This window comes from Quercus suber, unplaced genomic scaffold (assembly GCF_002906115.3).
Source record: "Quercus suber isolate HL8 unplaced genomic scaffold, Cork oak 2.0 scaffold_29, whole genome shotgun sequence".
Lineage (NCBI taxonomy): Eukaryota > Viridiplantae > Streptophyta > Magnoliopsida > Fagales > Fagaceae > Quercus > Quercus suber.
In genome coordinates, this window is record NW_027069494.1 from 1,167,566 (window position 1) to 1,239,654 (window position 72,089).

General features: G+C 34.2%; 2 protein-coding genes and 2 long non-coding RNA genes across 4 annotated transcripts; 2 read left to right on the top strand and 2 right to left on the bottom strand.

The window, feature by feature from the left end:
- Positions 1-10,098: 10,098 nt before the first annotated feature.
- On the bottom strand, positions 10,099-10,537 carry LOC136066277 (uncharacterized). The gene is made up of 2 exons (XR_010627725.1): positions 10,489-10,537; positions 10,099-10,328 (listed from the first exon to the last, which is right to left on the bottom strand). It is a non-coding gene; the product is annotated as an uncharacterized LOC136066277 (long non-coding RNA).
- Positions 10,538-13,009: 2,472 nt separating this feature from the next.
- LOC112022429 (uncharacterized) lies at positions 13,010-13,717 on the bottom strand. Its single transcript, XR_010627726.1, has 3 exons — positions 13,628-13,717; positions 13,367-13,485; positions 13,010-13,211 (listed from the first exon to the last, which is right to left on the bottom strand). It is a non-coding gene; the product is annotated as an uncharacterized LOC112022429 (long non-coding RNA).
- An 11,609-nt stretch (positions 13,718-25,326) lies between these two features.
- On the top strand, positions 25,327-25,845 carry LOC136066259 (heavy metal-associated isoprenylated plant protein 47-like). Its single transcript, XM_065770302.1, has 2 exons — positions 25,327-25,411; positions 25,562-25,845. The coding sequence occupies exons 1-2, from the start codon at positions 25,327-25,329 to the stop codon at positions 25,843-25,845; spliced, it is 369 nt and encodes a 122-aa protein (XP_065626374.1).
- Positions 25,846-27,287: 1,442 nt separating this feature from the next.
- Positions 27,288-29,375, top strand: LOC136066260 (uncharacterized). Its single transcript, XM_065770303.1, has 4 exons — positions 27,288-27,619; positions 27,670-28,073; positions 28,213-28,896; positions 29,023-29,375. The coding sequence occupies exons 1-4, from the start codon at positions 27,288-27,290 to the stop codon at positions 29,373-29,375; spliced, it is 1,773 nt and encodes a 590-aa protein (XP_065626375.1).
- The last annotated feature ends 42,714 nt before the right edge of the window (positions 29,376-72,089 follow it).

The following is a 72,089-nucleotide window of genomic DNA, read 5'->3' on the forward strand; positions in this document are numbered from 1 at the left end:
AACATCCTTTTTCATTTCTACCACTATTTTAATATAAGAATTGTTGGAGTGTAAGTCTATTTATGTGAGAGCATTAGCATTGGTGGTGCTAAAAAGCCATATTACTATTTTTAGCACCATCAATACTAAAAAACTTGCTGCAATGGTGGAGAAAAAGCAAAAAAATTTGGCTGTTGAGCTACAATGCATAGCCAAAGATGTCTGTGCATCGTAGCTAAGATGGTTTAAAAAAAACAATATTTTATTAAAAGTTGTATTATTTTATTGTGTTGGTGGTGGTGGTTATTGTTTATTGTAATAGATATATTATTTTATTGTGTTAAATATTAAAATAAAATATCTTATATTGAGTATTTTGTAAAATGAAGTAATAAAATAGATAAACAGTTTTGTGGTGCCAAATTGTAAAATTTTGGCACCACCAATACTGATGCTGCCGTGAGAATTAAAAAAAGAAAAGAAAAGAAGAAGTTATTTTTCCTTTTTGTGGTGTAGGGGGGCAAATAAGACATTTTTTTACAATATAGTAATATTATACTATTATTAGAAAAACTAGATAATGTCCCGTGCGATGCGGACACTTTGCAAATTCATTTGGAAATAATTTTTATGTTTCTTGTTGTATATAGTATTATGTTTTTTCAAACTATTGTCAAATGCTTTAGCTCCCTTTTCTTAATTCATATTTATAATTTTTCTTATTCTAGAGTAGTTCCAAACTATTAATTGGCTTTTGTTTACTAATATTGATATATTAGATTGAAATTGTATAGTTCTTAGCATTTCAGGAGACCATATCATATATTATAAATTTAATATTAAAAATAATATGTAGAAAAACTGTACTAAGTTGCAGTTATAGTATATAGAATAAGGTAAAATGAAAATACTTACTTTCCAACCTAATGATATGCATTTTCTTTAATTAGCTTTGTTAGAGTATCAGTGCAATTATCGTCAATGTTCATATTCAAAATATTTTTAGTATTTAATATATTTGTGAAGCAAGCTCCCAGCATTCAAATATAGTATAAAGAAATTCAGCATATATATATATATATATATAGTAGAAGGTGAAAAAAAAATCTAAAAGATTCGTATGATTTTTTAAATTCATACAAAATAACTTCATGTAACTATTATAAAATTTCTCAAATCTATTAAATTATAAACCTCATTCATAATTTTAAATACAATTCTAATAATTCACACTAATAAGGGAATTTTTTTCATTTATGCGTGTCCAATACAATACATTAGTATCAAAGTAAAAGTAAAAAAAAAAAAAAACAAAATGACTAATGTAGAGAATAAGTATAGAAAAAAAAAAGGTGAAATAAAGGTTGAAGATTGACAGAATAATATACAGTGATATATATCTATCAAATCAAAAGTCTCAAAGCCCATAAAAGATTCTTCATGGCTTCAACCTGTTGGCAAAGATCCAGTCACACATCATCGTAAACTCAACACAAAAGCTCCAACTCCAAAAATCTCAAACAACCAAAGGCCCACATCCAATCACAACCCTCACAAAACCCACAATGACCTCTGACCTCGCATCAAAAACACAATTGTTTACATTCTTCCTAGTTTGGAGAATTTCATATGTGCATTTGAGTTAGGATGGTGTAAAAGATATGGGCAGGAGTATATAAAGGAGTAGAAGTGCAAGAGGTAAAAACCTAGAAAGGAAAAAAATAGTCTTGAAACAATGTACCTAAGAAAATAAAGAGTCATTATCTTTTAATTGGTGTTTATTTAGTAAACAAAGAGTCTTATCTTGGTGAGAGATAGATGAAAGTCTTGAAATGATGAACCAAAGAAAACAAAAAGTCCATATCATTTATTGCAAGAGAATCCTCAAGGAGAGCGCCATTGGCAAAACCTCAGTTCTCTCAAATGAGGTCTCTCATTTATATATATATATATATATATTGATTTTTGGAAGTTCAAGGGGCACTTCCCCCCTCCCCCTTGGACCCCCACTCCCTCAGCCCCTATATATATATATATATATTATTGCGTACTCACTTTTAAAATTGTGTTAAAAAAAAAAAAAAAAAAAACGATTTTAGTCAATGTGGTAATGTGTGTTTATTATAAATGTGTAATAAAGAATGAATAATTAGTACCCTATATGTGGATCTTATTCTTCTTCATTCTCTCTTTATTTTTTGGGGGTGCAAGCTTGTTTCTTTTTAACTGCCTTATTTAATCATTTATGTGTGATAAATAAAAAGTTACAATTATCAAATTTCGAGCCCATCTTCCTAAAAAGAAAAGAAAAGGACCCGCATTAATGGATGGAATCTGATTCAAACCAATCTTCTTGGAGACTTGAGTTTTACTGGACTCACCGCCTGTAAATAGGAGGGCAATCACATATCTCGACCTACGAAAAAGGATAAATCCACTTGCTTTTTTCGTTCTATACATAGAATTTGAGTCATGAGGTAGTATTCCTTTACAGGAAATTGAAGGCTGTTTACATTCTACGAAAATTCTTTTGCTATTACACCAAATCTCAATCCTAAGTATTGTGATATTTTAGCAAGCAAAGAGGCTACCTGATTAACACAGGGCAATCATATATCTCGACCAATGAAAAGTATAAATTCACATGCCTTTTCACGTGCTACTTAGATTGAATCATGAGGTTCTTTTCCTTCACAGGAAATTGAAGGAAACTGGCTATCAAAAAAGAAGCAATCTGTTACTTTCTAGAAGTAATTCTTGTAGCCACAAGTATTATGATAATTTAGCAAGCAAAGATGCTTTGTGACCAACCCCACTTGCCATGGTAGACTGTGGACTCTGGACTGTGGTCGGTTAGAAGTTTGAACCAAGTCAAAGAAATATATAAAGATGAATAGGTATACAGTACTTTACTATAGTTCCCAGTCCAAAATAGCCAAATACCACAATTTTTGGAAATTTTTAGCAAAAAACTACTGTTTCAGAAATAAATAACAATCTACCACTTTTTCTAGTACTCGAGTTTGGTGAACTCGAGTACCCTATTTTATAATTCCACCATGGCTGCTGAGCTAAAAATTGGCGATTAAAAAAATCAAAGTGGTACTCAAGCTTGGTAAAATCGAGTACCATGCAACACAATACTTGAGTATACCAGACTCAAGTACCTTTTATAAAAAAAATATAGAAAATTTTTTTCTACAGTACTCGAGTACTGTGTAATTTTTTTTTTTGTTGTTTTGTTTTTTTTTTTTTTTTGCTTGAGGATAATTGACAAATAAACATAAAGATAAAAATAAGTAGTTTTTTTTATTTTTTATTTATTTTTTATTTTATTTTATTTAAATAGAAGCATTGTAAGATATAGAGATTTTAATTTCGAAATATGAATTTAATTTCTACATTGATTAAAATTGTTCATTGTTTTCTCATAAAAATTGTTCACTATTTTCTGTATAAACTATTTCTACGATTTTACATAAAATTATTTTCTGTTCCGCATTATTTAAGAAATTGTTCACTTTCTTTTTTGCGTAAATTATTTTATGTTCACTATTTAAAAAATTGTTCACTGTTTTCTCATAAAACACCTAGTGAAATCGTGTTTTCTAAATTTAAACGCCAAATTTGAATGCTTTTTCATGTTTGAATTTCATAATAATCGAATATAATTTTCTGCATTGATAAAATTTATTTCTACATTTTTGAAAATTTCTCTCTACACATCATATTTACTGTATATTCAAATCTTCTTACTGCATTCATAAAATCTGTTTTTGCATTAATTAAAACTGTTCACTATTTTGTCATAAAAATTGTTTACTGTTTTTTGCATTAACTATTTCTAGCATTGGTGCAGTTATTGCACTTAAATGGTTTTTGTGTTTTCTAAATTTGTATCTATATGAATAATGGACAAACTCCATGAGAGAAAATGAATTAGAAAAGAAAAAGGGAAAACATGAACACTACCATGTACATCTCAACGTCTTTGCTAGAGTCCTTAAACATACAACTCAAACAGCAAGAGTTCAACATATACAACAACAGCAACTCAACCACTAAAACATTATAAGGAATCCCATTGCACCAGATTAGCTTTGAATTACACGCCAGGAGATACCCCAAATAATGCACAACACTTTGTTGAGGACAGAATTATTTAGTGTGCGTTTTGCTTCTCCATTCTTGCTTTAACATCCTTTCTTTTATTCTTCACTATCTGATCTGGTTTCCTCAGCATAAACTCTCCTAGTTAGGAAAAAAGAGTTACTGTCGGGAAGCATTAAATATGACCAAGCATTACACATGACATGACAAAAAATATCATGTCGTGTCATGTTCACAGGTCATGTCAAATATTGAAGTAATTTTTTTGTAATTTCAAAGTGTGAAAAATAATACTCCCTTCTCTCATATTTATAGTAGGATTTATTCATTAAATTCATAGTAGTGTCAATTATGAATATGAGAGGAGTGAGTATTATTTACCCATGTTCCGAAAGTATTTAAGAATTTTTCCAAATAAAAACTTGTTTTTGTCGTTATTTGGTGTGTGGGATCTATAGTAAAGTACTGTATACCTATTCATCTTTATATATTTCTTTGACTTTGTTCAAACTTCTAACCGACCACAGTCCAGAGTCCACAGTCTACCATGGCAAGTGGGGTTGGTCACAAAGCATCTTTGCTTGCTAAATTATCATAATACTTGTGGCTACAAGAATTACTTCTTAGAAAGTAACAGATTGCTTCTTTTTTGATAGCCAGCTTCCTTCAATTTCCTGTGAAGGAAAAGAACCTCATGATTCAATCTAAGTAGCACGTGAAAAGGCATGTGAATTTATACTTTTTCATTGGTCGAGATATATGATTGCCCTGTGTTAATAAGGTAGCCTCTTTGCTTGCTAAAATATCACAATACTTAGGATTGAGATTTGGTGTAATAGCAAAAGAATTTTCGTAGAATGTAAACAGCCTTCAATTTCCTTTAAAGGAATAGTACCTCATGACTCAAATTCTATGTATAGAACGAAAAAAGCAAGTGGATTTATCCTTTTTCGTAGGTCGAGATATGTGATTGCCCTTCTATTTACAGGCAGTGAGTCCAGTAAAACTCAAGTCTCCAAGAAGATTGGTTTGAATCAGATTCCATCCATTAATGCGGGTCCTTTTTCTTTTCTTTTTTACGAAGATGGGCTCGAACATTTGATAATTGTAACTTTTTATTTATCACACATAAATGATTAAATAAGGCAGTTAAAAAGAAACAAGCTTGCACCCCCAAAAAATAAAGAGAGAATGAAGAAGAATAAGATCCACATATAGGGTACTAATTATTCATTCTTTATTACACATTTATAATACACACATTACCACATTGACTAAAATCGTTTTTTTTTTTTTTTTTTTTTAACACAATTTTAAAAGTGAGTACGCAATATATATATATATATATATAGGGGCTGAGGGAGTGGGGGTCCAAGGGGGAGGGGGGAAGTGCCCCTTGAACTTCCAAAAATCAATATATATATATATATATATATAAATGAGAGACCTCATTTGAGAGAACATGAGGTTTTGCCAAATGGCGCTCTCCTTGAGGATTCTCTTGCAATAAATGATATGGACTTTTTGTTTTCTTTGGTTCATCATTTCAAGACTGTTCATCTATCTCTCACCAAGATAAGTACTCTTTGTTTACTAAATAAACACCAATTAAAAGATAATGACTCTTTATTTTCTTAGGTACATTGTTTCAAGACTATTTTTTTCCTTTCTAGGTTTTTACCTCTTGCACTTCTACTCCTTTATATACTCCTGCCCATAATCTTTTACACCATCCTAACTCAAATGCACATATGAAATTCTCCAAACTAGGAAGAATGTAAACAACTTGTGTTTTTGATGCAGAGGTCAGAGGTCATTGTGGGTTTTGTGAGGGTTGTGATTGGATGTGGGCCTTTGGTTGTTTGAGATTTTTGGAGTTGGAGCTTTTGTGTTGAGTTACGATGATGTGACTGGATTTTTGCCAACAGGTTGAAGCCATGAAGAATCTTTTATGGGCTTTGAGACTTTTGATTTGATAGATATATATCACTGTATATTATTCTGTCAATCTTCAACCTTTATTTCACCTTTTTTTTTCTATACTTATTCTCTACATTAGTCATTTTGTTTTTTTTTTTTTTACTTTTACTTTGATACTAATGTATTGTATTGGACACGCATAAATGAAAAAAAAATTCCCTTATTAGTGTGAATTATTAGAATTGTATTTAAAATTATGAATGAGGTTTATAATTTAATAGATTTGAGAAAATTTTATAATAGTTAGCATGAAGTTATTTTGTATGAATTTAAAAAATCATACGTAATCTTTTAGATTTTTTTTTCCCTCTACTATATATATATATATATATTGCTGAATTTCTTTATACTATATTTGAATGCCTGGGAGCTTGCTTCACAAATATATTAAATACTAAAAATATTTTGAATATGAACATTGACGATAATTGCACTGATACTCTAACAAAGCTAATTAAAGAAAATAGCATATCATTAGGTTGGAAAGTAAGTATTTTCATTTTACCTTATTCTATATACTATAACTGCAACTTAGTACCAGTTTTTCTACATATTATTTTTAATATTAAATTTATAATATATGATATGGTCTCCTTGAAATGCTTAAGAACTATACAATTTCAATCTAATATATCAATATTAGTAAACAAAAGCCAATTAATAGTTTGGAACTACCTCTAGAATAAGAAAAATTATAAATATGAATTAAGAAAAGGGAGCTAAAGCATTTGACAATAGTTTGAAAAAACATTAATACTATATACAACAAGAAACATAAAAATTATTTCCAAATGAATTTGCAAAGTGTCTGCGCATCGCACGGGACATTATCTAGTTTCTCTAATAATAGTATAATATTACTATATTGTAAAAAAATGTCTTATTTGCCCCCCTACACCACAAAAAGGAAAAATAACTTCTTCTTTTCTTTTCTTTTTTTAATTCTCACGGCAGCATCAGTATTGGTGGTGCCAAAATTTTTACAATTTGGCACCACGAAAAGCTGTTTTATCTATTTTATTACTTCATTTTACAAAATACTCAATATAAGATATTTTATTTTAATATTTAACACAATAAAATAATATATCTATTACAATAAACAATAACCACCACCACCAACACAATAAAATAATACAACTTTTAATAAAATATTGTTTTTTTTAAACCATCTTAGCTACGATGCACAGACATCTTTGGCTATGCATTGTAGCTCAACAGCCAAATTTTTTTGCTTTTTCTCCACCATTGCAGCAAGTTTTTTAGTATTGATGGTGCTAAAAATAGTAATATGGCTTTTTAGCACCACCAATGCTAATGCTCTCACATAAATAGACTTACACTCCAACAATTCTTATATTAAAATAGTGGTAGAAATGAAAAAGGATGTTTTATATCCATTGTTTTACATGTTAGTGACCTCAACGTTAATCTTACAAGTTGCAGTAGCTACTGTTGAAAGAAAGTTTTCAATAATGAACATAATTAAAAATTCATTACATAATTGAATGGGAGATCAATGGATAAATAATTGTTTAGTCACATATATTGATAAAGATATGTTCAAGACTATTGAGTATGAAGAAATTATGTAGCGGTTTCAAAATATGAAAAATCGACGAGTGCAATTAATTGAGTAAATTAAACTAGGTGTGAAAAATAAATTAAAATTTACATTTTATCTTAGATTGTGTATGAGATTTTCATTAGCATATAGTCGATTATTTACTTTTTATTAAAACTTTTTGGTTGGTAGTCGTCATAGTGGAAGATAAATTATATATCTATGAATGGGATTCTTGTAAGTTGTGGATAAAGTAGGTTTGATCCTAACGTGTATATATATATATATACAAACGGAAAAATGGTGAAATATTTTCCAGATGATTTCAAAAACACTAAGAAACATGTAGAAACTGATCAACCTCTTTGCTAGAGTCCTTAAACATAAAACTCAAAGAGCAAAAATTCCGCATATACAGTAACTTAACTGCTAAAACCATGTCATGTTCCAGAATAATGGTACAACTACAAACTATTTTACAATATTTTACATTGAAGAGGCAAATTTTTGCTGGTTCTCGTCTGATCTCACTACTTATATTACTTATTTTACTTACACACTCAAAAGAATGATAAGATGTTCCAAGAACCTGGGTACCTTTGCATCTCTTTCTATATTTCTTTGACTAGGTTCAAACTTCTAACTGATCACAGTCCACAGTCCACTATGGCATATGGGTTGGTCAAGCATCATTACTTGCTAAAATATCATAATATTTGTGGCTGCAAGAATTACTCTTTTTTTTTTTTTGTAACAGATTCCTTCTTTTTTTCTTTTTTCTTTTTTTATAGTCAGATTCCTTCAATTTCCTGTGGAGGAAAAGAACCTCATGACTCAAATTCTAAGTAGCACTCGAAAAGGCATGTGAATTTAAACTTTTTCGTTGGTCGAGATTTGTATAATTGCCCTGGGTCTGTCAAGTAGCATCTTTACTTGCTATTTAAAATACCAGAATACTTATGGGTACGAAGGTGCTAGAGGGTACATACCCTCATTCGAATACAAATCCTCCTCTATTATATTTTTTGTGTTCCACTTTATACTGTAGCAATCACAACTTGTCATATATTATTTTTAATTTCATTATAAAATACTTAATGTTTATTATTATTTTTTTTTTTAATTGAGACATATGAATTATGACATATTATGTGAAAGTTTGGATTTGTGCTAAAACACGAGTTTGTTCAAACTCCCAATTAAATATTACGGCTGAATTGCTTTTGCTCTAACTTAGATTAAGTACGGAAGAAGAGTAAATAAGCGCAATGAACTGATAACACTATCCTAAGCCACATTCATCCACTACAAGAAAAGAGTCTACTAGCTAGGATAAAATACCCTCGCAAAAATTCAAATATCGTCGCAAAAGATTATTAGCGAGGGTATATGGCCCTCGAAGGCCGTCGTATTTACTCTTGTTCCTAAAAGAGATTTTGCGACCATACCTTCGCAAATAGATAATTTACGAGGGCAATTTACTGTCGTTACTGAACAAATCCACCCTCATAAATATATTACCAAACGACGAGAAAAGTCGACGACTTATTTTTATCGAGGGAAAACAGTCGTCATTAATAACTATTTGTGAGAAACTTTATACCCTCGCAATTAATTATTTGTACTACAAAAAGACTATACTATTGTGGCGTGCCAAAAATGCCGCTATAGGTCTTCAATTATATTAAAATATTAGTCCTTCAGCGACGGTTTTTGCCCGCCACTATAGGTGAGATTTTTTTTTTTTTTTTTTTTTAAAAAAAAAAAAAAAAAAAAAAACTACTTAACTAAAAATACACTTCCATCCTTCTATCCTATGAGGAAAAAGCCACATAACTGAAATTTAAGAGAGAAACTTAAGGTATAACACCTAAGGTATTGTACCTAAATTTTGTCCTACCATTATACACTCACTACAAGAAAAGAGTCTACTAGCGAGGTTAAAATGCCTTCGCAAAAATTTAAATATCATCGCAAAAGGTTATTAGCGAGGGTATATGGCCCTCGAAGGCCGTCATATTTACTCTTGTTGTTAAAAGAGATTTTGCAACCATACCTTCGCAAATAGATAATTTACGAGTAATCCACCGTTGTTACTGAACAAATTCGCCCTCACAAATATATTACCAAATGACGAGAAAAGTCGACAACTTATTTTTAGCGAGGGAAAGCAATCGTCGTTAACAACTATTTGTGAGGACATTTATACCCTCGCAATTAGTTATTTGCACTACCAAAAAAAAAAAAAAAAAACTGTACTATTGTGGCGAGACAAAAATGCCACTATAGGTCTTCACTTACATTAAAATGTTAGTCCTTCAATGGCGGTTTTATTTGCCTATTGCTATAGGTGATTTTTTTTTTCCCCCTCCTGGTTCTAAACCCACATCTATTACACATAACCTATAATAATTTTAACTCCACTAAGACAATACCACAAATATAACTAGATAATACCACAAATGTCTCCAAACGAACATTATATTAACATAGAAATATATTATCAAATACATAACATTGTCTATAACCATTATCAAAGTTCCAAAGTATTTAAACAAATCCTTCAACACTTCCAAAAAATGCAGTTGTTTAAATGTGGTTCTTTGTACACAAAGCGATCAAAAAATTATAGCATCTTCAGTGTTGTAGCACCATCATTAGTAATTGTCACGTCTCCAATATCATCAATGAGCATCTAAAACCATCAAGCAAAAAGCAAATCAAAATTATACCCTTTGACAGAACCATATAGTCCAAATAAACCACCTGTAAATGAATGAAATTGTAATTAAAAAGAAAGAAAAAAAAATCATTGTGGTGCTTTGAAATCGTAGATTGAAAAGCATAATCATTACCATTCAAGCATTTTCTCAATGGTGATAGCTTGACCAAGTTGAGAGTATCAAATATGAAAGTAAAAGTGGAAAGACCAACTGTATTACACAAATAGTGGGAACAATGAGTTATGGTGCTCAAATTTGTTGTTAGGTAAATCTAAGTTGCTAAGTTAATAATAAGTGAGTATCGACATGACATATTTAACAACAAAAATAGCAGCAACAAGAAGCTCTAGTCTCAAAATTTTGGGGTCAACGAGTATTACCCCATTTAAAAGTTTCTATCCACTAGCAGGCAAAATGTTGACATACTTGGAAGCCATAAGGAATCCCAAAAAGCACATTGCAAAGACCTTTGCTAGTCTAGCCCAATCACGAAAAATAAAATATTGTAAATGAACAACTTGAACACACAGAACTCATAATTTTATAAGAACACAACCAAAGACTCAAACTAAGAAAATACAAAGGAAGAGAGATTGCATTAGAACATAATGAAAAGGTAAAGAACACCTATTCTCCACAAAACCCTAACATTTTGGTATTGGATAGAGGAAAACAAAGCATTTTTCCAAGTCCCCAAAATAGGCAGATGGAAAAGAAGACAACCAAAGGTCAAGGTTTTTCTTTTTCAATTTTTTTTAAAAATATATTAAAGTATTGCAAGCATAGGTAACCAAGTGGAGAAAAAAATGAGCATCTTCAATTCTCTTAAGGCATATGTGTACGGTGGAATTCTTAAAACAAAGAACAAGAAGCAACAGGTTGAAAAAAAAAAAAAAAAGACCACATCATGAAAAATAGAAGAAAAAGAAGAAACAATGGCACAGATGAGAAAAGAAGGACAATACCTTTCAGTTGGCCTTCACGTGGAGACAGCTCCAAACCTGCACAAGAAAAATGCCTATTCAAGACCTGTAATCTATGATGGGTGTACTTCCCATGTTCTTCTCTAGCTCTCTACCAAGTATGAACCATAAACTAAAGCTCTATTGCTCTAGCACTATAATCTCACTGATCTGAATTGGGAAGAACTTGTAACTACACCTGGATCACGTCATACATGTACAAAGAAGAAGTACCCAAAAAGAAAATAGCAATTCATGATTGCCATATCTCCCGGTTATTGCTCCGCCACTAACCCTCTATGCAGTCTCTAACAGTAAAACATTACTCTTTTCACATTCTCCTTTAAGGCTGGCAATGGCCAGACACCAGACTCTCCAGCTGCTCGTGTTCCCTTGGCACCATGACCAGCACCACCACCAATCGAGCCATTCTCCTGTATCTCCGGCTCCATGTAGAATCAAGCACAAAAAGCAGCTAAACGTGCATAATACGCTGGAGGAACTGCACAATAGTAACAAACTCAGCTACTTCAGCTACAACTTCGCATTAAAACTGGCTACATCATTTATGCTACAACTTCAGGACAGGATCTGTACAGCTCATGATCATGACAAGGCACTTTTTGAGGGCATGACCACATGCTTCAGATTTAGGGAGTTATCTCAGATGCATTCAAATGAATGAACTAAGTTGGGAAAACCTAAAAAAATTTAGAAAATATTCTCAGCAAGTCATATGTAACTCACTAGGGTTGCAACAATTCTCTCCATTTTATTTTATACCTTCCTAACAGAGCCCTAAATTAATGAGTTTGTTGAACACACAAAAATATTTTATTCCTTTTTCTTTTTTAGGTGAAAGATAAAGAACGCGCATCTATAATACTCCTCAATGTTGAGTCCATTACAACTCTTACTAGGGTTTGCTTAGCCTTCAAAGTCATTCCATCATCCCTCCGAAGATTGACATCCTTTTTTTAGGGCAGAGAGATGGGCGAGGGGTTGAGAGTCTGACAGAGAGGTGCTGCTGTTAGTAAAGCAAGTCAGTATATATATATATTTTTTTTTTTAAATGTAAGGAAGCCTTAATCTTTCATCTAAGATATATATTAAAAAAAAAAACAAAAAAAAACAAAAAAAAACAAAACAAAACAAAAAGAGGTAAGGAAGCCCCAGACTTCCTTACAATATAGTATAAGCCAAGATGCAACCTTCATAATCATGCTTTTGTACACTGGACAAAGCACGTCAGCCTTGGCAAAGTAAAAATAATCAATCCCAATCTACAATACTATAAACCCAAATATACATCTAACATCTCTAGAGTACCAGGATTCTCAATTTGTCATTTGAATCTCCACAATTAAAAGAATTCCTTTCTATTGGTAACAAGATCCAACTATTATTAGATTGCCAACTTGGCAATTTTGCAGGCCAAGCTTTTGGAGGACCACCTAATGGCCATAATTATAACACGAAATTTAACAAGTTCTTTGCAAAAATTTATCCTTTGCACATGAAAAATGTAGACAAAAGTTGAGGAAATCAAAAGTCAAAATGACATGAGTCCAATTATACTTTTCAAAGGCCTGCTTGTCATCTAATATAGGCAGCCATCCACTCACATAGAGATTATATATATATATATATATAATGATACTACCAACAAAAGCATGAAGACCAACCATTTAAATGGAAGAAGCCGAAGATTAGAGAAGCAGTGGCCTCCATGAAAACAGTGTAAGGCAAGCAGAGCGCCAGAGTGAGAGTGTGGACCCCAACATATGCGGGCATGGCCCACAAACCCATGCAATCCGACCATTCCCCTAACACCTTCATTGCTCCTTTCTTGTCCTATCCGTACCTTTTGCTAAGCTCCCTCACTCTTCATGCCTAAACACAAAAATTGAAAGCTTTTAATTTTTATTTTTTTAAGACTTATTCTAATATAAGTAATAGATTTAATATTTTTTGACAAAATTTTTGTTGCCATTCATGGGTTAGCAGCAACAACAACAAACTCAACACTTTTAAAGTGAAGTGAGTACCTTAGCCATGTAGGGCACTGATTCATCCGCATCCAAAACGCCATGAAACCCAGGAGAGCTAGTATAGATCAGTCTCTTCACTTTAAGCTCAATACAAGCATCAATAACATTCTTGGTCCCTATAATAGATCATAAACGAACCACAGCATAATAAGACAAACAAATCCAAATACCCAAAACAAAGAAAGATTTAACAAAGTCCAAAGGAACATCAAAAAAGCCAATAGGCTAGACACCCATCACGCACCTAGCACTCTGTACCTTCCACATTGACAGAATAATGTAGATGGTAATCGTTCATCGAAGAATTTGGCGCCGCCATGTGGAACACAACCTCAACTCCTTCCAATGTTGTTTATTATCATTATTAAAATAAAAATAAATAAAAAACAAAAAAAAAAAAATCAAAACTTAAGCAGAAAAAATTTCAGCTAGGCATTTTATCAAACAGTTGGAAGGGGTGAGCAAACCTTTGAGAACTTGGGCCTTGTTTCGAAGATCCATGGAAACATAAACAGCTTGAGAAGAGAGCAAGGCTTGGCCGAGAGTTCCATTCTCCTCATGAGGGTCAAGGTTAATGGTGGGACCTATATCAACAATTTGGGCGAGGAACATGTTATATGAGATGAGCTTTCAACCAAATGACGAGAAGCAAAACCACGACCTCCTATCACCACGCACCATCTCTCAGTGCCATCATTTCCAAATGCCATTTCTCTCTGCAAAACCATAAAAACCCAATTGACTAAAGCATTAATTGTGTGTATTTGTAATGTGTTTGACACAGATTATGAAGTAACCTTCTAATGAGGGAGTGGTCGATGGCTGGGCTCGTCTAAAAATATGCATCACAAAAATTAAATTACTTCACCAAATCCAAACCCAAATTTCATAAAAAACATTAAAAAAAAAATTAAATAAAGTATCTACATATTACACCACGAAATCCAAACCCAAATTTCACAAAAATCAAAACTGAAAATTAAATAAATAACCTAAATGTTAAGTATCCAAATCCAAACCCAAAATTTCACAATAATCAAAACAAAAAATCAAATAAATAACTTACCAAGCAAAATCGGAATGGGTATGGGTATGGGTATGGTGAGGAAAAGTGAATGGGTATGGGGGTGGTAAGGGGAGAGAGGGAGAAAGGGAGAAAGGATCTTGTGGTGAGGGAGGGAGAGATCGAGGAGGAGAGGAGGAGATGGCTGGGCTCGGCCTCGTCGCTGGGCTGGCCTGGGCTCTGCTTGTCGGTGCCGGCGGGGTTGTGTGTGTGTGTGTGTGTGTGTGAATGTGAGAGGCCGTGTGAGAGATAGAGAGAAAATGAGAGAGTTTTGTGAGTAAAAACTTAGTGTGAGAAATGGAACTTTTGTGTGGGAAATGAAAATGTAAGTGGGAAAAAAATTTTGGAGAATTTTGTGCGGGAAAGGAAAAAATATTTGGGGGGAAATTTTCATCCTAACACCTCTGCTCTTTATCTTTTCATTTTCACCGCTCAACTACCACTCCTCATGTCTATATCTTGAGCAATGAACTAGTAATAGCATTTGGTTAAGTGTGCCCTTGACAAGTGACAACATCACTACACTCGTGTGGAGTACTGAAGTTTAATGGAGTGTTTATGCAACTTTTTTGAAATTTTTTACTATCTGTCAAATTGATAACGTGTTGTGCACCACAAATACTATTATTGTTATATTATTATTTATTAAATAAATCAACTAAAAAAAACTAGCTATTGAGTATTTATTAAATAGATAAACTATCTATTATTATTAAAATGAGCTAACATTTTAAGTTTTTAACTAAAGTTTAGCATATTAATTAAGATATAGACTTATAATTGTAAATATTTTTTATAAATTATATGGATTTTGACTAATGAACTTATAAAAAAGTAAATAAATAGTTATATATTTATTTATATATATAAATATATAAAATTAGTGGTAATTCCGAAACAGTACACCGATATTAATTAGTACTGAAATATTTCATTTATTTGACCAAACTGAAACAGACTCCGGTACGGTATTAATTCCCTTGTTTTTGGTCCCTAAAATGAAAAATGCGTTCTGTAGGGTCAGTTTTTGCGGCCCACGCCCAAGGAGGTATGGGTTCGGAGCCCACCGAGCCCAAAACAATAAATTTTGTAGAGAGTGGGTGAAAGGGCTAGGCTAATAATGAAAATAACAGTATTAAACAGCAACACCAATGGGAGGAATTGAATTAATGTGCTCTCGGACTAATATGAGTACTACGTCCGAAGAGATGTTTTTCATTGATCATCTAAGGTTACAATTCCTGGGGCTACAACCATCTCATATATCCTTTTTCTCTCCTGTTTTTCGATCCCCCACTATCAGAGGCACCCTTCCCTTATATAGCATTGTCTTCTTACATCTCCTCCGTCCACTTGTTTATCATCCAGGCATCCACTTGAGTGCATGTCCCATCACCCCACTTTTAGCCTTATGTGAGTGGCGGTAGCTGCGAAAGCACTGTTCAGGGGTCCTATCCACATAAATGCGGCCAAGAAGGTAGGTGCAGTGCATTAAATGTGGTGGTTGAAGTATGCCTCCTTGATATTTCTCTGCTCCCGTTATCTTTATGTGTGTCCGAGGTTCCTCTCCCAAAAGCACTGTTCAGGGGTCCTATCCACATAAATGCGGCCAAGAAGGTAGGTGCAGTGCATTAAATGTGGTGGTTGAAGTATGCCTCCTTGATATTTCTCTGCTCCCGTTATCTTTATGTGCGTCCGAGGTTCCTCTCCCTCTTGACACTTGTCAAATAGATCGCTTGAACCTCCCATACTCGTGTTGGGTCTAGCCTCTTCGGATCCGAAGATGCAGGACTACTCGGACATATGAGCATCTCCTCGGATGGTATGCGGGCTTGTCTCAAGGCATCCTCCTTTGGCGTGGGCTTCTGACTGAAGGCCTCACCTCCTCAGATGAAGAGTGTTCCTCATTCAGGGCCTTGGGCCCAATGAGTTGGGTGGGATTTTACTCCCCCCACACTCATTTATGAGCTGTAATGCACACTTTTCAAAATATAAAATACACAAGTTAAATTGTCAGTGATTAATTGAATTACATGCATAAATTCAACGTGATTATATGTGTCTTTTTAATTATACCGTTTGACTTTTTGAAAATAATTGTATAAAACATTATTTAATAAAAAAAATTAAAGCATCTTAATCACTGCCTTAAAGAATTTGTCGGCAAAATTTTTTCTTTCTTTTTTCTTTTCACATTAAACACATCTAAATAAGTTCAAAGAGTTCAAAAAAATATTTTTTTTTGGTTGACTTGCTAAAAGTTTTTACTAGTGTAAGGAATAATTTTCTGAAAAATGTTAGAATCATAATTTTTACCACAATTTACTCATATAGTAAATTATGAATAATAAAGTAAAAGTAGTGATTTCATAACTCTACTACTCATGACTTGTAGTAAATTATATCAAAAGGTGCGATAAAAATCGTAATCATATCATTACTCATCATTTTCTAGAGTGTTTGACATGGAGAAAATCTCATTTTGTGTTCATACTTCAAAATTCAAAGTCCATGCTTATCATTAAAACCTAAATAATTGCCACGTATTCAATCAAAACCCGCCATAAAGTAGAGTAGATCATTTTCAACGTGATTGGGACCAAAAAAAAAAAGCCAAAAGAAGAAGAAGTAAATAAAGTTCAAGGAAATTAATGAAAGAAAATCCTTTCAAAGGAGTTCAAAGAGTTCAAAAAAATATATTTTTTTGGTTGACTTGCTAAAAGTTTTTACTAGTGTAAGGAATAATTTTCTGAAAAATGTTAGAATCATAATTTTTACCACAATCTACTCATATAGTAAATTATGAGTAATAAAGTAAAAGTAGTGATTTCATAACTCTACTACTCATGACTTGTAGTAAATTATATCAAAAGGTGCGATAAAAATCGTAATCATATCATTACTCATCATTTTTTAGAGTGTTTGACATGGAGAAAATCTCATTTTGTTCATACTTCAAAATTCAAAGTCCATGCTTATCATTAAAACCTAAATAATTGCCACGTATTCAATCAAAACCCGCCATAAAGTAGAGTAGATCATTTTCAACGTGATTGGGACCAAAAAAAAAAAAACAAAAGAAGAAGAAGTAAATAAAGTTCACGGAAATTAATGAAAGAAAATCCTTTCAAAGGAGTTCAAAGAGTTCAAAAAAATATTTTTTTTTGGTTGACTTGCTAAAAGTTTTTACTAGTGTAAGGAATAATTTTCTGAAAAATGTTAGAATCATAATTTTTACTACAATTTATTCATATAGTAAGTTATGAGTAATAAAGAAAAAGTAGTGAATTCATAACTTTACTACTCATTACTTGTAGTAAGTTATATCAAAAGGTGCGATAAAAATCGTAATCATATATGATTACTCATCATTTTCTAGAGTGTTTGACATGGAGAAAATCTCATTTTGTGTTCATACTTCAAAATTCAAAGTCCATGCTTATCATTAAAACCTAAATAATTGCCACGTATTCAATCAAAACCCACCATAAAGTAGAGTAGATCATTTTCAACGTGATTGGGACAAAAAAAAAAAAACAAAAGAAGAAGAAGTAAATAAAGTTCACGGAAATTAATGAAAGAAAATCATTTCAAAGGTTTGAAAAATTCGTGAGTGTCTTGCTAAGGAAAGCAACATAATCGGGGAGCGTTAGAAAGCACGTGACGGGAAAAACTCTTTTGACGTAGCGTCGAATCATTTTCAGCCGGCAACCAATGAGTCACCGACACGTATAGTTTTGGTAATACGTGTCAGCTGAAGGCTGGTGATTGTAGCAGTCCCGAGACTCCGCAACGCGAGTGGGTCGGACAACCACTCGGGTACTGCATGCTGTGTCAGCTGAGCTCATTCTGTCTTCAGAAAACGACTATCAGCTTTGTTTTTCCTAGTCCTCCAAGGAGTCTCCACTACCAAAAACACCCCTTGGTTTAACCTATATTACAATGTTGCCATTATTTGATAAGGATATGGCTTTGTTCAAGTGCATTAGTGCAATGAAAGTATTTAATACACGTGTTTATATCGTATCCGGTTGAGTGCAATAGTGCATGGGACAAATACGATATAGACATGTGAAAATAGACATCGGTTTGTATGGTATCGAGTTTAGTGCATTTGATGCATTGGATTGCAACTTAACTCATTTTTTTTTTTAATTTCCTTTTTGTTTTAAGAGATTTGTTTTATTTATTTATTCTTTTTTGGTTTATTATATGGTGTTAACGAAAGTGAGAATGGCTCATAAAACCCAAAATGACAAAAACATAAACAAATCCCATTTTTTTGTTTGTTTATAATTTTGTATAGAATTGAAAACAATTTTAAACAATTATGAAAAAAGAGTAAGGCTTGGATCTAATGCTATGTGAATTGAATCTATTAGGATACGGATACGTGTCACTTTTCTAATTGGTCTAAAATCTAATGTATAGGACCACTTGACCCACTAAGAAGAAAAATCTTTTATTTTTTGGAAATAATAATAATAAACTATTTAAGGAAAAAAAATTATTTAGTTTTCCCATTGGGTTGAATACATGGTATTCCAACCAATACAAGTAAATCTTTGTAAGTTTTAGGCACTATGTGTACTCCTTAAAAATAGCTATTGATAAGAAATATGTTTGATCTTAGGAGGACCATATGACTAGCTTCTCATTCTAGCTATATTATATAAATTCTTTAAAAAAGAAGTTTAGATATGTTTTCGGCAAATTTTAAAACTTTATTACTTACTTCTCGTCATATGAATATTAGGTAATCTCAACACTACTATTAAATTTGCTCTCTTCTCCAAAAAAAAAAAACTATTAAATTTGCTTTATATGCACACATGTATATATACATAAATATGAATATATATAATTGGTTTTATCTCTCTGTTACGTATGTCACTCGTATACTCACCAATAAACAGATATTATTATGGTAAATTTGGTATTAGAAATGACAACTTCTACTAAAATACAATTGTTTTATACACATGTTATACACTTTTTTTTTTTTTTGACAAATTTGAAACCAAACGTATTTCGTACGTTAATCATGTGTATTATTGTAATTTGATAAAAAGATACTTACAGTTATAGCCTGTATGTGCAAAATGATTTCTTGGCAACCAAGTAACTATTTGAGTTTCAAGATAAGTATAAATAGAATCAGATAATTCATAATTCAGCTACAAACATTCAACTCTCTAGCTAGGCAGTCAAATTGTTCCTTTCAGGTGGTGAGTTTGCTGAGTGCTATTGAGTTACTTTGATTACCAAACTTCAAGAACTACAATCTCAATCAGGTAATATATAATTTCTCATCATTTTTCTTGCACAATAACCAGCATATATCGTTCATTGTATATACCATATACCAATCTCCATTTTTAATTTTCCATACGATTTCTTCTTAGAACATTCATGCAATCATGCTACATGAAGCTACTTGGTTTTTTGTTAGTGTTTTTTTTTTTTTTTTTTTTTAAATTAAAACTAAATAAAAAATTATGGGGTTTACCCTCGCAAATAATTTAGTATTAGTGACAGCTTTTTTTTACCATTACAAATAATAAACTTTTTGCGAGAGATTTTTAATCGTCTCTCGCAAATAATATGGAGGGAAAATTTCCCTCCAAAATATTAGTATTTGTGATGGCTATAACACATAATTGCGACAGCTTTTCTTGTTGGTCACAAATATTTCACATTTTACCAAGTATTTGCGAGGGTTTTATTTTGCCATTGCAAATAAGATTTTTTGAGAGGGCTTTTTGGGTCCGTCAAAAATTCTTGGTCGCTAATAGGCATTTTTTTTGTAGTGCATCAACCATCAGCCACAGCCACAGCCACCACCACCACCACCACCAGCAGAAAAAAAAATTAATTAATTAAAAAAAAAAACCAAACAAAATCACCAATCACAAACAAAATAAAAAAAAACCAATCACAGAGTTGGAGATGGAGGACTAGGAGGAGGCGTGGGTCGGAGACGTGTGGCTTGGGGCTTCGATCGGCGGTTGGGAAGGCTGGGACGACGTGGGTCTGAGGCGATCGGCAGCTGGGACGACTGGGACGGCGTATGACTGGGATGGCGTGGGTCTGAGGCTGGGACGGCGTGCGGCTGGGATGGCTAGGACGAGAGAGATGAGCTTCAGAGTCAGATGAGATGAGAGTGAACGAGAGAGAAGAATGAAAAGCTTTTGTGCAATGGATTATTTTGATAAAATGAAAAAAAAAGAGAAGAAGAAGAAGTTGTACCAGAGTGAGCTTGAGGTGGACGGGCCGGCGATGACAGTGAGCTTAAGAGGAGAGATGTGAGCTTGAGAGGAGAGATGACACTGAGCTTGAGAGAGTGAATGAGTGGTCTGACTGAGAGAGAGAGTGAAATGAAAAAAAAAAAAGGAAAAAGTTGTACCGGCGGTGAATAAAATATCATTATTTTTTTTTTTTAATTTTTTTGCTTCAATCTACAATGCACATCTATAAATAGATGTGCATTGTAACAATTCATCTAAAATATTTAAGTATAGCTCCACTGCTGTAGGGGTTTTTTTTTGTGTCTGTAGAGCTAAATTTTAGCAATATAGCATTATAGCTACACTGCTGTGAATGCTCTTAGAAATCACGAGCAAAGATTTGGTTGATACCAGTCTTAGAAATCAGGAGCAAGGATTTGGTGTGTTGTCATTATTTATGCAATTCCGTGGTCTGCAGAAACATGGTGTTGCTTTTGATATTTAGGGGTGTAATCGGTTCGGTTCGGTCGGTTTTTTTAGTTTTGGCCAACCGAAACTGAAATTTTCGGTTTGTGAAATTCTCAACCGAAACCGACCGAGCTTTGGTCCACTTGGATGATGGCATATGCTTGGGAAACCATGTCTAGAAGAAAAGAAAGAAGAGTAGTTCATTTCTCATTCATTATTGGTTTAATTGCGTTCCATCAATCGTATTCAATTCATATTGTAATTATTATTTATGGATAAAAGTAAAAAGCAATGCAAACAAGAGAGATACATGGCTGATGTGTGAGGCTCTCACTGGTTTCTAACTTGCAGTATTCATATGTGAATGTAGCAAGCGGACATGGTCGTTTTCAAAAAACTACAATGATCACATATATATATCCTTGTCTAGATTAACAGCTAATATCTGAATAATCAGCTGTACTTATAGTCTGTTCAAAAAGTTTCTAAAAAATAAATGTTTGCTAATAAATATAAATAAATGACTTTTATATATATATATATATATATATAAAATCAAGTCCTCTATCCTTCTTGAGGCGATGGAGATGTATTCTAGTAAATTATCAGAGCTTGGTTTCTATATAAATCATTGATGTTATTTTTCTCTAGTCATTGAGAAATTCAAATCTATGTTTAGTTGTTTCTTATTCGACAATAAGGACAATTTAGCCACACTTGAAATTGTAGGTTGATTGTTGGTGGAATGTGTGTTACATATTATTCCCTAACAATTACGAAGAACCCGAGTGTCTAGATATATAGTTTGGGCTCACTTATTTTGGCCAGTTGTGTGTACACAAAGACGCCTTTTGAAGTAACCTTAGCTACACACAAACACAAAATGGGACCAATTCAGATAAATCAAGGAAAATGATTTACTTTCATGATTTCTATAGAAAAGGCCAAAAGACTTTTCATTTGAAGGTGTTAAGAGTCCAGCATGCAATAATAATTAAAACTAGCTAGCATGAAATAGACAGTAGTGTTGAATATATTTTCCATTTTATAAATGTAAATTCTTAGGTTCATCCCAATTTGAAGTTTATGCATTTGCCCAATGAATTTATATGCTCTCTCTTTTGTTCTATTAAAAATTTTCACTCATCATTAATTGTTCTTAACTATGCTTTGTCAACCACATCTCTGTCTTACTGCATGCATATGTGCTATGTACCTAATTTAGAATTAATGGGTATTTGAGTCTCCAAAAAAGAAAATAATAACAAATTAATGGGTCTTTATGAGACGTTTATAAGAACCAAATATTATTAATTACTTTAAGAAAAGGGATATATTTTAGGCTCTTAAAATCAAACATCACATAGAGCTAATTATGTAAAATTTATGTTTGAAGTTTTCATAGAAAAGAAGGTTTTTGAATTTTGATTGTGGACGTATCATAGAAGCTATATAAATTTACACGGGAGTTATGAAAAGGTTGGAATGACATTAGAGATACCCAATCTCTCATTTTATTTAATTATTATTTTTGCCAATTCATGGCATCGATACAGAATAATGCTTAAAGCGGCAACTTTTCCACCTTCACTATAGAAAGATACAAATATGGCAGTGGGGATGAGAATCACCAATTACCTGTAATACTCTATATATGCTATGCTCAATGAACTTTATATATGCTATGTTCAATGAAGCATTGTGGTTCTTCATGTCAAATATGAACTGAATGGCGAAAGAGACTACACTATACCAATGTATAAATGCATAGGAGATGCCAGTTTGGTTCCCCCATTTTCAGTAGGTTTTCTGTTTTAATTTTCTGTTTTTTATAGGCCCCGTCAAACAAAAGCCTCTCTCTCTCTCTCTCTCTTGAGTTCTATTTTATTTTATATTTTTTTTTTTGGGGGATCTCTCTCTCTCTCTCTCTCTCTCTCTCTCTCTTGAGTTCTATTTTATTTTATATTTTTTTTTTTGGGGGTTCTAAACCGATTGGGTTTGGTGATGGTGAATCTAGGCTGTGACTATGAATGTGGGTGGTGGTAATTAATGTAGACATATGGCTTGAATTGAGGAATATCCACGATGGGCTTAAAAATAGGATTTTAGTCGATTTGTACCATTGGTGGTGCAATGGTGCTGATGGTGGTGGTTTTGGGTTTGCTATTTGGTGGTGCATTCTAACTTATCGTTGAGTTTGTTTGTGATGATGGGGATAGAGGTGGGTTTTGGTTTGCTGTGTTGGTGGAATTCTTTACCTGCGGTGTGGGTGTGGTGGTGAATTTTTAATTGAAAAATAGGTAAAAAATAAAAATAGTAACAAGTTAGACCAGAAACCTGGTGCCAAACAATACAACTTGTTTTTTGGGTTGGAAAAGTGGGTTTTGAGAACAAAAATGGGAACACCTAGAAAACAAATTTTTGAAAATGAAAATTGGCTATATCATAGAAAGATACAAATATACAAATATGGCAGTGGGGATGAGAATCACTAATTACCTATAATACTCTATATATGCTATTCTCGTTTTTGTCTTTTTTTTTTTTTGGAAAGAAGAATTAACGTGTCCATTTTTAAATTTGGCTATATCATAAGTCTTAAAAATTGACTTGTTCATTTTTAAATAGAAAAAAAAAATTGAAATTTATAGGTTATATTGTGTAATTAGTTACTAATATTCGCATTTATTGTGACGCCAATATATAAGCATTAAAATTGATAATACTTGCAATAACCCTCAGCAAACTGTTCATTCATACAAGCCTCCAAAGAGGCCTATAAATATCAGTGTTAACTAGCGCGTCAAACTTCAAAACAAAAATGGTACTCTCTGTCTCTATCCCCAACCTTGAAATACCATCCTCTCCCACATGGTGAGAGGCTTTGGTCCATCACCATATATTATCATTTCTAACAAACCCAGACCAAGACCATTGAAGGTATGCAATTGGAAAGGTTATGCTAGAAACGCACTACAATTACAAACACCATGTGAACCTCTTTACTATATATAGTTGTAGTAGTTGCGAGATTAGGTAATAGGGACCCCTACTATATATGATTCATCCTTTTGCTCTATCGTGGAATCTTTTCTTAACCGTGTGCTCACAATTTGGTTTTCGGAAATCTAATGAAGAGTGGTCTCATAATTTCAAGTTCATTAATAGAATATTAGTTTTCTTTTTAATGATATTATGTTTATAACAAATTTTAGGCTAATTTGCAAACGATAACCCTAAAGTTTGAGAGTATTTTGATTTTACACCCTAAAATTTCAAAATTTGTATTTTTACTCCTTGAAATTCGTTTGCATCCCAAAATTTTTACTCCTTGAAATTCGTTTTGATTTTACACTCCAAAATTTCAAAATTCGTTTGCATTAATAGTCACTCCATCCATATATTTTTTTGAAGTGCTACATAAGTTTACTATGCGTGTTTAGTTCATCCAATAAAATAATACTACATTTTTTTTTATGTCATGTGACTTTTAATTTTTTTTCTTTTTTTAGGCTACAAAAATTAGATTACATCATTTTATTGAACAAATTAAACACCATGACAAGTTTATGTGGCACTTTTTTGCTAATAAGGATGGAAAGGCAATTGATGCAAATAGAATAGAACTTCAAGGGATAAATTTCAAAGTCTGAAACTTTATGGTGTAAAACCTAAACACCCCCAAATTTTAAAGGTGTAATGTGCAATTTACCCAAATTTTATTAATCTATAAGTCCTATATAAATTGATCTAATTTTGAAGTTTATATGTTGTATTGTTTAATTTGACAGTAGTAACATTTACTGTGATATCATTTATAACATTTTTTATTTAAATTGATAATAATTTTAACATTTTCCTTTAATTGCAAAGATAAACACGTTACAATGAAACATGAATTCCGTATGGTCCTCTTGACTTCCTATAGCCCTCGGCAAACTGTTCACTTGGAGGCCTATAAATAGCAGACCTCCAAATTCTATTCTCTCCCACAAGTTGATTGGCTTTTTGGTCCATCATTTCTAACAAACCAAGAGCATGAAGGTATGCAATCGGAAAAAGTTTATTTGCTAGGAATGCACTGACGGCTCAACTTTCTAATAGAAAATAAGTATTTGCTACTTCAAAATTGCATCAATATTTATATATGATTTATTTATGTTTTCTTTCTTAAGCAAACGGTGGTCATCAGGGTGTCCATGGATGGGCAGAGGGGTTTTTTTCGCATTAAGAAAGGCGATGAGGCCCGTAAAAAAGCAATGAAGATAGCACTCGGCATTTCAGGTAACAAATTAAACCACGTACGTCCGTAGTTGTATCACAAAATTTGGAACATTTTTTTACAATTACAAATACTACTTGATCCTCTTTTTAACTATGTATAGTTGTACTTGTACTTAAAATTATTTTACAAGTTACATTGGACATGTTCAGGGGTGGAATCAGCATGTTTTAAAGGTCAAGACAAGGACCAAATAGAGGTAAAAGGCGAGGGGATTGATACAGCTAAACTTGCAATGTTGCTAAGGAAGAAAGTAGGGTATGCGAGCATAGTAAGCGTTGCAGAAGACAAAGAAGAAACGGAGAAAGAAGAGGAAACGAAGATACAGTACATGGCTGGGACTCATAGTCATGGATATAATTTGCCTCCATACGCATTGCTATTCTGTGAGATTAGAGAGCCCTGTCATGACACATATGCTTGCACCATCTTGTAATTTTCATTTCATCTTTAATTGGTGTTTACAAGGCTTTGTCCACCATATATCTCGTCTCACTTAGAATTAATGGGTCTTTATGAGATGTTTATAAGAACCAAATATTATTACTTAAATAAAAAGTGCTCATTGATATGTTCAAATAAGGCAAAGTTGGAAAGATGATTTGTAAAGCGCACACAAAAGGGAAGATATTAAAAAATTAGAGACTGCCCTTAGCAAGGGACAAATGCAGATCAAAATAGTTGATTTATGATATGAGAGATAGAGGGAAAATATGTGCCGAAAGGATCTTAAATCTGGAATGTTAATTTAGGCTTTTAAAATTAGGAAAAAAATTTTTGTATCAAATGATACCATGTCATCTATATCAAAATCAAATAAACGAAAGACATGTATGCAAAAATAACTATCTACTAACACGTCTTTTAGTTGTTAGTTGGTAGTTGTTTTTCATTAACATATCTCACACTTATTGTATTTTGATACCGCTAACATAATATTATTTATTTATTTTTTTTTTTTTTGATAAGAAAAGATCACTTTTATTTAAANAAGCATGGCAGTCGACAGTTTTTCGATAATGAAGTGCATGGAGCTGTGTCGGAGTCGATTAGAAGTATGGAACAAGGTGGAGTTTGGGCACGTGGGAAGGAAGATTAATGATCTTCAAAAACGACTACAATGGCTGGAATCCCAACCGGCTTCTCCAGCAATTAGTAGTGCAATGAGGGAGACACGGGTAGACTTAAATTGTTGGCTGGACAGAGAATCAGACATGTGGTTTCAACGGTCTCGTGTGAACTGGTTTCAAGCAGGTGATCAGAACACTCGGTACTTCCATGCACGGGCTTCTTCACGTCATAAGAAGAATTCCATTATTGGGATGCTGGATTCGAATGGCATATGGCAGGAGGATGAACAAAAAATAGAAGACATTGTGACTAGTCATTATAGCGCGCTTTTTTGCTCTTCTGGACCAACGGACTTTACTGAGTTATTGGCTGCCATTCAACCACGTGTATCCACTTCAACGAACCAGATGCTCAACAGGACCTTTCAAGACAGTGAAGTTTTTTCTGCCCTAAAACAAATGTATCCTCTCAAGTCTCCTGGACTGGATGGCATGCCTCCTTTGTTTTTCCAACACTTTTGGCCTTCGATTGGAAACTTGGCTACGAAGATGGTACTGGATTTTTAAATTTTGGTATTGCTCCTCCCATGTTTAATGATACGCATGTTGTTTTAATTCCAAAGAATAAAGATCCCAAAAACATTTCTGATTATCGCCCAATTGGTTTATGTAATGTGATCTTTAAAATTGCTTCTAAAGTGATTGCTAACAGGCTCAAAAAAGTTCTCCCCTCTATCATTAGTGATACACAGAGTGCCTTTGTGCATGGAGGTTAATTACAGATAATGTCCTGGTGGCGTTTGAGGCTATGCATATTAGCCAGAAAAAGGCCGGGAGGAAGGGAGAGATGGCATTGAAACTTGATATGAGCAAGGCATATGACCGTGTTGAATGGGTGTGCTTGGAGAAGATCATGGAGAAATCGGGATTTGATTTTAGATGGCGGAGTTTGATCATGAGATGTGTGACTACAGTTTCATACTCTTTCCGAATTAATGGGAAGATTAGCAAGTCTATTCAGCCTTCAAGGGGATTGCGCCAAGGTGATCCTTTATCACCATATCTTTTCCTCATTGTGGCTGAAGGTCTCTCTGCTTTGATTAAGAAGTCAGTGGAGGAAGGGGCTCTAGAGGTTTTTCGGTATGCAGGAGGGGTCCTACACTCTCACAGTTGTTCTTTGTCGATGATAGCCTTATATTTTGTAAGGCCACCCTCTCCGATTGTGATTCTTTACAACGGATTTTCCAAGTGTATGAAAAGGCATCAGGTCAACAACTCAATCGTGCTAAGACGTCTCTGTTTTTTAGCACCAACACCTCAAGAGAGATTCAGGAGGATATTAAGAATAGGTTTGGAGCACAAGTTATTAAGCAACATGAAAAATATTTGGGATTGCCATCCCTAGTGGGGAGAAACAAAAGAGCCAGTTTTAATGATATAAAAGATAAACTTTCCAAGAAGTTGGCCGGTTGGAAAGGTAAACTACTTTCGAAGGCGGGAAAGGAGGTATTGATTAAAGCGGTGGCCCAAGCCATCCCAACGTATACCATGAGTTGTTTCAATATCCCGGATTCTCTTTGTGATGAGCTTACAAGTATGATTAGGCAATTTTGGTGGGGCAACGAGGTGAGGAAAAGAAGATGGCTTGGTTGAGTTGGGATAAGTTGTGTGAACCGAAGGAGTGTGGTGGATGGGATTCAAAGATTTAAAATTTTTCAACTTGGCCTTGCTAGCTAAACAAGGTTGGCGGCTTCAAAATGGCCACAATTCTCTTCTCTTCCGGGTCCTCAAGGCTAAATATTTTCCTAACGGTGATTTTCTTAACGCTACTCTTGGCAGCAATCCCTCTTATACTTGGCGTAGTATTTTTTCGGCACAATACATTGTCAAGCAGGGTGTTCGTTGGAGGGTTGGAAATGGCAAGGATATACGTATATGGGGGGATAAATGGTTGCCTCGGGGATCAAGTTATGAAGTTATTTCCCCCAGAATCTTCCTGCATCAGGATACTAGGGTAAGTGAGCTTATCCATTCAGTGAGGAAAACATGGAATGTAGAGGTGATTTGCCAAATCTTTCTACCGGTTGATGCCGATACTATTCTGGGTATTCCGTTGAGTATTAGACTGCCTGGGGATCGAATTATTTGGGCAGAAACTAATAATGGCTGCTTTACAGTTCGTAGTGCCTATTGGGTGGCCATGAAAAGCCATCGTAATGCACAGAATGCTACGGTTTCTTCAGACGGCTTGCTTCGAGCTTTTGGAGAAAATTATGGCGTCTTCCCATCCCTCACAAGGTTCTCACTTCGCGTGGAGGCCTGCCGTAATATTCTTCCCACAAAAGACCTGTTGTTTCAACGTAAAGTTCTCACGGACAACCGTTGTGATGAATGTGGTTCTGCTACCGAATCTACGGGTCACCTGTTTTGGTCCTGTTCTAGAGCATAGCTCGTCTGGAGTTGCTCGAAGCTTCCTAGTTCACTCAGGTCGGGTCAGTTTCATTCTTTTTTTGATCTGTTGTGGTTCTTGTTAATGATTGAAGCATTTGAGGAAGAGAAGGTGGCTATGGTGGTCACAATCGCTTGGTCATTATGGAGTAACCGTAACTCAGTCCGACATGGGAGTCCTAAGAAAACTCCTGAAGCTATTGTTCAATGGGCTGCTCACTATCTGCAGGATTTTGCAGCAGCGACGGTTTCCTCATCAGTCATTCCTGAGCCCGTTTCGGTCACTTGGTCCCCACCACCACCATCTGTGCTCAAGATTAACGTGGATGGCGCTTTAGACAAGTCCAGATGTTCCGCGGGAATTGGTGTTGTGATAAGGGATGAGGCTGGGCGCATCGTGGCAGCTATGGGCAAACAGTGTCATGTTCCTTTGGGCCCTAGAAGTTGAGGCAAAAGCTTTTGAAACTGGCCTTCAACTAGCGTGGGATTTGGGACTTCAAAATGTGATTTTGGAAGGAGACTCGTTGGTGATGGTACGTGCACTCTGTGGACAGTCCGTCCCTCCCTCTTCTGTTGACTCTTTGTGCCTTGGGATCCAGATGATCAGCTCGGAATTTCATTTGGTTAATGTTTCTCATGTTCGGAGGCAGGGGAATCGACCTGCCCACTCTTTAGCTAAGTTTGCTCTTAACTTAGATGACTCATGTGTCTGGATTGGAGAGCCTCCTCTTTGTATTGCACAAGAGCTCTTCCAGGATTCTATTACTGTTTCTCATGTTTAAATAAAAGTGATCTTTTCTTATCTTGCATAAACTAATTGGTTTTCAAAAAAATTCAAACAGCATAAGCTACGTTGCTTGCTAGCATCACTTTCCAATACCACCTTAATAATCACCTCCACTCCCAAGTTTAGACTTCAATCCAAAACACAATGACATCCTCCTTCTACTTCTTCAATTCATTCTCTGCAACTGCATCTTCTCATTACAAAAACAAGAATAGAAAATGCCTGTTGAGCTAACCTGACCCAACCCCATGCTGAGTTTGATTTTTGTATGTGGGGTTGTTTTTTGGGTTGTGTTTGGCTGTTATGAAACAGTAATAAAATTTGGGGGATATTTTTAAAAAACTCATCTTTTCAAATTTTTGTTTTTGTTTTTCTGACGTGCATTTTTTTATTCTTAAAATTACTGATGTGGTTTTAGTATGTAGTAATTAAATATATATTTTTTTCTTTTATTATCCAAGTGTGTGCCAACTATGCACACCATTTGTCACGTAGGCATTTTTCATTAATGAGTCAACAATAAGGACCAAATTAACTGCAAGTTGAAAATAATAAAGAACAAATTGATTATTACCAAAATGTAAGGACTAAATTGATTTTGAATCCAAAATATAATGACCAAAATGGTGTTTTTGCCTATATATATATATTTAATTAAGAAAAAAAAATTAAGTCCTTTTATTGGTCAATAAAATGCATTAAAAAGGTCCTATTGTATTCCAAAATACAAAAAATTTAAATAAATAAAAAAACAAAAATAGTCAAAATTCAGCTAATAAAATTAAATAATAAGAGACAAATTAATTAACTCATTCTTGAAATTTGCTAAAATCAAAATTAATATAAAAAAAATTCATCAATAATACAACATAAATGTCTTGGAATATGCCAGAGGTTATAAATTTCTATAAAAAAAAATACAGAAAACAGAAAAAATCAAATAGTCTCTCATTTCTATATCTCTGTATCTCTCTATCTATATTCTCACCTTTCTTTTCTTCATCTTGAATCCTTGATCTTTTTTATAAGCTTTCTTTCATTCAATCATTCTTTGCAAGAGCTTCACTACCTTCATGGTGGTGGACGATGTGTGCTGCTGCCATGTGATGGTGGAGCTTGAACCCAAATCTAGGCAAGTACAAACCCATATCTAAAAGAGAGAGAAAATAAACGGGCATGAGAGAGAGAAAGAGAGAACACTTTAGTTGATGTACCGAAGAATGGAATTTGCATAAACTAATTGGTTTTCAAAAAAATTCAAACAGCATAAGCTACGTTGCTTGCTAGCATCACTTTCCAATACCACCTTAATAATCACCTCCACTCCCAAGTTTAGACTTCAATCCAAAACACAATGACATCCTCCTTCTACTTCTTCAATTCATTCTCAGCAACTGCATCTTCTCATTACAAAAACAAGAATAGAAAATGCCTATTGAGCTAACCTGACCCAACCCCATGCTGAGTTTGATTTTTGTATGTGGGGTTGTTTTTTGGGTTGTGTTTGGCTGTTATGAAACACTAATAAAATTTGGGGGATATTTTTAAAAAACTCATCTTTTCAAATTTTTTGTTTTTGTTTTTCTGACGTGCATTTTTTTATTCTTAAAATTACTGATGTGGTTTTAGTATGTAGTAATTAAATATATATTTTTTCTTTTATTATCCAAGTGTGTGCCAACTATGCACACCATTTGTCACGTAGGCATTTTTCATTAATGAGTTAACAGTAAGGACCAAATTAACTGCAAGTTGAAAATAACAAAGACCAAATTGATTACTACCAAAATGTAAGGACTAAATTGACTTTGACTCCAAAATATAATGACCAAAATGGTGTTTTTGCCTATATATATATATATATATTTAATTAAGAAAAAAAAAATTAAGTCCTTTTATTGGTCAATAAAATGCATTAAAAAGGTCCTATTGTATTCCAAAATACAAAAAATTTAAATAAATAAAAAAAACAAAAATAGTCAAAATTCAGCTAATAAAATTAAATAATAAGAGACAAATTCATTAACTCATTCTTGAAATTTGCTAAAATCAAAATTAATATCAAAAAAATTCATCAATAATACAACATAAATGTCTTGGAATATGCCAGAGGTTATAAATTTCTATTAAAAAAAATACAGAAAACAGAAAAAATCAAATAGTCTCTCATTTCTATATCTCTGTATCTCTCTATCTATATTCTCACCTTTCTTTTCTTCATCTTGAATCCTTGATCTTTTTTATAAGCTTTCTTTCATTCAATCATTCTTTGCAAGAGCTTCACTACCTTCATGGTGGTGGACGATGTGTGCTGCTGCCATGTGCGGGCATATCAACTTCTTAAATTAGCATATCAACTTACATATGAACCCATGAAAATTTGCAATTTGAATTTTTTTAACAACTCATGTGTAAGATGGTAGACTAATTTGATAATACAGAAACATTATTGTGGTATGCCTATATACGAAGTCGTAGACTAATTTAGAAATGTTGTTAATAGAAAATTTTAACATTGCAGAAAAGAAAGGAAAAGATAAAAAGGAATGCCTTTACACGTGGAATGAGGAAACATCCCCCAAAATTCATTCTTTGCAATATATTGACCCAATGTATTAGCTTAAATAACATGTTTCATAACATTTTATTTTGTGGCAAGTGAATTATTTGGTGAAAAACCAAAGAGTCTAAATTCAATTAAATTGTAAATCATATATGGGCAATAAACTATTACATATTTTAGAAATGTATGGTTTAAGAAAATGTAAACTAATATCATGTATAATTTGAACGATGTAATTGTGATTATTTTTAATTGTACCCGTGCATATGCACAGGGTTACACACTAGTAATAATAATAGCAGTAATACAATAATAATCCTATTTATTTTGAAAATGGATTATGAAGTGTATTGGAAAGTGAACTCTCTCTTTGAAATTACTCTTTGGTTTTCAAATCACTCTTCTTATGAAAAATTGACTTACAAATTATGATCACTCTCTCTCTCTCTCTCTCTCTTTGAGAGAGAGAGAGAATTTCAACCTAAAGTATCCACTCCTGATAATAACTCTTTTATTATCAAATCAAGACACCAGTCGATTTTTGGTGTAAGTGGGGATTAAACCCCAATCTTTATTCAACCGTTAGAGACTTTACCCGTTGAACTAACTAGAATCCACTCTTTTTTGTGTCTCAAGTACTTGATGCTCTACATACCAATTATATAACAGGTCACATGTTTTTTAGGGTTAAGTGCGGTTCTATTTACAACTTCTTATTTAATGTAGTACATTAATTGTGTACATGGATAGAATATTAGCCTCTTAGTGATATTATGGTTATTACATTAAAAAAAGAAAAGAAGAAAAGAAAAAATAGAAAGACCATGAAGGTATGGAATTGGAAAGCTTTATATGCTAGTACCGTATTAGTGGCAACTCAAATTTCCATTAAAAAATAAGTTAAAATTTAAATTGTACCCTTTAAGTTTAACTAAAATTTATTTTAATTCTCTAACTTTACTTTCGATCAATTGAGTCATCTAAGTTTCAAATTTATTCAATTTAAACTTTTCATCCAGTTCCATTAAAAAATTTCCGTTAAGTTTGCAATTAACCAATGAAAAAAAAATTGAAAAATAATTCAACACAAGAAAAAAGAAATCTATAAAATATTTTTATTAGTTTTATAATATTTTTCATGTGAAATTTTTTTTTTTAAATGGTAATTTTTTAATGAAAGTGGATGGAATGACTGAATTGAATAAATTTGAAACTTAAAGAACTCAAATGAACAAAAGTAAAACTAGAATATTGATATGAGTTCTAGTCATACTTAGAGGATGCAATTAATTTGCATTTTAGCCTAAAATAAATAAAGTATTTGCTATCATTTAACATTGCTTCATATATATATATATATATATTTTAAATTATAATATGGTCGTTCAAGTATCATTAGGGTTACAAGTTGAGTTTTGTTAAGTAGTGAGAGTTCAAACTTGACTTTGCAATGAATGTAAATAAAGTGTACAAGCTTGGCTTGAGCTCAAACCAAGCCTATAAATGATTTTCAAACTTGAGCTTGTCAAAAATTCTTTAAACTTAAGCTTGGCTTGGCTTGACTCAATTCATTAGTCAGTTGAGCTCGAGCTCAATATTAAGCTCAAACTCATACTCAATATAAAAAAAAAAAAAAAAAAATCAAGTTTTTGAGCTTGAGATCCAACATAAGTACATTCTATCAAGTTTATTACTAACTCATAAACGAGTATAGATTCAACTAGTTTTGTAATTCCTAATGTTCATGAGCCTATTCATTTACGATGTATCCACGGATGGGCAAGGGAGCTTTTTTCACATTGTGAAAGGCAAGAAGGCCCACATCAAAGCCATGAGGATTGCAGTTGGTGTTTCAAGTATAACAAATTAAACCACATACGTTGTATCACAAAATTTGGAACACATATGTTTTATCCCCCTCAAGTTAAATCTTGACTCCTTCACTAACCATATTTGAGCCTTTTCAACAAATTTTAATTCAAATTTCATCCAAACCCTAATTTTCACTATCGTTCACAAGAAGTATGTGGTTAAATGACTAAATTTACCATATTTAATAACTTATAATAGCTCATTGTTGTTCAACTAATTCAAGTTTCTTTGGTTTTTTATTTTTTATTTTTATTTTTATTTTTTGTTCTTTGTCACCATCGTCTTAAGGCCCAAACTCACAACCAACTTCACAAGCCCAGTGGTCAACACGTAAACTAGCCTTTGTTGCCATGTGCTAAGCTTTTGTGTTTTCTTTTGCTCTTAGCAGTCACTTCTAGATTAGCTCTTATTGAGCTCATTCTTTTGCCCTAAAAGCACAATCAAAATAAGCCTTAAGCATTGGAATTCCGGACTCCATGTTTGGACATACAATAATAGGTGGCTAAATCTTCCTTTCAATATATATATATATATGTTGACCAAATCAGCCCAAAAGATTTGGAACTAAGGCCTATAAATTGGGCCACTCATCACCACAGGTCTTACTGAATTGGGGCTGGACAGGAAATAATTTTGGTAGGTAAAATCGATTTCGTATCGGCTTTTTTACCTTTTGGACTGGTATGAAATTATGAAACAAACTAAATTTTCTTCCGGTTGACGTCCAATTTGGACTTGGGCTCTGTAAATTTAAGGGCTATATAGTTATATTACACCCGTTGAGACTTGGGCCCTGATACGCCTTAACTGAATATGGCCATATGGAATTAAACTTAGACCAAGCTCAATATTCCAGGTAAGGCTCTTCCAGTCAGCACAAGCAAATGGGGGATTTTTTGTCCAAAGCACATGGGGGATTTTGGTATTTCCGTCTCATTCAGAATAAGAATCCACTAATTCTAACCTTGTATCGAGTTGAAGCTGCATGGGAGAAATATGCTTGAAACAAGGTAATGTGCCATATTTTAATTATGATGATCATGATGGGATGGAAGGCGATTGATGATACATGGTATCCAATTTTTTACATGTACAAGTTTCGGCTAGCGATTGGTGTTTTCTTGATAGCTTGATGGATATCTGCGAGACCCTATATATGTTATCCGCTTCTCATCATGACTATGTCATCGTGATGTATTGTGTTTTTCACTTACAACAATTAGAAGGAGAGATTTAATCCTAAGTTCTTGTTACGAATTAAGGAGACTGATTGAATAGTATCACCTCATCACCATAAAACTCTTGACCTATTTTAAAAGGTTCATTGAAATCAATATTTCATATTCTAGTTTATAGATTTTTTTTTTTTTAACTTGAAAACTAGTGACATATCGTGCATGTCGAACTAGGTTGTGAGCTACAATATTCCATTCTCTACGAACATGTGAAAACCTAAAACAATGAGATAAATTTGCAAAACATTTAACCTTATGACTAAATAAACTAAAAGAAATCAAAGAGAATGAGTCAGAATCTCCTTTTGGGACGGCAACAATTAAACTCAGATCAGCAACTAACTGTAGAGCACTTGATGTAGCCAAAGTTTCAAAATCCATGACAGTTCAGGGGAGAGGGATGATTTCGACCCTGTGCCAAGCCCTACCTTGGCAATCTCGAATGATCAATCCAATCCCAACCCTATCATCTCCTTGAAACAATGCATCGGTGTAATTTGTGTCTGAAACTTCCATAGTTACATCAATAGTCAATCCCCAAAAAAACAATAATCCACCTCCTCTAAAAGTTATTAGGTAAACAAACACACTTTCACACTGAAATTTCCTCATCACCTCTTTTAGCCTAGCTTTATCTGCCCATGTTTCGGCTAAGAACATGACATAATTTTGTTCCCAAAAATTAGCATCATCAGAGTTCACCTTCAAGATCGGCCACGAAGGTGGTTTCCAAATGACACGGTGTGGAGGCTGATTGGACTTATCTAGCTCATTACCCTTCATTGTTGTTGTTGAGCTTTTTTCCTTATTTGGAATATTGACCATATAAAACACTTGTCGTTGGGACTGCTTTAAAGTGCACACCATAAAATCCGGATCCTCATCAAACTTTGTTAATTCTGTATCAATCTCCTTTATTTGAATATCAAATAAATTCTCCTTAACTTGCTCTACATTTTCAAAACTCCTATATTCTTGACTATTGATTGGTGATTCTAGCACAACCATTTTTGGAAGAGTATAATTCTCATTCAATGATAATCCCAATTTTTTTGGAAGAGTAAATCTCGGACCTGAGCTGGAATTGGAATTAAATGCAGCTATTTCCTTCTGTTTGTCTACTTCAGCTGTTTGCTCATTGTTTGTAAATGGTCCGTCATTAATACCCTTTTCCTCTTCAATGCAAACCCTAGCTTTCATCTTCTCTAGCTCAGCACTCAGTGGATTTCCAACTTCCAGTGAACCACCTTCATTCTCTGCCACCTGCCTTAATGTTTGACTCTTATTTTCTTCTCTGTCAAATGCCAACTCATGGAATTTCATAGACTTATCAAACTTTTGCATGACTGCAAGGTGTTTGCCGATGCTCCACGGTTGGTTTTCAGTGATCCTTACCATGTTTCTGATTTCAAAACCATTCTTCAATCTCCACAAATGCTTAAGTGTCTGAATCACAACTTCCATGACCAGGTAACATGAAATAAGGAATGTGGCCGCAATGATGTATTCCTTAAGTTGTTGAACTCGTGGAAGAGTAAAGCCAGTGTTCTCCTTCTTATAAAGAGTTAAATTGCTCCAATTCTTTAGTGAGATCTTCCATAGGTAAGAGAGGTTGATGGACTCCAAATTATGAAGGCGAGTTGAAAAAAAAACCAAAAAAATTTCCGTGTTTCCCTGTACCCATGAAAAAACCAACCAACAAACTCGAGAGGCACACTTGGTGACTCAAGAGAAGACAAAAACAAACAAACAAAACAAATTCTCCTTCAAAGAAGGGACAAACAACTTCTACTGCCTAAGAGAAGAGGGAGAGAGACCCCTACTTTCTTAGCGAGAGAGAAACATTTGCAAAATATTTGGTATTCCTCGATTATATAAGTATTTTAGTTTATAGCAAATTATTACAACTCCACTCAATATCTTTTTATTAAATGTAAATTTTGACAAATCCATTATTTGATTACCTTTCTTTCTTTTTCTTTTTCTTTTTTTTTGATAAGAGATTACCTTTCTTTCTTATATCCTATATTCTTGCAACTTTTCCAAAAAATCAAAGATTAATAGCTCTTTCATCAATCAAATATTTAAATTTCAAGTTTTTGTACTTTAAATTATGTATACAAATTAGGATTATGAATCAAATAATAAATAACATCTGATTGCCATGATATTTGATATGTGTGTTAAAAACATAAATAACATGCAATTTAGTGGTTAGATTCTTAAAATAGGCTAAAATGCAAATTGCACTATCTAAGTTTGATTCAAACTCATTTCAATCATCTAACTTTACTTTTCATTCAATTGAGTACTCTAAATTTCAAATTTATTCATTTCAAGGTTTCTATCCAATTTTGTTAAAAACTTTCCATTAAAAAAAAATATTTTTCTCACATGAAAAAAATCTATAAAATAAAAGGTAAAGGTTTCTCTCCAAACTAATATGGAGAGAAATCCTTCAAACTCCTCCTAAATATTTTTATTTGATGCAAATTTTGAAAATATAAATATTGGATTATATGTTCTTATTATATTTTCCATATTTGCAAAATTTCTGGAATATTAAAGATCAATAGTTATGTTATCATTGACAAGTTTAAATTTTATGTTTTTGTGGTAATGTATTATTCATAAATAAATAAAAAAAAATTATTGGTTGAATAGTAAATAATATCTTATTTGAACGAAATTTGACATGTATATTAATATATATATATATATATAATTCAACTGTTAGATTTTCATAATTCACATTTAATAACAAGATTTACGAAGAGTTTGTCCTCAAACTGTTTAGAGAGAAACCTTCTTCTAAAATAAATAAAAATATTTTATGGATATTTTATGTGATTATTTTTTTTTTCCAATTTTTTATTAGTTAATTGCATACTTAATGGAAAATTTTCAACAAAATTAGAAAAAATACCTGAATTGAATAAATTTGAAACTTACAGGACTTAATTGAACGAAAGTAAAGTTATAAAACTAAAATAAATTTTAATTAAACTTAGAGGTTGCAATTTGCATTTTAGCCTTTAAAATATTTAGGGGTGTTTGGTTAACTTGTTTTCATCACTCAATTCTCAAATTTCATAAATCAATTCCCAAATTTATGGGCCGCACTTCAAGGTAGCTTGTTTGGCTTAGTTTTTGTCCTCAATTCTCATCACTCAATTCCCAAAAATCTGAGTTAGGGTGATGAAAATTAAAAAAACATTTGAGATGTTTTCAAGTGATAAGAACTGAGTTCAATGGTAAATTTGTAGAAAATAAAAGTGTTGGGGCCCACATTTATGTCTAGTCTTTATCAAGTCAGGCTTCACTTTATTATATCTCTCTCTCCAGTCTCTCACACAAACCAGAAATGCTGGTCTCTTTCATCTCCAGTTCTTCTTTTTCTTTCTTCTTTCTTATTTGTTGACGCCCAAAAGCCTTCTCAGCCTAGAATTTTTTTTTCTTTCTTCTTCTTTTTTTTCTTCTTTCCTCTTCGCCTTTCTCATCCCAAAATTATTTTTTTCTTCAAAGATCCATTTCTCAGTGGATTTATGGATTAAGATTGGTGGGTTTATGTGTTGTTTATGATGGCATTGGATTTGTGGGTTGAGATTGGTGTGGTTATGGATTGTATATGGTGGCATACTCCTTAGTGGTTGTTAGGTTTTTGTGGCGGTAGTTGTTGGTTTCATGAGTTAACGGTGGTGAGTTAGTGTAGCAGCTAGGTTGAATGGTGGTGGTAGGAGGCTAGCGGCTAGGATGATTGGAGAGAGAGGGTGGTGGTTGGAGAGAGAGATAAAAAATTATGAGGAGAAAGAGGAGTGAGAGTTTTAGAGGAAAGTGAAGAAGCAAGAGAGAAAAATGAAAGGAAATAAAGAGAGATAAAACATACACGGGGAAGAAGAATACCGTTCTAACGAGGACAGTGTGTGGGCTCCACTTGGCCATAAAAATTTTTACTTTAAAAAATTATGTATCACCCGAAAACTTGAACCAAGCAAAAGTTGAACTAAGTTAAAGGAAAAGTAGATAAAAGATATGAGTTTGAGGTTTGAGCAACAAGAAATGAGAAATAAAAATTGAAAATTGAGTTTTGAATTATCTTGAAACCAAACAGGCCTTTAGTCATCTTAATTTTTTCATTGAGAGTTGTAGCCGTTGGTTACAACTTGTAGCCAAACTTTGTCCTTCATGCATGTTGATTAAATAGGAATAAAAATTTTGAATTTATCTAGAGAGTAGATTACGCATGTAGGTACAATGTGTTTTGGTCATCACAAGAAATACATGTGTTAATATATACTTGCTAAACTGTCTTAACTTGTTTTTGAAATATAAAATTAGTTAGACATGTTTAGTGTGTTTGTGGATCTAGGAATGCTTGCATCTAGAGTTGAGGTGTGGTTTGAGTGCTTAACATGTTACTTAGATGCTTGTTTGAGTAGCCATCTTGTTACTTTCTCATCTTATATGTTTTTCCTCCTTGAAAAAACTTTTTTCTACATCCTCGATAGCTTTTCAACAGAATCTCGACGGATACCTCTTCTATTGAGATTTCTAGATTTGACCTTCATAGCTTTTCGACAACTAGGTCAATCCATCGAGCCAAATTTCTGTGCTTTCTGTCTAAAAGTAAAGTTATAAAACTAAAATGAATTTTAATTAAACTTAGAGGTTGCAATTTGCATTTTAGCCTTTAAAATATTTAGGGGTGTTTGGTTAACTTGTTTTCGTCACTCAATTCTCACTTTTCATAAATCAATTCCCAAATTTATGGGCCGCACTTCAAGGTAGCTTGTTTGGCTTAGTTTTTGTCCTCAATTCTCATCACTCAATTCCCAAAAATCTGAGTTAGGGTGATGAAAATTAAAAAAACATTTGAGATGTTTTCAAGTGATAAGAACTGAGTTCAATGGTAAATTTGTAGAAAATAAAAGTGTTGGGGCCCACATTTATGTCTAGTCTTTATCAAGTCAGGCTTCACTTTATTATATCTCTCTCTCCAGTCTCTCACACATACCAGAAATGCTGGTCTCTTTCATCTCCAGTTCTTCTTTTTCTTTCTTCTTTCTTATTTGTTGACGCCCACAAGCCTTCTCATCCTAGAATTTTTTTTTTCTTTCTTCTTCTTTTTTATCTTCTTTCCTCTTCGCCTTTCTCATCCCAAAATTATTTTTTTCTTCAAAGATCCGTTTCTCGGTGGATTTATGGATTAAGATTGGTGGGTTTATGTGTTGTTTATGATGGCATTGGATTTGTGGGTTGAGATTGGTGTGGTTATGGATTGTATATGGTGGCGTACTCCTCAGTGGTTGTTAGGTTTTTGTGGCGGTAGTTGTTGGTTTCATGAGTTAACGGTGGTGAGTTAGTGTAGCAGCTAGGTTGAATGGTGGTGGTAGGAGGCTAGCGGCTAGGATGATTGGAGAGAGAGGGTGGTGGTTGGAGAGAGAGATAAAAAATTATGAAGAGAAAGAGGAGTGAGAGTTTTAGAGGAAAGTGAAGAAGCAAGAGAGAAAAATGAAAGGAAATAAAGAGAGATAAAACATACACGGGGAAGAAGAATACCGTTCTAACGAGGACAGTGTGTGGGCTCCACTTGGCCATAAAAATTTTTACTTTAAAAAATTATATAGGTTTTTGTGGCGGTAGTTGTTGGTTTCATGAGTTAACGGTGGTGAGTTAGTGTAGCAGCTAGGTTGAATGGTGGTGGTAGGAGGCTAGCGGCTAGGATGATTGGAGAGAGAGGGTGGTGGTTGGAGAGAGAGATAAAAAATTATGAGGAGAAAGAGGAGTGAGAGTTTTAGAGGAAAGTGAAGAAGCAAGAGAGAAAAATGAAAGGAAATAAAGAGAGATAAAACATACACGGGGAAGAAGAATACCGTTCTAACGAGGACAGTGTGTGGGCTCCACTTGGCCATAAAAATTTTTACTTTAAAAAATTATGTATCACCCGAAAACTTGAACCAAGCAAAAGTTGAACTAAGTTAAAGGAAAAGTAGATAAAAGATATGAGTTTGAGGTTTGAGCAACAAGAAATGAGAAATAAAAATTGAAAATTGAGTTTTGAATTATCTTGAAACCAAACAGGCCTTTAGTCATCTTAATTTTTTCATTGAGAGTTGTAGCCGTTGGTTACAACTTGTAGCCAAACTTTGTCCTTCATGCATGTTGATTAAATAGGAATAAAAATTTTGAATTTATCTAGAGAGTAGATTACGCATGTAGGTACAATGTGTTTTGGTCATCACAAGAAATACATGTGTTAATATATACTTGCTAAACTGTCTTAACTTGTTTTTGAAATATAAAATTAGTTAGACATGTTTAGTGTGTTTGTGGATCTAGGAATGCTTGCATCTAGAGTTGAGGTGTGGTTTGAGTGCTTAACATGTTACTTAGATGCTTGTTTGAGTAGCCATCTTGTTACTTTCTCATCTTATATGTTTTTCCTCCTTGAAAAAACTTTTTTCTACATCCTCGATAGCTTTTCAACAGAATCTCGACGGATACCTCTTCTATTGAGATTTCTAGATTTGACCTTCATAGCTTTTCGACAACTAGGTCAATCCATCGAGCCAAATTTCTGTGCTTTCTGTCTACTCGATATATTCTCGATAGATTCTCGATCCATCAAGATTTTTGGTAGCTTCTCGATAGATTCTCAACATATATCTTGATCTATCGAGGTAATTTTATGTGCTCTCTGCCAGCTCGACAGCTTCTCGATTTGTGAAGACCCTCTTGCATGCATTGTTTTTCACATGTTTTGTATCTTTCTATTATCTTGTCATCCATAATATCTTGTTTCATTACATTCATGCATTTTTATGGATTCCTTGTGTCCCTTGATCATCTTAGATCATTTTTATGTTTCTTGGGTGAAGCTTTATAACTTTTTGTACCCTTTGTCAATCATGACAAAAAGGAGGAGAAAATATGATTTATTTTTAAGATTCTACATGTTAAGGGGAGAAATACATGCCTTTGTAATAGGGACTTGTGTTTTATCTTGTTAGGGGGAGTGTTTACCTCCTTGTTGTTTTAGGAGCTTCTTTTAGCTTCTTGCACACTGGTCTTGTGGCCATTTTTACATACATTGTGCTTATCTTTGATATATATATATATATATATGATGTATGTCTTCTTTGCCTATCTTTACATGTGTTGTTTATTCTCTATCTTTATACGCATGTTTCATTATGTACGCAATCCTTATTTTGTTTCACACATGATGCCTTGATGAGTTTTGTTTAAGTGTTTCAGAAAGACAGATTGTGAAAGTCTATCATGCCATGAACTCTTTTCTTGTAAAGTTTTTCAAAAGTTTGTAGTAGTGATAGATTTACTTTGTAATACAATAAGTGGTTATGAGTTTAGTGATTTAAGACTTCTCTCATGATTATTTGTTTTGTTGTGATTTTGTCACGGATTGTCAAAGAAGGAGATTTTTAGGGACATATTTAATGTAATTGGCTAATCTTTTAACAAAATGCACTTTATTTGTAATTAGATAGATCTATGATGGATTTAAGACTTCAAGAAACATGTTGTTCAAGTCAAGTGTTAAAGTCATGAAGATCTGACCAAGAAACAAGTAAAGAAGTGTTGCTCATCAAAGCTTGACAGATACCTCGACAGAAATAGTATCTATTGAGATTTAAGAACGAAACTCGACAAAAGCTGAATCTGCCGAGATTTATGAAATCAGAATTTCCAAATCTGATTTTTGGTCATAACTGACATGTATGTGTAGGGCAAAAAAAAAAAAAAAAAAAAAATTTTTTTTTTTTTTTTTTTTTTTTTTTCACAACTCTAGACATATATAAGGCTTATTTTAAAGGTCATTATACATAGAGAACATATGCAAAAAGCGACCTAGTGTCTTATTCTCTTTGCAAGAAGTTACTGCATCTTTTGCGTCTTAGGGTTTTGTAACCAAGTACTTCTTAATCTTCATTATTGATGAAGTGAAAAACTTTGTAACTAATAACATCTTCAAGTTGCTAGAGTTAGTCACATACTAGGATTCGTGTAAAGGGTGGTATTCATATATTAAACAGTTCAGAGGTTCTGAAGTGGTAGAAGGTTTCTGCTGTAAGTTCATTTATAGGGATTGTAAAGTATAGGGATAAAAGTTTTGTACTAGATCTAAAACTTCTCTTTACCATAGTGAATTGCTTTTCGGGAAGGTTTTTCCCTGAGTTTTTTACTGTGAAACTAGTTTGTTTCATTGGTTTTTCTGAATCATCATATCTTGCCTTATTTATTATTCCACTGTGCATGATATTGACATGATATTGATGTTTGTTTGTTTTAACAAGGTTTACTCATAATCTACATAACAATTTGAGTTTAAAATTTTTTAATTCTATCAATCGGGGTCTAAATTTCCCAACACGTTTAGCAAACTTTCAAATAAAAGCATTTTAATCTTAAATAAAATCATTTTTAACATAAATTTTCATAAATTGCACATTTACATCTAATAATGTAAAAGCATAATTTTTTAACATAAATAAATTTAGAAATAATAATTTATTGAAAAAGAAGTGATGCAATAATTAAAATGAAAAACCGTGTAAAAGTAAAATAAATACAATATGAATTCAACAAAAGGCACAAGAAGTCCTATGTGGTGTAACAATTATTTAATTAGAGTTTCTCAATTTGTTATAACAAATTATACCGGTTAGGTATGAAACTAGCAACCTTCTCTTAGAGTCCTCCATATTAAGGGTATACTTTACATCCTTTTTTTACTTTGAACCGTGTCTCGGTTAGAGGCAGCTCCTGCTAAATCTAAACTTATATATTTATTTGATCCCATCATCCTTACATAATAAATTAGAATAGTTAAAATGATTTGTACTGGGTAATCGTTGTTTATCCAATATTGTAAGGTGACTAGCCTCTTTCCTACCCATCATATAGACCTCGTAACTATTTTAATGGATTTTATGTATTCTATTACTACTAGATTTAATATAGGAGATCTCACGCGATTTTTTTTTTTTTTTTGGTAATTGGATCTCGCACGATGTTAATCCCGAGTTAATAATAAAATAAATTTAAATGTTGTGTAACTAGTCATACCTACAAAATTCTGTCACTATTTGTATCATTTATGAGCTTGACAACTCCAGTGAAGACGATATTGGTATTATTTAGAATATTCTAAGTCCATGTACAGATTTTTCTTTTAATTTTATAATAATTAAAAATATATGCTATAAATTTTGTGCATATTCACCCATTTCTATAGTATCTAGCAACGCAAAATAATAATAATAATAATAAATGACCGGACTGACGAACTCATTTACCGAAGACGACGACCATGATACCGACGACCATGATCCCTGGACGAGCATACTAATACCCACGTCACTGACGAAGGCAGAAAGGCCATTCAATACAGCCAATTAATACATAGGGCAGTTACAGATCCAGCTGTGTGAGCCGTTGGAGCACATTGAAGCCACATTATGAGGCAAGAAACGTTACTAAGAAGAGCATTAAAACCACCTTAATTGCCCCAACGGCTAGGAGCTGGAACCGCATATATAAAGCCTCCACATTGCCAAATGCAAGGTACAGACACACATAGACACTAAGAGATCTCTTTCATTTTTGTTCAATTACATTGTTTATTCCCAAGAGAGCTTCTTATACTGACTTTGACATTGGAGGCATTGTGGCAGGCACCACACCGGTGACCACCTTTGAGAGTACGTTCATACAAGGAGAGGATTGCTTCCATCTGACCAACTCGACTGACGAGCTTACGGTTCATCAGTATAACTCTACTGACGAACTTACTCTACTGACGAACTTATTCTACTGACGAACTTACTTGACTGACGAATTTACGCTTCATCAGTTTGGCGCCGTCTGTGGAAAACGACGTTTTCGTGTTCAATCTCGAAAAAGTAGTTTCCGATCAACTACTTCTCTCAGATGGAGTCCAATCATGATTCCGCAGCCCTAGCGCAACAAGTTCAGGCTCTTGCAGCCACCGTTGAAGAACTGACCAGACAAAATCAGGAAATGAAGCTACGGCTTCAGCAGAAGGAGAATCGGTCTAAGGGGAATCAGGATGACGAGGGAGATAGCCATAGAAGAAGTGACCATCGAAGGCCTACTACTCCAACCGAGCAGAACTCGGACTTGCTCCAGGAGATGAGAAGGGAGATGGACGAACTTAGGAATGCCATCAAGGAAAAAACAGAACGGAGCGTGGATCGAATGGTCAGGGCAACGGATTCGCTGTTCACCACAGCAGTCCTTGACTGTCCAATGCCGTCGAAATTTCGGCTACCTCAACTTGAACCCTTTGATGGGCTAAAGGACCCTCAGGATCACCTTAACACCTTCAAAACGACACTAGGACTCCAGCAGCCCCCAGAAGAATTATTATGTCGTTCCTTCCCAACCACTCTCAAGGGAGCTGCAAGGGAATGGTTCACAAAGTTGCCAACATCTTCCATTGACACCTTCGAGCAGTTGAGCAACGCCTTTCTGCGTCACTTCATTGGAGGACAACGTCCAAAGAGGACCGCAGATCATTTACTCACTATCAAACAAGGAGAGAAAGAAACCTTGAGGTCCTATGTGAAACGCTTCACTCAAAAAACCCTGGAGGTGGACGAAGCTGGCGATAAGGTGCAGTTGACGACCTTCAAAGCGGGACTGCGATCTAGGGAGTTCGTTTCTTCACTCGCAAAAAATCCTCCAAAAACAATGGCGGAGATGCTCCTGAAAACACAGAAGTACATGAACGCAGAAGAAGCACTGCCTGCCATAAGGGACGTGGAAAAACCAGGGAACAAGGAAAGAAAGGAGGACGAACGTAGAGGACGGAAAAGGGACCGCTCAGATCGTCGGTTCAGTGACGAAGGTAAGTCTAAATGGGGTTTCTCCCGTCGGGGTTCTCACTGTGGTTCCATAAGCCCACATGGGAAGGACCTTACCGAGTCACCCACTACTCTAGACAAGGTAGCTATCACCTGGAAACCCTAAACGGACAGAGGCTCTCGAGGCCATGGAACATCGAGCACTTGAAGAAATACCACCAACAGATGTAACAGAAAATGTATTCGTCATTGAAATTAATAAATGAACTATTTAGCTAATGTCTCTGTAACAAGCAGGTCTGAACAGCTATAAGTCTCAAAAATGGCAAGTAACAAGATTCCGCATTGACGGATGTAAGTTACTGACGATGACAAGATTCCGCCTCGACGGATGTAAGTTACTGACGATGACAAGATTCCGCATCGACGGATGTAAGTCATAAAAGCCAAAAATGGCTAAGTAACAAGATTCCGCCTTGACGGATATAAGTTACTGACGATGACAAGATTCCACATTGACGGATGTAAGTTACTGACGATGACAAGATTCCGCCTCGACGGATGTAAGTCACTAACGATGACAAGATTTCGCATCGACGGATGTAAGTCATAAAAGCCAAAAATGGCTAAGTAACAAGATTCCGCCTTGACGGATGTAAGTTACTGACGATGACAAGATTCCGCCTTGACGGATTAAGTCACAGAAGCAAAAAATGGCAAGTAACAAGATTCCGCCTCGACGGATGTAAGTTACTGACGATGACAAGATTCCGCCTTGACGGATATAAGTCACAGAAGCCAAAAATGGCAAGTAACAAGATTCCGCCTTGACGGATGTAAGTTACTAACGATGACAAGATTCCGCCTCGACGGATGTAAGTTACTGACGATGACAAGATTCCGCCTTGACGGATGTAAGTCACAAAAGCCAAAAATGGCAAGTAACAAGATTCCACCTTGACGGATGTAAGTTATTGACGATGACAAGATTCCGCCTTGACGGATGTAAGTTAATGACGATGAAAAAATCTTTAAAAGGTGTAAGTCACAAAAGGTACTGACGAAGTTATAGACAAAAGGTACTGATGAAGATAAGGAGAGAAGTTAGAAACAAAGGCTCAGAAAACTGAAAACTAGCGGGAAACCCAAATGGTCACACGAATTGGAGTTATTTATAGCCCAAAACCTTTCACATTCTACGGTCGTCATTACAAGTCACGACGACCACAGAATCGGGGGGCAGCTGACCGGACTGACGAACTCATTTACCGAAGACGACGACCATGATACTGACAACCATGATCCCTGGACGAGCATACTAATACCCACGTCACTGACGAAGGCAGAAAGGCCATTCAATACAGCCAATTAATACATAGGGCAGTTACAGATCCAGCTGTGTGAGCCGTTGGAGCACATTGAAGCCACATTATGAGGCAAGAAACGTTACTAAGAAGAGCATTAAAACCACCTTAATTGCCCCAACAGCTAGGAGCTGGAACCGCATATATAAAGCCTCCACATTGCCAAATGCAAGGTACAGACACACATAGACACTAAGAGATCTCTTTCATTTTTGTTCAATTACATTGTTTATTCCCAAGAGAGCTTCTTATACTGACTTTGGCATCGGAGGCATTGTGGCAGACACCACACCGGTGACCACCTTTGAGAGTACGTTCATACAAGGAGAGAATTGCTTCCATCTGACCAACTCGACTGACGAGCTTACGGTTCATCAGTATAACTCTACTGACGAACTTACTCTACTGACGAACTTATTCTACTGACGAACTTACTTGACTGATGAATTTACGCTTCATCAATAAAAAAAAAAGATATGAACTCACCCAGCAGATTCTAGAAGAAGCCAAACCTTTCTCTTAACACACCAGAGAAACCAAATAGCACAAATCCACATCATTAATAGCACCCACTCTTTCTTTATATATGCCAATGGTGTGTGATTGTTAACAAAGCCCACGTTTAAAAGACGAAAAAGGAAAAGACCAATGAGATTTCAATGCCCAAGTCTCATAATAGACCCCAAATGACAAGGTTTTTAACTATAGTATATGAAATTTACACCGTGTTTTTTGCCAAAATCTGCAAATTTTCCTTAACGCGGTTGGTTGATAAGGTTTTGAATCTTATGCAAAATCTGTAATGAAAAATAAATTAATCTTTAGTCTCAATGGGTTTTGAGCTTATCTGTCAATTTTTGACAAAATTAAGATTGTCATTAATTATATTTAAGTTAAAATGCAAATTGCACTTTCTAAATTTGACTGAAATTTATTTAAGTTTTTTAACTTTACTTTCATTTGATTGAGTATTCTAAGTTTAAAATTTATTCAACTCATGCTTTTAGTTCAATTTCGTTATAAAATTTCCATTAAAAAATATATATTTTTCTCACATAAAAAAATATATTAAATTAATAAAAATATTTTATAAATTTTTTCAATAACTATTTTACTAAGTCAGCGGACTATTCAGCTATTAGCTGGTAATGTAGACAAGGATATATGGTCTCCGTAGTTTCTCGAAAATGACCATGTCTGTACACTCCAACGAAACCTCACACATCACTGTAGCCACGTATCCTCCTTGTTTGCATTGCTTTTGCTTTTATCTATAAATAATTACAATACGAATTGATGGAGCGAAATTAAACCAATAATGAATGAGAAATGAACTTTTCAAATTTTATTTTTTGCCTTTAGAAATAATTAAACCAGTAATGAATGAGAAATAGACTACTTTTTTCCCCATTTTAGAAATGGACTAGTTAAAGTAGTAATCAGTAACATGTTTTTCATTTGGAAAGTGAAAGTACTCTTTACAGGAAAATGAAAACGGAAAGAATAATGCTAAAAATACAAATTATTTTACAAATAATTTTAAAAATTATTGATGTAGTGAGTAAATATTGAAAAATGGAAAAATGATATTAATGGTAAGCAAATTAAAACTAATAAGAGGTTGACTACATGAACATTTTGTAAAAATATTGTAAAAAAGTTTGTGTTTGTACTCTATAACATTACTCAAATGGAAATAAGAATTGTAATGGAAAGTGAAAAGTGCTCTCTCTCTCTCTCTCTCTCTAGAATAAAAAATCCTCTTACCCACGTGTTCCTTCTTGTTTAATTTGTAAAGTATAGTTATTTAATAAAGAGAAAAAAAAAAAAAATAAATATAGTAAGTTGTAATTGATAGAACATAAAGTAAAATTCTAATGAGTTTCAGTTAGTTTATCTAGTAAAATTTCTAGTCATTGAATAAAAGATCTAGAGTTTGAATCTCACTTACATAAAAAACTAATTGAGGTTTTAGCCATATAATAAAGAGCAATCATTATAGAGTAAACATCATAAATTTTTATTAAAATATATATATATAATATATAAAAAGAAAAATACTAGAAATGGAACGGAGGATCTTCATACATTAATTAAGATCAAGTGTGATTTTATTGACAACTCCCCATTTAGTATACTTCATTAATTATGTGCTCATAATTTGGTATGCGGAAATCTAAAAGGAAGAGTGCTCATAATTTCAAATTCATGAATTGAATATTAGTTTTTTTTTTTTTTAAGATATTAAAAAAAAAAAAATGTTCCCTACCTTTACGTAAGCTATGGTCCTCCCGACTTCCAATAGCCCCACTAATCTTCCAAAGAGGCCCATAAATGGCAGTATCTTGGACACTCTCCTCCACCTTCAAATTCTGCTCTCTCCCACAAGGTGATTGGCTTTTGGTCCATCCCCACATACAATCATTTTTAACAAACAAAAATCATGAAGGTATTTGATATTTAGTACTCTCTTCACATAAAATCACTGCAATTGAATATATATATATATATATATATATGCTAGGAAAGCACTAGTGAATAGTGATAAACTCAACTTTCTATTACAAAATATATAATAAAGTATTCGATACAATTTAAAGTCGACTCATTTGTGATTATAATTATTTTGTTTCTTCAGCAAACTGTGGTCATCCAGGTTTCCATGGATGGGCAAGGGAATTGTTTCAGCAATACGGAAGGTGAGAAGGCCCGCAGAAAAGCCATGAAGATTGCAGTGGGCCTTTCAGGTAACAAAGCGACGTTTATATACTATATTACAAATTTTACAACACTACAAACACTACTCTTTAACCTACTAATTATAGTTGTACTAGTACTTAAAAATTGTTTTCCATTTGTTGGTGTATGTGACATTTTCAGGGGTGGAATCATTAGCTTTGAAAGGGCAAAACAGGGACCAAATAGAGGTAAAAGGAGATAATATTGACACTGTTAAACTTGCAACGTTGCTAAGGAAGAACGTAGGGCCTGCATGCATAGTAAGCGTTGCAGAAGAGAAGAAAGAAGAGAAAAAAGATGAGAAGAAAGACGAACCGAAGATACAGTGCCCTCATGGATCCCCCTACGCATTCTATGAGATTAGAGACCCCTGTTATGACACAAATGTCTGCTCCATCTTGTAATTTTGTATCAACCGGTGGAAATAACCACAAAGAGGGAGACAGTTTGAACAGTTAAAATATACATCTTCTTCGGGTCTTCATGATAAATTTCCATTTATAATATTAAATTTCTTTTAAGTACCCAAAAAAATAAAATAAAAAAGTCCTCAATGCTTCTTGAGCTGATGGAGACGTATTCTAGTATTAAATCAGAGCATGGTTTCAATATAAATCGAGGGTGTGCGTTAGTTTTCCATCCCAATAGAGAACTTGAAATTAATTTTAAGTTGTTTCCTATTTGACGAGATGGAAAATTTAGATAGTGTTTGCAATGAATATTGGGAGAATGCATTCCAACAAAATAAATTTTACAAAATATATTATGCTTGAATATATTTTCCTGAAAAATTGCGTTTGGTATTATATATGTTGAAACTTTTATTAAAAAGTAATTATAATGAATGAAATTGCGTTTGATTTGAAGAAGTGTAAAATGCATTTTTCGGTACCAATTTTAGTTTGACACATGCACTAACGAGTTCAAAAATAAATAATTTTGAAAAATTTCATTAAAAACAAGATACATCATTTTATTTTTGAATTAGGTAGTTTAATTTGGACTTAAACAAAATTTTTAATTCAATATATTATGTTAGAAATTTCTACACAATTTTCATTGTCCACAATTTGTTTTACTCTCTCCCCTTTATTTCTCTTTTAATTCCCCCCGTCCCCCCAAAATTATTTCCAACCAGTCATTCAATTCAATCCTCATTCCACTATTTCTCTCTTTAATTTCCTAACTGGGATATCCCCATTCCCTTTTTTTTTCTCTCAAAATTTTTCCTAACTATATATTTTCCCCACCACACTCTCATTCATCACCACAACCGCCACGCCCACCAATTCTGCCATTCTTGGTCTTCATTCTTAGAGCTCTTCCGGCTTGATTTGTTGAAGAAGTGAAGCGGCGCCACCATGCACTCATCTTCCTAACTACTTTTCCTTACCTTTTTCTTGCTTCACATCTCTCTCTATCAATACTATGAGCATTGGGTTTAGAACATGCAGGATTTATTATTTATTATTTTTGCGAAAATCCTAATATCCACCCAACTAAATACCTCATTTTTTTTTTTCAAATTACATTTTAGTTCTAGAAATTTTAAGTGACTTGTTATTGGAATGTTTGTTGTTACATATTGTTCCTAAAAAATCGTGTTACATATTGCTCCTAATAAAACTAACAAAGAAGAATCCTAGATTATCAAAAACAAAGAAGAATCCTAGTGTCTAGATAGCTAGGCTCGCTCATTTTGGCCATGTGTGTGGGTGTACCCGCATTTTGACGTCGTTTTACGTAACCAGAGCTCCACACAAACACAAGATTAGACCAACTCGTATAATTCCATGGATAATGGTTTCTTTCATGACTTCTACGAAAAAGGCAAAAACAAGTCTTCTGTCTTCATTTGAAGGCAACAAAGTACGCCATGTAAAAAGAATAAAATTTCATGACAATGACAAATGTCATCTTCCTATATTAGTAAATATGTTTGAAACTTAATATTTTTCTAATTAAAACATTTAACATTAAATACGAACAATCTAATATAATGGCACCTCCCCGAATATTGTGGTGAGTGTTAAAGCTATAAATTTCTCAAGGGTGGCCAAGCTTATATATTGACATGTGCAAGGTTGAATTTAATCAACAATCTTGTTGGCTTTATTTCGTACCAAATTTACTTGTAATTTAGCATTTAGTAACCCTGTATTTAGGTGGGAATCTTGTAAGGGTAGTGAGTGAGAGAGTGTGAAGAAATGCTCAAGATTGTGCAAAGAAACAAGGACTTGCGACTGGATCTCACGGGTGACTCACAGTTTGCAAGTCGCCAGAAGTTGCACACGTGCCAAGCATGCCAGAAGCTGAAGAGTCGTGCCAGCTATTGCACTATAGGACAAAAGTCTCAGGCTGGCGAGGCCGTTAGCTCGCGACTTAACCAAGTCGCAAGGCCAAGCCGCCAACTTGCCCTGTTTAGGAAAAACTAACGTTTCACATTCCATTATCACCCTAGTATAAATACCCCTCATTTCCACGAAATGTAGAGAGCTTCCAGAGAGAATTTTGAGAGAGAAACCCTAGAGAAAACAAGATTGCCTCATCCACAATTTTCACCTAAGAGACTCTTCAAATTCCTCTACTCTCTTCTTCTCCATTGATAAATCCTTAAGAGGTTCTTGACCAAATTCTTTTCTCACCATACCTACGTCTGTGAGAAGGTCCTTTTGGTGCTAAGAGAAGCAATTTGGAAGGGACCAATGAATATTGATTGATGCTATGGTTTATAGCGGAATCCGGTAAGGTAGAAAAGAAAAAGGTTTGGCGCAACCTCGTTGAAGCAGAAAGTTTGGAGGGTTTAAGTACCTGGGTAGATTAGGCTTTGAGGGTCTATTGCTATTCATGTATCCCAATTACATTTTCTAGTGGATTATTGACCGCTTGGAGGGCGGGGAGAGGTTTTACGCCGAGGGCTTCAGTTTCCTCTTCGATAACACATCGCATGTTGTCCCTGTGTTTGCATCTCTCTTCCCTTTATCTTTGCCTTTTATTTTCTGCTATGAATGTAATTATATTTGGCTTAGATTGTTTATCAATTTTGTGTTTGACTTATGTTCATGTTCTGCACATTAATTATTTGATAATAAGCTTGAATTGATAATTTGTAATTTTGGGTCTAAACGTTCAAGGGTGTTTTATACACATATTGAACATTCAATTGGTATCAGAATTGGTGCACTTGTTGTGGTTTAAACACCCTAGTGCGATCCTTGACCCCTCATGAGATGGATAGGTCTCAATCTCTAAATGTGCCACCATTTTTTGATGAAAATAATTATGCATTTTGGAAAGTCCGAATGAGGGCATTTTTATGTTCTATTGATGATACTGTGTGGGATGCAGTTAAATTTGGTTGGACTAAGCTGGAGGCTGCCAAATCCACCTAGGATAAGGCAGCACTTGCGGCGGCTAATGCTAATAGTAAAGCCTTGAATGCTATTTTCTGTGGTGTCTCTCCAGAAGAATTTTACAAAATTTCACATATCACTATTGCTAGGGAAGCATGGGAGATTCTGGAGACTACCTATGAAGGAACAAAGAAGGTGAAAGACATCAAACTACAGATGTTGACCACTCGCTTTGAGAAGCTCAAGATAAGTAAGGGTGAGTCCTTCGACTCTTTTTATAGTAAGTTGAACGAGGTGGTTGTTGGCAAATTCAATTTTGGAGAAAAGACGGAGGATTCTAAAATTGTAAGGAAGATTCTTCGATCACTGCCGAAAAATTTTCATGCCAAAGTAACAGCTATTGAAGAGAGCAAAGATCTTGATGACATTAAAGTTCAAGAGTTGGTTGGTTCTTTGCAGACATATGAATTGTCTCTGCCTACACAAAAGAAGAGCAAATCTCTTGCGCTTAAAACAATTGATGAGGATGTGGTGTATCTTGTAAAGAACTTCCAAAAATTCTTGAAACTCAAGAACAGTGGGAATTTGGTGACAAAGGAAAATTTCAGAGTTCCGGGAAGGAGAAGAAAGAATTTCGAAGGAAAGATGGTAGAGATTCCCAATCTTCTCAAGAAATCACATGTTTTGAGTGTAATGGACATGGACACTTCAAAAAGAAATGTCCTAACTATTTGAAGTCAAAGGGCAAGGTTTATGCCACTACTCTAAGTGACTTAGATTCATTAAATTCTAATTCGGAGGAAAGTTGTGACGGAGAAGGAAACTACTTCGCATTCATGACCATTGCACATATAGAATCCTCAGATGATTTGGGTACACTTGTGAAGGAGTTTGGTGAGCACTTTGATTTGGAGTCTATTGGAATAGTTGAGGAGTCTGAAGATGAGGAAGTTGTAGAAGCAGTGGGACTGCAAGAAACTTACAACTCACTCCTTGAGAAGACTGGTGAATATGCTAAGGTGACTAACGCAACCATTAAGAAGATTAAGAGAGCTGAGGAAGATTACAGAATTCTTCTAGTGCAGTAAAGGAGGCTAAATGTGAAGTGGAGAAAATAAATGGAGAGTTGTTAGAAGCTTACTCAAAAATTCAATTCCTTGAGAATGAAGTGCTTCAAGCTAATGCTAAGGAAGTCCGTGTCTCCTCAAAGAAACTCAATGAAATGCTTGCTCATCAAAAATCAGTCTCAAACAAGTCCGAAGTGGGATATACCGGAGGAAGTAGCTTATCAGCCAATGTCACCAAAGAAGTGAGGTTTGTGAAGGCCAAAGAGCCAATTGTGGAAGAGTCAACTCCTGATAAGGTTAAGACTGAAAAGAAGAAGAATATGGATGATCAACGAGTGTTCAATACAGTCCGTAATCCATCAGAAGCCAGACATGAAGCCAGAGGAAGATCACTTCCAAGATTACAACGGGGTCCTAGAACGAATCATATTTGTCACTATTGCAGATTGCAAGGACATACTAGAACTAAATATCATAAGCTGAGAGCATTGAACAATGCAAGGACTCCTCAATCACAAGGAAGAAGAAATGACAAGAGGTCTTGGGGTGGTGAGCAACCAAGAAGTCAAAATCATGATCCCGAAATGATGGACATGATAAAGATGATTGACGCCTTTACAAATTACTTGGAAAGCTTCACAAAGAGGTTTGACAGTCCTAACTTTTGTATCCAATCCGTCAAGGATATCACCCCAAACACAAGTGATGTGTGGGTGACAAAGGGTACTCATACATAAGCATCATAACATGTCCATACATCAATTCTTCTTATGCTTTGTGAATATGTTTGGTTGTATGCTTTTTGCTTTTGATTGTTTGAATTGTTGTTTGTTCATTTGTTTCATTTTTAAAATGTTTTTACATTGTTTTTTATCAATCTTTTATTACTTTAATGTCAAAAATCCAAAAACACATAAAAAGTAGAAAATCCAAAAAGTTTGATCAATTTTGTTGAGTGTTGTCTTAAAGCATGTTTTCGCCTTATACCTTTGTACTAATGGCTTTGTGCATCTACGAGCTTAACTTGTCTCATATGCACTCATATCTTTGTGGGAAAAATCTTGAAATCTTTGTGATTGTTGTAAATAAATCTTCAACCTTGTCATGAATAATTAGTGAATGGTTTTGTTGATCTTGGGACATGCATAGACTTGTACTTATATATCTTCCCACCTTTATTTTTATTACTTTTAATTAAAGAGCACACCAAATGTAAATCTCTAAATGAAAAGAGATATTGAGCTGCAAAAGCCTGTCGCACATACTAGTATTTGACTAAGAAAAAGGGAAAGTGACCATAATATATTGTATGATGCCCAAAAAGCCAAAGGCTATCTCATCAAATTGAAATATTAAAAATTTCAAGCATCGATCTCACAATGAGATATGTTGATTCAAAAAGATCAAATGATATGATCTATTCGGAGCCAAATGAAAAGCTTCAAAGAAATGTACTCAAGTTTATGTGGGAGGTCATATATGCACATTTCTATAATTAAGATGGATCACATTATTTAGGGCTAAATGTGTATGCCTTGATTGAATTGATCATTGAAACTTCACATTAGACTAAGGACTATCTCACCTTTGATATTCACACACAACACACAAGTCTATGTTCAATGAATGCCATATTCATTTGTGTAATTTTACTTGTTTAAATGTGTTTTCACAAGCTCAATCTTTGTTGATCAAACACAAAAATATTTTTGATTTTTTTAGCTTGCTTTTGGAAAGTATTTTTTTTTACAAAAATGTCAAAAATTTCAAAATAGTGTTACCCTGTTTTGGCGACTCAGTTGAGGGTTGGTCCAGTCGCATGCCCCAATCGCGAACTCACTTCGAGATTTTTCACGGCTTATTGGTGAGTTAAGGTTTCAGTCGCAAAAAATACTTAGAAAATTTTTCAAAATTTGAGTTTTAATGATTTTCGAGGTTCAGTGTGGCGACTTTTTTATGGGTGTAAGGTCTAGTCACGAGGGGTACACAGAGATTTTCACAGCTTACCTAGCGACTGTATCGCGGGTCGACCTTCGCCCTCTGGCTATTCCGTGACAAAACCCTAAAACAAACTCTAGACTTAACGCGTGAGTTGGGAACAGTTGGAAAACTCACTCACACCTGACTTTAGAATCTGTGTAGCTCTTGAACCATAAAACCAAAACATCTCCTGAAACACAATAACACAATAATAACATTGTATGCAAAAAACTTGTAATGCATATGGAACAAGCACAATGCGATCAAGCAAAAATGGAATAAAGTAATAAGCCATGGCTTGACCAAACAAGCAATCATTTGTAAGAAAGTGATCACAATGTTTATTCTCACTTGGAATGAACATCAGGACATTCAAGCTGATAAGCACAAAACAAATCACTTGAATGACCAACACTCAATCAATGCACAATACATGAAGTATATGCATCTAGGAATAAAATCCTACAAGGGCACAAGAGTGAGAGTACTTAAGGAAAATTCATAACATTTAGCTTGAAGTACAAAGCAACAAAGCATACAGGTTGCATAAGCATGGTACAAACCATAAAAGCCTACAAGCATGCATAGAAACAAACCCTACAAGCTTACAAATGCAACATGGGTATAAATCATAAACTAAGAATCTTACAAACCTACAAAGGTAGTAGGTACAAATCAAAAACTCAAACCATAAACTCATAAAGTAAAATATGCTAAAAAACATCATATTATATACTGAATAACTTCTGAAATAAATAACTATACCAATGAACCACAAGTTTTCCAAAAGTATTAAAATTATATCAACAAAAGATAAAAACTAGCAAACAGATAACAATAAACACATCAGACAACACAAGAGTATATAACAACTATAATAACTCCCCCTTTCAGTATGCTGCCTATCTCCCCATTTCTATGTGCTACTCTCCCCCTTTTTGTCAGAAATAGCTAAAAGCTATCTTCGAGCTTTTGCTGTATAGCATCCAGTTGAGTCTCGATAGTTGTAAGTCGCATCTGAGTTTGACTGTGAAATGAGTGAAGAAGCTGTTCTAAATCAGATATCCGATGAAACACATTTGCAATTAAGTGGCTCTGCTTGGCTGTTTGAAATCCAGGGGGAACAGATGGAGTCCCAGTTAATTGTACAGGAGTAACTGTAGCATGAGCAGATGGAGATGCATGTGTGGATGACTCACTCTTAAGTTTTTTTTAGGAGTGACTCTTGCTTGTTTGGAGAGTGTACATGGATATTAGTCGAGGACGAGGCAAAATTTTCTCATCTGATATGGGACTAACACCTTCACGAAGGACAATCTTCATGATTAAACTATAGAACGGAAGAATTGTTCATATTGTTGATCGAGCCGCTGTTTTTCCAATGATCTGAAATATGTGAGCACAGATGTCAATCGAGACACCGGAAATGAGGTCACACAAGAATTTAGCCTTTCCAAGACTGATGAGGCAGTGTTTGACAATGGGTAGAGGTTTGAGAACATGATTAGCTTTAGAGTTATCAGTTCAGGCGAAAACAATGCAGTGCCTATAGATGATCCTGTGCTTCCCACTTCATGTTCATTCCCAAGAACTTGAAGGATGTCTTGTGCCTGAAGTACTTTGTCATCATATGGAGTTCGATCCACATTTCCTAGTCTGGTGATGCCATGTACCTTAGCAAAGTAGTCTGCATTGATGGAAAATTTTGTTCCTTGAACCCAACATTTCAACTCTACCCCTGTGAATCTGGCATTAGAATAGAATTCCTTAACCAATTCTTCAATTGGATCCTCAAAATTCCCAAAAAGGTCAGCCTAATCTTTTTCTTCAAAAATCTTAGAGATAAACGTTGTCCCTAGGGTATCAAACTTGACAATTCGTTCCACAATGGGAGAAGCCTCGTTAAAAGTGTTTGTGTAGGTCTTTGAGTCAATAGGTGTCCTGAATCTCTCAATGGTAAAGTCTCTAGATGACTTAGACGATAGTCGTGTCCGTTTAGCAACCAGGGTTGACGGGTCATCGGTTACAATGTCTTTGCCTTTAGAGGAACAACGAGTTATTTGCAACAGAGTAGACAGACAGCAAAGAACCAAATACAATACCACAAGGAACAAACATTAGTTTGATTAGATTCAGTTATAAGACAGTGAAGTAGAAATTTCACTTAAACACAAAAACATGAACCAGGATAACACCAAGAAGACATAAGCAATACTGACATAATAAGAGAAATAGGCAAACAAATATGATAAAGAACAGGAACAATTCACAGTCAAGTGGGCAATGTGCAACACAAAGTCACGAGTGACAAAATACCAAGAACATGATATGAATGGAGCAACACATTCATGAAACACATCACAGAGCACAGTCTCTCAATAGACAAAAGAAAAATAAACAAATGTCCATTAAAAAAAATAACACTCAAACAAAGAACACCAAAAAAAAAACCTCATATAAGCATGAAATATCTCAAAACATAATTTCAACAGCACAAATCAAGAAAATAAAGATCAAATCAGTAGGTACGAAGTGAGATAGAGAAAACCCATACCTTTTTCTTGATGTTTGAAGAAGACATGATGCGAAAATGGAAGCTTTTGCAAGAGAGACATGGAGTGTTTGAGAGAGAGATTTGGGGAAGACAATGAACAGTCATTGAAATTCGAGGGAAAACTGAAATTTTTTTGAAAAACTATCCTTAAAAGGCAAAACACGCGTTTTTTGCGACTGGGTCAAGTCGCCAGTCAGTCACTAGGTAAGCCATGAAACACTTAAAAGTTAAGAAACTTGAAAAAAAAAATTTCTAAATATTTTTCGTGACTGGAAGGTCTACCCACGATACAGTCGCCAGGTGAGCTGCGAAAATCTCTGTGTACTCCTCGCGACTGGACCTTCCACCCGTGAACAAGTCACCACACTGAGCCGCAAAAATCATAAAAAAACTCAAATTTTGAAAAATTTTAAAGTATTTTTCACAACTGAAACCTTGACTCGCTAGTGAGCCGCGAAAAATCTCAGAGTGAGCTCGTGACTAGGGCATACGACTAGACCAACCCGCAACTGAGTTGCCAAAATAGGGCAACACTGTTTTTGAAATTTTTGACATTTTTAAAAAAAAAAATACTTTCCAAAAACAAGCTAAAACAATCAAAAATCTTTTTGTGTTTGATCAACAAAGATTGAGCTTGTGAAATCACATTTAAACAAGTACAATTATACAAATGAATATGGCATTCATTGAACATAGACTTGTGTGTTGTGTGTGAATATCAAAGGTGAGATAGTCCTTAGTCTAATGTGAAGCTTCAATGATCAATTCAATCAAGGCATGCACAACTAGTACTAGATAATATGATCCATCTCAATTATAGAAATGTGCATATATGACCTCCCACATAAACTTGAGTACATTTCTTTGAAACTTTTCATTTGGCTCCGAATACATCATATCATTTGATCTTTTTGAATCAACATATCTTATTGTGAGATCGATGCCTGAAATTTTTAATATTTCAATTTGAATCAACATATCTCATGGCCACTTTTCCTTTTTTCTAGTCAAATACTAGTATGTGCAACAAACTTTTGCAACTCAATATCTCTTTTCATTTGGAGATTTACATTTGGTGAGCTCTTTAATTAAAAGCAATAAAAATAAAAGCGGGAAGATATATAGGCACAAGTCTATACATGTCTCAAGATCAACAAAACTATTTACTAATTATTCATGACAAAATTGAAGATCTATTTACAACAATCACAAAGATTTCAAGATTTTTCCTACAAAGATATGAGTGCGTATGAGACAAGCTAAACTCGTAGATACACAAAGTCATTAGTACAAAGGTACAAGGCAAAAACATGCTTTGAGACAACACTCAACAAAAGTGATCAAACTTTTTGGATTTTCTACTTTTTTTGTATTTTTGGATTTTTGACATAAAAGTAATAAAAGATTGATCAAAAACAATGTAAAAACATATTAAAAACAAAACAAATGAACAAACAACAATTCAAACAATCAGAAGCAAAAAGCATACAATCAAACGTATTCACAAAGCATAGGAAGAATTGATGCACGGACATGTTATGATGCTTATGCATGAGTACCCTTTGTCACCCACACGTCACATGCGTTTGGGGTGATATCCTTGACAGATTGGGTACGAAATTTAGGATTGTCAAACCTCTTTGTAAAGCTTGCCAAGCAATTTATGAAGGCACCAATCATCTTCATCATGTCCATCATTCCGGGATCACGGTTTTGACTTCTTGGTTGCTCACCACCCTAAGACCTCTTGTCATTTCTTCTTCCTCCTGGTCGAGGAGCACTTGCATTGTTCAACGTTCTGAGCTTATGACAGTTGGGTCTGGTATGTCCTTGCAATCCGCAATAGTGACAAATATAATTCGTTCTAGGACCCCATTGTAATCTTGGAAGTGATCTTCCTCTAGCTTCATGTCTGGCTTCTGATGGATTACAGACTGTATTGAACACCCATTGATCAGCCATATTCTTCTTCTTTTCAGTCTTAACCTTATTAGGAGTTGACTTTTCCATAATTGGCTCTTTGGCCTTCACAAACCTCACTTCTTTGGTGACATTGGCTGATGAGCTACTTCCTCCAGTATATCTCACTCCGAACTTATTTGAGACTGATTTTTGATGAGCAAGCATTTCATTAAGTTTCTTTGAGGAGACACGGTCTACCTTAGCATTAGCTTGAAGCACTTCATGCTCAAAGAATCAAATTTTTGAGTAAGCTTCTAACAGCTCTCCATTCATTTTCTCCACTTCACATTTAGCCTCCTTGTACTGCACTAAAAGAATTCTGTAATCTTCCTCAGCCCTCTTAATCTTCTTAATGGCTGCGTTAACCACCTTAGCATATTCACCAGACTTCTCAAGGAGTGAGTTGTAAGTCTCTTGCAGTCCCACTACTTCTCCAACTTCCTCATCTTCAGACTCCTCAACTATTCCAATAGACTCCAAATTAGAGTGCTCACCAAGCTCCTTCACAAGTGTACCCAAATCATCTGAGGATTCCATATGTGCAATGGTCATGAATGCAGAGTAGTTTCCTTCTCCGTCACAACTTTCCTCCGAATCAGAATTTGATGAATCTGAGTCACTTAGAGTAGTGGCGTAAACCTTATCCTTTGACTTCAAATAGTTGGGACATTCCTTTTTGAAGTGTCCATGTCCATTACACTCGAAACATGTGATTTCTTGAGAAGATTGAGAATCTCTACCATCTTTCCTTCGGAATTCTTTCTTCTCCTTTCCGAAACTCTAAAATTTTCCTCTGTAACCAAATTTCCCACCGTTCTTGAGTTTCAAGAATTTCCGGAAGTTCTTTACAAGATACGCCATATCTTTACCTACTACATCCTCTTCCGAAGAGTCATGAGATACCACTCTCTCATCAATTGTTTTAAGAGTAAGAGATTTGCTCTTCTTCTGCGTATGTAAAGACAATTCATATGTCTGTAAAGAACCAACTAGCTCTTGAACTTTAATGTCGTCAAGATCTTTGCTCTCTTCAATAGCTGTTACTTTGGCACGAAAACTTTCCGGCAGTGATCGAAGGATCTTCCTTACAATTTTAGAATCCTCCATCTTTTCTCCCAAATTGAATTTGCCGACAACCACCTCGTTCAACTTACTATAAAAAGAGTCGAAGGACTCATCCTCACTCATCTTCAGCTTCTCAAAGCAAGTGGTCAACATCTGTAGTTTGGTGTCTTTCACCTTCTTCGTTCCTTCATAGGTAGTCTCCAGAATCTCCCATGCTTCCTTAGTAATAGTGATATATGAAATCCTATGAAATTCTTCTGGAAAGACACCACAGAAAATAGCATTCAAGGCTTTACTATTAGCATTAGCCGCCGCAAGTGCTACCTTATCCCAGGTGGATTTGGTAGCCTTCGGCTTAGTCCAACTAAATTCAATTGCATCCCACACAGTATCATCAATAGAACATAAAAATGCCATCATTCGGACTTTACAAAATGCATAATTATTTCCATAAAAAAATGGTGGCACATTTAGAGATTAAGGCCTATCCATCTCAATGAGGGGTCAAGGATCGCACTAGGGTGTTTAAACCACAACAAGTGCACTCGCTCTGATACCAATTGAAAGTTCAGATAGCGTTGAAAACACTATGAATGTTTAGACCCTCAAACAATAAATTACCAAACCAAGCTTTATATCAAACAAAATATGTGAGGAAGATGATAACACTCTTATAACAGAATTGATAAACAATCTAAACCATAAATAATCACAAACACAGCAGTAATTAAATGGTAAAGATAAAGGGAAGAGAGTTGCAAATACAAACACAACACACGATGTGTTATTGAAGAGGAAACAGAAGCCTTCGGCATAAAACCTCTTCGCCACCCTCCAAGTGGTCAATATTCCACTAGAAAATGTAGTTGGGATACATGAACAGTAATAGACCCTCTAAGCCTAATCTACCCAGGTACCAAAGCCCTCCAAGCTTCCTGCTCCAACGATGTTGCGCCGAACCTTTTTCTTTTCTAGTTTATCTGATTCCGCTATAAACCACATCATCAACCAATATTCATTGGTCCTTTCTAAACTGCTTCTTTTAGCACCAAAAGAACCTTCTCACAGACATGGGTATGGTGAGAAAAGGATTTAGTGAAGAACCTCTCAAGGATGTATTAATGGATAGGAAGAAAGTAGAGGAATTTGAAGAGTCTCTTAGGTGAAGATTGTGGATGAGACAATCTTGTTTTCTCTAGGGTTTCTCTCTCAAAATTCTCTCTGAAAGCTCTCTAAATTTCGTGAGAATGAGGGGTATTTATACTAGGGTGAGAATGGAATGTGAAACGTCAATTTTTTCCAAACAGGGCAAGTTAGCGGCTTGGCCTTGCAACTTGGTTGAGTCGCGAGTTCAAGATGCGAGCTAATGGCCTGGCCAGCCTAGGACTTTTGTCCTGTAGTGCAACAGCTGGCACGACTCTTCAGCTTCTGACATACTTGGCATGTGTACAACTTCTGGCGACTTGCAAGTCGCGAGTCACCCATGAGTGCGAGTCCCTGTTTCTTTGCACAATATTGAGCATTTCTTCACATTCTCTCACTCACTACCCTTACAAGATTCCCACTTAAATAGAAGGTTACTAAATGATAAATTACAAGCAAGTAGACATAATGCAAAAATGGAAACCTTTCCAAAAGAGACGCGGAGAGTTTGAGAGAGAGAAATTGGGAAGACAATGAACAGTGACTGAAATTTGAGAGAAAACTGAAAAGTTTTTGAAAAACTGTCCAGGATTGGTGGAGTTAAAAAAGGAAGATGCCTCAACACTAATGCGTTCCCAGTTAACATGAGGTGTCTGACCATAATCATGATGTTCAATTTATATCCTATAAGAAATATGACTACAATTACTAATGCCAAAGCTATCTTCCTCATGGAACTCAAGGAAAAAACCTTCATTGACATCAGCTCTCACATCTTTGACACTATAGTGGATGAGACTAAAACCACTTCTAGGCCCAAGCTAATCTTTCCCAGCCTTCTTATGAGGTTTTTCAGACTAAAAGGTGTTGAGATCTCTCAAAATATCAGTCCCATGGCTCCTATATCTGCCATAAACAAGTTTACCCTCACAAGGATACAAGTTCGTATTCTAGGAGATGAAAAGAAGGGTGACCAAGGAGAAGGTGATCCTATGGAAACTGAAGCAGAGGCTGCAGGACAGATTTCCACACCTAAAAGCAGAGCCAAAAGGAGCAGAACTTCTACTTCATCAGTTGTACCTCCTGATGCATTTCAGATCATTCTAGAGAGGCTTGATGGACTCAAAGAGGTTCAAAATCAGCATACTGAAAGGATGACAACAATGCAGGATCAGCTTGATTTACTTTTTGCTAAGTTTGACAGCATCCACACCAACTAGGAGCAATGACCCTTTGGCCATTTCGGTCAAAAAGGGGGAGAATTTTTTGTTACACTTAAGGGGGAGTGCTTGTTTGAGGGGGAGCTTTCATTATCATATGCTACTATGTTTATAGTTTTAATACTATGTTTTGGTTAAATGATGTTATTATTTAATGTTTGGCTTTAGTGTTTTGGTTTGATACACTGTGGCTTTAGTTAATGTTTGGCTAAAACTCATAATTCTTGGATAGTTTTGAAACTTTAGTGGTAGTTTTTCAATATCTAATATGATGTTTTTCAGCATATTTTACTCTATGAGTTTATGGTTTGAGTTTTTGATTTATACCTGCTACCTTTGTAGGTTTTTAAGGTTTTTAGTTTATGTTTTGTACCCATGTTGCTTTTGTAAGCTTGTAGGGTTTGTTTCTATGCATGTTTGTAGGCTTTTATGGTTTGTACCATGCTTATGCAGCCTGTATGCTTTGTTGCTTTGTATTTCAAGCTAAATGTTATACATTTTCCTTAAGTACTCTCACTCTTGTGCCCTTGTAGGATTTTATTCCTAGATGCATATACTTCATGTATTGTGCATTGGTTGAGTGTTGGTCATTCAAGTAATTTGCTTTGTGCTTATTAGCTTGAATGTCCTGATGTTCATTCTAAGTGAGAATGAACATTGTGATCACTTTCTTACAGTTATTGCTTGTTTGGTCAAGCCATGATTTATTACTTTATTCTATTTTTTCTTGATCGCATTGTGCTTGTTCCATGTGCATTACAAGTTTTCTGCATACAATGATATTATTGTGTTATTGTGTTTCAGGAGATGTTTTGGTTTTATAGTTCAAGAGCTACACAAATTCTAGAGTTATGTGTGAGTGAGTTTTCCAACTGTTCCCAACTCACGCGTTAAATTTAGAGTTTATTTTAGAGTTTTGTCACGGAATAGCCAAATGGGGAGATTGTAAGGTTGAATTTAGTCAACCATCTTGTCGGCTTTATTCTGTACCAAATTTTCTTGTAATTTAGCATTTAGTAACCCGGTATTTAGGTGGGAATCTTGTAAGGGTAGTGAGTGAGAAAGTGTGAAGAAATGCTCAAGATTGTGCAAAGAAATAGGGACTCGCGACTGGATCTCACGGGTGACTTACGGCTTACAAGTCGCCAGAAGTTGTACACGTGCCAAGTATGCCAGAAGCTGAAGAGTCGTGCCAACTGTTGCACTACAGGACCAAAGTCCTAGGCTGGCCAGGCCATTAGCTCGCCTCTTAAACTCGCGACTCAAGCAAGTCGCGAGGCCAAGCCGCCAACTTGCCCTGTTTGGGAAAAACTAACGTGTCACATTCCATTCTTACCCTAGTATAAATACCCCTCATTCCAACGAAATGTAGAGAGCTTTCAGAGAGAATTTTGAAAGAGAAACCCTAGAGAAAACAAGATTGCCTCATCCATAATTGTCACCTAAGAGACTCTTCAAATTCCTCTACTCTCTTTCTCTCCATTGATACATCCTTGAGAGGTTCTTGACCAAATCTTTTTCTCACCATACCCAGGTCTGTGAGAAGATTCTTTTGGTGCTAAGGGAAGCAGTTTGGAAGGGACCAATGAATATTGGTTGATGCTGTGATTTATAGCAGAATCCGATAAGCTAGAAAAGAAAAAGGTTTTGCGCAACCTCGTTGGAACAGGAAGCTTAGAAGGGTTAGATACCTGGGTAGATTAGGCTTAGAGGGTCTATTGCTGTTTATGTATTTCAACTACATTTTCTAGTGGATTATTGACTGCTTGGAGGGCAGCGGAGAGGTTTTACACTGAGTTCTTTGGTTTCCTCTTTGATAACACATCGCGTGTTGTCTCTGTGTTTGCGTCTCTCTTCCCTTTATCTTTGCCTTTTATTTTCTACTGTGGATGTGATTATATTTGGCTTAGATTGTTTATCAATTCTGTGTTTGGCTTATGTTCATGTTCCGCACATTAATTGTTTGATAATAAGCTTGAATTGATAATTTGTAATTTGGGGTCTAAACGTTCAAGGGTGGGTGTTTTACACACATATTGAACATTCAACATGAAACATTAGAGATAGTACTGATTTCATAGGCTTTCTTTTCAATTCTCATTCTAATAATTAATAAGGGGAAAAAAAAAGGTAACAAACTATATATAAACTAATTTGATCATATGTATATTTTCATTTACAAAATTTTAATAAGTAACTATTTCACATTTCATGATATTTATAATTTGATTTTTATTAAGTAAGTATTAGAAATAAAGCTTGTGAAAGATTTGCCCACACGATGTTTGTGATAATATTATTAAGTTCATTTCTTTTTTTTTTCTTTTTTTTTGTAATGATTTATTATTTTTCATAAAAATAAGTTATAGAATTTAAAAACAATTATATAATAAACCCTATAATTTGATATCATTTTCTAAGTAAACTCTAAGGGTTTGTTTGGATACCGTTTATTTTGCTAAAACTAAAAACTTATTGCTAAAAGTACCGTAAATAAAGGTAAAAATTAGTTAAAATAGTACAGTGGGGTACATAAATAGTACCAAAAAGTGTAGTGGTATTCATAAATAATAGCAAAAATAAGCTGAATAGTGAAATAATTTTCATTTGTAATCTGTATCCAAATGAAGGCTAAATCTAAAGTAAATTTACAAATGGTTGCAACATTTTCAACTATAGTGTCTAATTGTATGACATAACCAGTTGATTTGCATCTTTGCTTTTGCCAAAATCTACATTTCTTCCTTAACGTTGTTTAGCTTCATCATAGAGCTCCAATCATTAGTATGGCTTATATCTGAGGAGTAAATTAAAGGAAATAGAAAAATAGTATAGAGATGTGGAAGCATAAGAAGAGAGAGAAGAGATAGAGAATTACGGAGAACCCCAGTTGGCTTTATATAAATGCTACAGGGTTTAGGGTATGGCGTGGATAGACTTTATACGGATTGAGATTAGATGCAATACCTAGGATATTGTACCTGATGCAATTCCTATGGAGGGTTGAGATTGATAGTTGCAAAAAGCAACTTCCAATCTCAACCATTGATTAAAAATGTTAAAAAAAAGAAAAAATTAAAGTAAAGAAAAAAGTAAAACTTAAAAGTGTGAAAAGTAAAATTTTTTTGTGAGACATTGTAAGGTGAATTGCACCCAATGCAATACCCTAAGTATTGCACCGAATCTTAATCCCAAAACTGAAACACTTGATCGAGTTAAGACATAATAAATCACGATATATCTTTCGTGCACTCTACTGGCATGGCTAGGGAGCTATTATATTATGGCCACCCTAAATTTTATATAAAAACAAGAAAGAAGAAATTGTGTAGTATATAATTATATATAAAAATATAAAATTTAAGGAATTGGCCCAACAAAATTCTTCTTGGCCTTTCTTGACCCAACAAAATTCTTCACCCAACCCCCCTCACACCACATAATTCGTGGCCCTCTAATGAAATAAATTTAGCCCAAATAATTCAATAAGAATTTGAATTATAGCCCAATTAATTCAACAAAAATTAATCACCAGGCCCATTCTTAGGCCTTTCAAGAACATAAAAACCAAAAAACCATTAAAAATAACAGTGGCTTTTGCCAATACATACAGTATAAACTCCAACGGCTTGACCAGAATTGGCCCCTCTACACTAGCCAAATGTGTGATAAAAATAGAGATCAGTGCAACAACGATCTCCTCCACATGAGCACCGAGAGTCTAAGTATTATCAGCAATTCAGCACCACTGTCCTATGTACTCGGTGCCTGTAATTTCAGAGCTAAACTGGCCTTTCTATAGTATCAACTCAATAGGACAAAGGTGCGGTAAGAGAGAGAGAGCTTCGGTCTATACAAGACCTACACAATCTCTTGAAAATTTTTGTTGGTGCTCTCTATTCAAAGCGAGTTGATACGTACTGTTCACTTGTTCTCTCTGTTTTCCTGTTTAAGTAACGGTTTTCACTTTCTTCTTTCTCATAAGGAAATGAGTTTTCGTACGTAGTTTTTGTTTTCTGTCTTTTTCTTTTTTTTCGAAACAGGTTTTCGTTTCCTAGAAAACAAAAATGTGATTTTGAAACTTGACAAGTTTGTTTGCTCCAATTTTTCTCTTTTGGACAGGTTTAGTTCACTTATAGAACCTAGAACCTACAAAAGAAGTAATGAGATATGTATTAAAATGGCTTGGAATATTGTCAGCATGTAATTTTAAACTATTAACTCCTTATTTTGGGATAGTTTGATAGTTAGTTTGAACAATTAAAACTATCCTCATTTGGGCCAATCCGTGATCGTGTGATTATAATTAATCAAGATTCAACTATAATCAAGCTTTAAATATGACTTCGGAATAATATATTTCTTTGCTATTGCGTGCTCTGATTTTGCATGTAATCTCTGATTTGAATTTAAATTTCACTTTGTTTCCTTTTGCTTCATGATGTGATGTGATGTTGCCTTAGGTGTGTTTTATTTAATTCAAATAAATGCATGATTAAGATAGGGCTCCCTTAATAATTTTCATATTAAAATGGCCTAATAACACAAATGAATGCCCAAGCATAACATCTTCCGAAGTTTGTATGCTAACTTCGAACCCGTAATTTAGTTCAATAGACATTTTCATAGAGATCAAGATTGGTTCCTGGACCTAAAACAAGTGGCAACTACCAATTCCTCGCTTTGGTCCACTTGGATGATGGCATATGCATGCTTGGGAAACCATGTCTAGAAGAAAAGAAAGAAGAGTAGTTCATTTCTCATTCATTATTGGTTTAATTGCGGTCCATCAATCGTATTCAATTCATATTGTAATTATTATTTATGGATAAAAGTAAAAAAAGCAAGGCAAACAAGAGAGAAACGTGGCTCATGTGTGAGGTTCTGACTGGTTTCCAACTTTCAGTTTTCATATGCGAATGTAGTGTGCGGATATGGTCGTTTTCAAGAAACTACAATGACCACATATCCTTGTCTAGATTAGCAGCTAATATCTGAATAATCTGCTGTACTTACAGTCTGCTCAAAAAGTTTCTAAAAAATAAGTTTTTACTAATAAATATAAAATAAATGACTTTTATAATATCAGAACTTGGTTTCTATATAAATCATTGGTGTTATTTTTCTCTAGTCATTGAGAAATTCAAAATCTATTTTTAGTTGTTTCTTATTTGACAATAAGGACAATTTAGCCACACTTGAAATTGTAGGTTGATTGTTGGTGGAATGTGTGTTACATATTGTTCCCTAACAATTACGAAGAACGAGTGTCTAGATATATAGTTTGGGCTCACTTATTTTGGCCAGTTGTGTGTATACGAAGACGCCTTTTGAAGTAACCTTAGTTCCACACAAACACAAAATGGGACCAATTCAGATAAATCAATGGAAAATGATTTACTTTCATGATTTCTAAAGAAAAGGCCAAAAGACTTTTTCATTTGAAGGTGTTAACAGTCCAGCATGCAATAATAATTAAAACTAGCTAGCTAGCCTTAATCGTTTGTGAATTACTGAAATAGACAGTAGTGTTGTATATATTTTCTATTTTATAAATGTTAAATTCTTAGGTTCATCCCAATTTGAAGTTTATGCATTTGCCCAATGAATTTATTATATGCTCTCTCTTTTGTTCTATTGAAAATTTTCACTCATCATTAACTGTTCTTAACTATGCTTTGTCAACCACATCTCTCTGTCTAAAACTAGCTAGCTAGCCTTAATCGTTTGTGAATTACTGAAATAGACAGTAGTGTTGTATATATTTTCTATTTTATAAATGTTAAATTCTTAGGTTCATCCCAATTTGAAGTTTATGCATTTGCCCAATGAATTTATTATATGCTCTCTCTTTTGTTCTATTGAAAATTTTCACTCATCATTAACTGTTCTTAACTATGCTTTGTCAACCACATCTCTCTGTCTTACTGCATGCATATGTGCTATGTACCTAATTTAGAATTAATGGGAATTTGATTGTCCAAAAAAAGAAAAAAAAAATTAATGGGTCTTTATGAGATGTTTATAAGAATCAAATATTATTAATTACTTTAAAAAAAGGGGTATCTTTTAGGCTCTTAAAATCAAACATCAAATAGAGCTAATTATGTAAAATTTAAGTTTGAAGTTTTCATAGAAAAGAAGGTTTTTGAATTTTGATTGTACTCTCTATCAAACGTCAAACTTCAAAACAAAAATAGTACTCTCTATCTCTCTCTCCCCAACCTTCAAATACCATCCTCTTCCACATGGTGAGAGGCTTTTGGTCCATTACCATATATTATCATTTCTAACAAACCAAGACCAAGACCATGAATGTATGCAATTGGAAAGGTTTATATGCTAGAAACGCACTACAATTACAAATACCATGTGAACCTCTTTATTCTATATAGTTGTAGTAGTAGTTGTGAGGTTAGGTATTAGGGACCCCTACTCTATATGATTCATCCTTTTCCTCTGTCGTGTAATCTTTTCTTAACCGTGCGCTCACAATTTGGTGTACGGAAATTTAAGTGAAGAGTGGTCTCATAATTTCAAGTTCATTAATAGAATATTAGTTTTCTTTTTAATGATATTATATTTATAACAAATTTTAGGCTAAATTGCAAAATATACCTCTAAAATTTGAGATGTTTTTATTTTACACTCTGAAGTTTTAAAATTTGAATTTTACCCCCTGAAGTTCTATTTCGTTTGCATTAGCAGTCACTTCATCTGTATTTTATGTTAAGTGCAACATAAGCTTACAATGCATGTTTAATTAATCCAATAAAATGATGCCACATCATTTTTATTATGTCATGTCATTTTTTATTTTTTTTAGGCTACAAAAATGAGGTGACATCATTTTATTGAACAAATTAAACACGTGTGACAAGTTTATGTAGCATTTTTTTGCTAATAAGAATGGAGGAGCTATTAATGCAAATAGAATAGAACTTTATGGTGTAAAATCTAAACCCCCAAATCTTAGGAGTGTAGTTTATAATTTAGCCCAAATTTTATTATTCTATAAGTCCTAAATAAATTGATGTATCAATTTATAAATAATAGAAAAAAAAAAGTAATTTTGAAATTAATTTATATGTTATATTAATTAATTTGACACTAATAACATTTATTGTGATATCATTTATAACAGGGTAATTATTGAGTACTCCTAGAATACCATAAATGCGTAACCCCCCCTCTCACATAACTGTGAGTTACACTAATTAAATTTATAGTAAAACTCACAATTTATGTGAGAGGAGAAAGTACGCATTTATAGTACTCCCGAAGTATTCAATAATCTTCCTTTATTAACATTTTGTATTTAAATTGATAATAATTTTAACATTTTCCTTTAATTGCAGAGATGAACACGTTACAATGAAATATGAATACCGTATGGTCCTCGTGACTTCCT

What these genes read in the sequence shown, in the direction of transcription:
- LOC136066260 (XM_065770303.1), top strand. Translation starts at nt 27,288, where the DNA reads ATGCATATTAGCCAGAAAAAGGCCGGGAGGAAGGGAGAGATGGCATTG. An exon ending in TCTTTGTGATGAGCTTACAA is followed by an intron (nt 28,074 to 28,212) that starts GTATGATTAGGC and finishes TGGCCTTGCTAG; the next exon opens with CTAAACAAGGTTGGCGGCTT. An exon ending in TTCTGCTACCGAATCTACGG is followed by an intron (nt 28,897 to 29,022) that starts GTCACCTGTTTT and finishes TAATGATTGAAG; the next exon opens with CATTTGAGGAAGAGAAGGTG.
- LOC136066259 (XM_065770302.1), top strand. Translation starts at nt 25,327, where the DNA reads ATGGATGGGCAGAGGGGTTTTTTTCGCATTAAGAAAGGCGATGAGGCC. An exon ending in GATAGCACTCGGCATTTCAG is followed by an intron (nt 25,412 to 25,561) that starts GTAACAAATTAA and finishes GGACATGTTCAG; the next exon opens with GGGTGGAATCAGCATGTTTT.